This window comes from Magnolia sinica, chromosome 3, assembly GCF_029962835.1.
Source record: "Magnolia sinica isolate HGM2019 chromosome 3, MsV1, whole genome shotgun sequence".
Classification (NCBI taxonomy): Eukaryota; Viridiplantae; Streptophyta; class Magnoliopsida; order Magnoliales; family Magnoliaceae; genus Magnolia; species Magnolia sinica.
The window spans coordinates 1,118,932-1,190,411 of NC_080575.1; the positions used below are offsets into that span (position 1 = coordinate 1,118,932).

A 71,480-nucleotide genomic window follows, 5' to 3' on the forward strand; every position below is an offset into this window, starting at 1 on the left:
ATCCTGTAGGAGCGATGTCCACATTGTTTTAAATGGGGCTTTTAGTTTGGGGTGTGACAATAACATGTCGTGGAAGAATATTCTAACTTTATTTTTAGGGAGCAGTGTTGATTAGATGTCCACATTGATGTGCAATAATGGTTATATTTAGTAGAAATTCTAATACTAACATCTAGTAAATGTCCACAATGATGGTTAAATGTCTTCATCATGGTTTGGTGTGTGATAGTTTTTATACTTGTTTTTGTTTTCGGAGTAACATGTCGCGGAAGAATCTACTACTATTTAATAGAAATTCTAATACTAACATTTACTTTGGTGGTTAAATGGGGGAGCATTGTTGATTAGATGTCCACATTGATGGGCAATGATGGTTAAATGTCCACATTGTGCCTGGTTTTAGAGTTTGGGGCGCTCGGTTTTTGAGTTTGGGCGTGACTTTTATACTTGTTTTTGTTTTCGGGTATAACATGCGGAAGAATCTACTAACGCTATTTAATAGAAATTCTAATACTAACATTTATTTTGGTGGTTAAATGGCCAATCCTAGGGAGCAATGTTGATTAGATGTCCACATTGATGAGCAATGATGGTTAAATGTCCACATTCTGAACCTGGTTTCCGAGTTTAGGGCGTGACAGTTTTTATACTTGTTTTTGTTTTCAGGTATAACATATCGCGGAAGAATCTAATAACATTATTCAATAGAAATTCTAATACTAACATTTATTTTGGTTGTTAAATGGCCACTCCCAGGGACCAATGTTGATTAGATGTCCACATTGATGGGGAATGGTAGTTAAATGTTCACATTGTGAGCCCGATTGTTGTTTTCGGGTATAACATATCGCGGAAGAAGAATCTACTAACGCTATTTCAATAGAAATTCTAATACTAACATCTAGTTTGATTATTGGTAGCAATGTTAGTTAGATGTCCACATTGATGTGCAATGATGGTTAAATGTCCACATTGTGATCGTGGTTTCCGAGTTTGGGGTGTGACAGTTTTTATACTTGCTTTTGTTTTCAGGAGTAGCATGTCGTGGAAGAATCTACTAACGCTATTTAATAGAAATTCTAATACTAACATTTATTTTGGTGGTTAAATGGCCAATCCTAGGGAGCAATGTTGATTAGATGTCCACATTGATGAGCAATGATGGTTAAATGTCCACATTCTGAACCTGGTTTTTATACTTGCTTTTGTTTTTATACTTGTTTTTGTTTTCAGGTATAACATATCGCGGAAGAATCTACTAACGCTATTCAATAGAAATTCTAATACTAACATCTAGTTTGGTTGTTAAATGGCCACTCGTAGGGAGCAATGTTGGTTAGATGTCCACATTGATATGCAATGATGGTTAAATGTCCACATTGTGTTCCTGGTTTCCGAGTTTGGGGTGTGACAGTTTTTATACTTACTTTTGTTTTCAGGAGTAACATGTCGTGGAAGAATCTACTAAGGCTATTTAATAGAAATTCTAATACTAACATTTATTTTGGTGGTTAAATGGCCAATCCTAGGGAGCATTGTTGATTAGATGTCCACATTGATGGGCAATGATGGTTAAGTGTCCACATTCTGAGCCTGGTTTCCGAGTTTGGGGCTTGACAGTGTTTCTACATGTTTTTGTTTTCAGGTATAACATATCGCGGAAGAATCTACTAACGCTATTCAATAGAAATTCTAATACTAACATCTAGTTTGGTTGTTAAATGGCCACTCGTAGGGAGCAATGTTGGTTAGATGTCCACATTGATGTGCAATGATGGTTAAATGTCCACATTGTGATCCTGGTTTCCGAGTTTGGGGTGTGACAGTTTTTATACTTGCTTTTGTTTTCAGGAGTAACATGTCGTGGAAGAATCTACTAACGCTATTTAATAGAAATTCTAATACTAACATTTATTTTGGTGGTTAAATGGCCAATCCTAGGGAGCAATGTTGACTAGATGTTCACACTGATGGGGAATGATGGTTAAATGTCTACATTCTGAGCCTGGTTTTCGAGTTTGGGGCGTGGTAATATTATACATTAAAATGATTTCGGGTAGCGGAAGAATCTACTAATGCTATTGAATAGAAATTCTAATACTAACATCTACTTTGTTGTTAAATGGCCACTCGTAGGGGGCGTACTCTATGTGCAATGATGGTTAAATGTCCACATGTGACCTTCCCTTAGGTTTGGGGTGACAGTTTTTATACTTGTTTTGTTTTTAGGAATATTGTGGAAGAATCTACTAACGCTATTTAATAGAAATTCTAATAACATTTATTTTGGTGGTTAAATGGCCAATCTGAGCGAAGATGGTTAAATGTCCACATTGTTGATGTCGATGTCATAGCTTTTATACTTGTTTTTGTTTTCAGTCCACATCTGACGCGATTTAATAGAAAGGTATTCGCGGAAGAATAATACTAACATTAGTATTTGGTGGTTAAATGGCCAATCCTATGCAGCCCTTGTTTGAGTGGGATGGCAGCATGTTTATGTCTGGGAGCACATTGATGGGGAATGATGGTTAAATGTCCACATTCTGAGCCTGGTTTTCGAGTTTGGAGCATGACAATTTTTATACTTGTTTTTGTTTTCAGGTATAACATATCGCGGAAGAATCTACTAACGCTATTCAATAGAAATTCTAATACTAATATCTAATTTGGTTGTTAAATGGCCACTCGTAGGGAGCAATGTTGTTAGATGTCCACATTGATGTGCAATGATGGTTAAATGTCCACATTGTGATCCTGGTTTCCGAGTTTGGGGTGTGACAGTTTTTATACTTGCTTTTGTTTTCAGGAGTAACATGTCGTGGAAGAATCTACTAACGGTATTTAATAGAAATTCTAATACTAACATTTATTTTGGTGGTTAAATGGCTAATCCTAGGGAGCAATGTTGATTAGATGTCCACATTGATGGACAATGATGGTTAAATGTCCACATTCTAATCCTTGTTTCTGAGTTTGGGGCGTGACAGTTTTAATACTTGTTTTTGTTTTCAGGTATAACATATCGCGGAAGAATCTACTAACGCTATTCAATAGAAATTCTAATACTAACATCTAGTTTGGTTGTTAAATGGCCACTCGTAGGGAGCGATGTTGGTTAGATGTCCACATTGATGTGCAATGATGGTTAAATGTCCACATTGTGATCTTGGTTTTTGAGTTTGGGGTGTGACAGTTTTTATACTTGCTTTTGTTTTCAGGAGTAACATGTCATGGAAGAATCTACTAACGCTATTTAATAGAAATTCTAATACTAACATTTATTTTGGTGGTTATATGGTCAATCCTACGGAGCAATGTTGACTAGATGTTCACATTGATGGGGAATGATGGTTAAATGTCCACATTCTGAGCCTGGTTTTCGAGTTTGGGGCGTGGCAGTTTTTATACTTGTTTTTGTTTTCAAGTATAACATATCGCGGAAGAAGCTTTTAACGCTAAGCAATAGAAATTCAAATACTAACATTTAGTTTGGTTATTAAATGGCCACTCGTAGAGAGCAATGTTGGTTAGATGTCCACATTGTGATCCTGATTTCTGAGTTTGGGGTGTGACAGTTTTTATAATTGCTTTTGTTTTCAGGAGTAACATGTCGTGGAAGAATCTACTAACGCTATTTAATGAAAATTCTAATACTAACATCTAATTAGGTTGTTGTTCACACATGCAATTTTTAATCCCGACCATATCTTGTTTTTGTGTTTTGTGGGGATTGAGAGACACGAGCCATCTAAATTCTACTACTAATATCTAATTAGCTTAGTTTTAGCGTATGCTACGACCCCTATAGCGTACATTTATGCTATTTAGGACGATACGTAGTGCTACAATCACGCTAAAGTACGTAGTGTACACTACCGCTACGCTACGGGTGCTATTTGAAACACTGGTTTTTATACATGCTTTTGTTTTCAAGAGTAACATGGCGCTGAAGAATCTACTAATGCTATTTAATGGAAATTTTAATACTAGTATCTAAGTAGGTTGTTGTTAACACATGTAGTTTTTAATCCGACCACAACTTGTTTTTGTGTTTTGTGGGGATTGAGAGACATGAGCCATCTAAATTTTACTACTAATATCTAATTAGCTTTGTTTTTATACATGCTTTTGTTTTCATGAGTAACATGGCGCGAAACAATCTACTAACGCTATTTAATGGAAAATTCTAATACTAGCATCTAATTAGGTTGTTCTTGAGTTTTGCAAATGGACATAAGTGTTTTCATAGATCAAGTGAGGAGAAACTAAAGCTTGTATAAATCACACACACACACACGGACACACCTGGTTGGTTGGTAGGGCTGTCAATCCTCACCATTCAATTTTGAATAGGCCCCATCTTGCTTGGTCATGGATGAGCTTTGTAAATATAGCTTCATTTATTTTACAATATCTATTTTTCTTTTCCATAGGGGCCCTTTGTGCATGTACAGCCATTCATCCTCCATGCCTACTTGGCAAGAGATGGTTAATTGCTTCCAAAGGTGACGAAGTTCCCTAATTAGTCACAATTATGTAGTTGTAATTAAGCAAATCCGACATGGAGGTCATGGAGCCAATATCCCAGTTTTTGGGCTATCCACTGTCCAGATGGACACTTATATCGGTTCTAATAAATCTGAAGCAAATCTGGGCAAATCTGACATTGAACTATTTCTTTTCCTTTTCTTTTTGAAAGATGAAGATGGATTCTTAAAAGATAAGCTACTTGTGTATTGCCATTGCATTGTATTTTTAACTGTTGATGTATATTTGTTATGGATTTCATTACAATACTCGTGCTAGGCTGTTGTTGGGATTTCATTACAGTACTCTTGCTGGTGTGATCAGTAAGAGCAGAGGACTCAAACCCGACCCGTTTATCACATGGTTTGGGTTTGGGTTGGTCTTGAGTCAGGTCTTAGTTGAATATAGAAATTACAACTGAGTTTTCACATGAGTAATGTTCCAAATGATCTAATTGTTGCTGACTATCAACTAACAATTACTACCCATATATAGCTAATTCAATCGCATTTGGATCTTGCAATAACCAAGCCGGCCAAACGTCATCGGCCTACTGCAGGTTCGGATTTGAAGCTTCAAACGATTGCTACAAGACCTTAGATGTGCTCACCATGTTTTGTTCTCGAGGTTTGATCTGTTACTGTTTCTCATCTTTTATACATTAGTGGAAAGTTTCTATAACTCAAAGTTGTGGTTGTTGAAGTGGAAGATTGGTCCATTGGATGTAGCCCATATGGTTCGTGATCTGCACTTTGCTGCAACACTTGATTGAAGGCTTGGCGGGCCCCAAACGACGACACCCACATCGACTTTCCTCCAATGCTCAGCAATGGAGCTGAAAATCACTAAAAATAGAGCAAGAAAAATATTCAGTAGTTACCTTCCTCAGCATTCATATTGAGGAACCATGCTCCAAATTGCAATTGCATTACTTTCAAGTTGGATTTGAAAAGAATCTATCTGTAATTTGAGGGCTACTTTCTCATCATGAATACTAGGAAATTGGGATTTCATTACAATTCTGTTTTTGTCAAAGGTATTCTGTTTTGCCATTTGTATCTAAATGTGAATTCTTTTCTTGCTTTCTTTGTCATTTTGTCATTTTGTCATTTTTTCAGTTCACGTTTCAATTTCTAAAAAATCATCTTTTAGTTGATGGTTCACAATTACCTTGAATTAGCACCATTTATCCTGTTGAGATTTGTTTTTCCTTTCATCATGCTCAATGTATTTAGACTCAAACTGTCCTTGTAAGGAACCTTTTGGAGAATTGAATTCCATCGTGGGGGGCAAAAGCTAATCATTCCTGTAAGCTAAATCTCATCCTGTGCACCCTATACTAATTTATCTTTACCTTTCATGGTTGCTTAAATGCTTTAGAATTTGACAATCGGGCTTCTACCCATGTTTGCACGTGTGGACACATTGGAAGTCATCACACAAATTATTTTAATCCTTAATGTGATGATCAGGTGTCATTTGATTAGGCATGGTACTATTTCTTTTGGATCCGGATCAAACTATTTGTCTTCTTGGTTTCTCTCAACAAATTGTGAAGAGAATAAAAGCTTGTTAGTTTTTATAATATATTTTTTTAATACATAAGTTTTTATAATATTAATGCTAACATATTGGCATGTGTGCATTTCTTGCTTTTTAGACATTTGAATCCTGTAATCACGACTGGGGCATTAATCATTACATCATCACTTTATTTTCTCCTCAAGGTTTTGCTACTCTTTTCATCAACCTTTATCATTGTTTCCTTGATGAAGAAAACAAAATTTTTCATAAATGTTGGTTGAAAGAAAGGAGTCGAGTTTGCCACTCTTTTCATCAACCTTTATCATTTTTTCCATGATGAAGAAAACAAAATTTTTCATAAATGTTGGTTGAAAGAAAGGAGCTGAGTTTGTCACTCTTTTCTTAATGTTGAAACAGAGTTTTTCTCACTCGTTTCATAAAGGAGGACATGTTTTAGGGTGAGAAAAACCAACACAATCATAAAAGAAAGGAATGATTTTTTATATGGGTTTTATTTTTCATTGGATTAATGAACGTTTTTAGACCTTTTCTTTGATGGCTTTTCTTTGTAGGATCATACTGAAGACTCTCATGTGCAAAGAAGTAAGTAGATATGCCTTTCTTCTCTTGCTTCTTTCATCTATTCTAATTTTCTTATGCTGCTGAAAGACGTTCTTTAATGGCAGATTATAGGAGAAACAGAAGGAGAGGGTGAAACCAGCGTCCAGCATGCATCAAAGGAGGGCAGAGATGTCCCGCCATTCCGACGCTTTCATCGCATTACTAGGTTCTAGTCTTCTTCTCTCAATAACCCATTTAATCAAATTCCTAAAGCCTTCAGGTTTTCTTATTTCCTTTCCTATTTCTGGTGGGTATGGAACCTTGAAGAGCTCTTGGAAGTCATCACCTGGGCTTAGCTAGGAATCCATAATAAACCCGTAAGCAAACTCTACTAACAGAAAATCACATACACGCAACATAGAAATACTTGTATCTTGAAGATGGGATCTGTATGTATGTGTAGGTGGGTCTTCTTAGATAGAAGATATGATTTACATGCTTGCTACTGTATAATGTTCATGAACAAGATGTCCTTCTTAACAAATATATAATTATTTTTGCAAAAAGAAAAAAGTGAACGAAAAAAAGATATGGTTATTTTTTTTATTGCTACTATTTATACTCTGAATCATTGCAGAAGGATGTTAGAGGGGTGATGCCTAACATGTACGACTTCAACAATGACATTTGGTTGTGCCACTCCTTTGGAGGCCAATGCTACAATTTGATAGCATTCGTAAGTCGCGGTTGATTCCTTCTTATATAAATCTAATGAAATGATTGAATTTTGATTAACCTATCTAATTAACAACAACCTGCTATTAATGTGCTGAAAGAAATTCAAGTGTTCCTTGATGCCAACCCTTTGGAGATCATTACAATCTTCATAGAAGATTATGTCACATCACCTCAAGGCCTAACTAAGGTATTCAATGCCACCGGCCTTAGGAAATTTTGGTTTCTGGTATTAGGGATGCCTAAAAATGGGCAGGATTGGCCCATCATCTATGATATGATTAGTAAGAACCAGCGTTTGTTGGTATTCACCTCAAAATCAGCCAAGGAGGCTTCTGAAGGCATTGCCTATGAGTGGAGATATGTTATGGAAAACCAATGTAATCCCTGTTTTCTCTCCTTTCATAAATGTATTTCCCATGCAGATCTTGTAGTGGAACTATTATAGATAGACAGATGATTTTTTTTTTTTATGTAGAAATTTAGTACATGCTTTGCTAAGCCCACATGCATACATCCCTGATGTTAAAGCCGTGCATAACATGGCCCCTGCCGAGTAGATGATGTGACATGAGAATCAGGCTTGTTGTACATTCATTGGGTAGGCCACGTGCTTTAGTTGAATGAGGATTCCTGGTAATTCTTTTAAAATGTTCATTGTGTTGAGATGTAGAGCCACATCTGGACGGTCACTCGATCGGTCAAGTGGCCCATTCGACTAGTCGTGGACTGGCTTGACTCAAAGTCCAGTGAGCATTGGTTTTTTAGTTCTGCGGTACTCGACTGGTCGAGGCCCATGCTTGACCAGTCGAGAGTCCGCTCCACCGGTCGAGCAGCCTGCTCGACCAGTTGAGGTTATGCAGATTCGTTTTCAGATTTGATGCGGACTGCGGATTTTTGAGTCGGTTTTCGCAGAGGTGCAAAAGGGAAGTTGCCTAAACTATAAATAGGGGTCCCTAGGGCTTTTCTAGGTATGATGAGAGTTATTCCAAGGTATGGGCAAAGGGTTTTCTCTGTACTTCCAAGGGAAGAGGTTAGTTTATTGCCTTGTAATCTTTGTTTTCTTCATAGTGGAAGTTTGCATCTGTGGTTTTTTTACCCTTGTTGGGGTTTTTCCATGTATATCTTGTCTTCTGGTTTGTTTGGAATGCTTTGATTCTTCTTCTAGTTTATATTTCTTCTTGTTTATCGTTTGTGGGTGAGACCTGAGATTGGATCTTGGTTCACTGTGTTGTTGGCGTGCTGCACAACACATTGTTCTTTTTTAAATGTGTGTTCCACCTGACGAGTGAACTGGCAGGATTTTCGGGCCTGGCTATTTATTAGTGTGGACCGCTTGATGCATGCTCTAATGCTTTCCGCAGGTTGGCGAATGTGGCCTCATGAGGAGGTCTGCACTGTTAATGAAATTCAGTAAAAATATAAAATTTCTGTGTTTTCTCCTTGAATCAATTTGCTTTTGGACATAAAATGAAATTGATATAAAATACATCAAAATAGGAAGCATTGTCCAATTTGAATTTTTGATGCATAGGAGTATAAACATGTGAAGCTATTGTTGATTCTCTTTTTATTGGTTTTGGTGATTGGGCTGAAACTGCAGATGGTGACAGTGGGATGAAGGTGAGTTCTTATCCTAATCGTGCAGAATCATCTCCCATGAACACAACAACAAGATCCCTTGTTTTAGAGAACTATTTCTCTGACAATCCTAATTTAGCAACAGCTTGTAAGGACAACTTAGCTCCACTTACTAGCATGACTGGTACATGTCATGAAACAGCAGGAAAATGATGGCCCAACTTCATTGCTGTTGATTTCTACAAGGTAATGCATGAGATCTCACTTTCATTAAAGATGGAAATGGAAACATGATAACGAATTGTGTTTCTTTTATATGCATTTGGGTCTTTGTCCATGGATTTATTTATTTATTTTCTTTAATTCTTTAGTACATGTGCCTATTTGTATGTGGATCTTGTGTTGCAGAGAAGCGATAGAGGGGGAGTCCCACAAGCCCCACCAGATAATCCTAGCCATCAGTTTTTTCTTTCTTTCTTTCTTTCTTTTTGGACTTTTGACCATAAACATGTATGCTTTGATGAGTCACTGTCTGCCCGGTTGGTTTAATTTGTTGTTGAATTGCACACTGAAATTGAGTTTTCAGAACCTTGCTTTGATGAGTCACTGTTTGCCTAGTTGGTTTAATTCCTTGTTGAATTGCACACTAAAACCAAGTTTTGAGAACCTTGCTTCTATCTGAGGGGAAACAGCATAAGAACCATAGACTTGGTCCGTTGGTCTTGATACATGTAAGAGTATTTTAGAAGTTTCAATGTTTTTTGTTGACTTCTGACTCACTTTATAGTTTATACTACCAGATGTATTGTAGATTGTTTTTTTTCTCTCCACTTACTCTTTGAATGCAGTGGTTATTAATCACTGGCTATTTTCCTAGGCCTATTCCAGATAGTAAATCACTGTCTTATGTCTAACTTTTCAATCATTTCCTATTGGTTCCAAAGGCAGGAGAAAGCTTTTCTTATATTTTTTGAGTTGAGCATTTCTGCTGGCTAGGCTGATGCTAGGCCATTTTAATGGCTATGCGCTTGCAGGTAATTTCAGGGAATTACCAGGTTCTCTGACAGTCACTTTACTATATTTTTTCTGGGTGCAATCTGTAGGCAGAAGCAATCAGTTAAACAAATGGGGGCCCTATTCTTACTAATAATTGCTGCCATACTTCTAAGCTTTGGAGAAGGTTCTGGCAGGGATTCTAGTGGCACTAACCCAGATCAAGTTCTCTTTCATGGAATCATTCCTGTTTTAGTTGCTTCTGTGCTCTCTGGTCTGGCTTCTTCTCTCTGTCAGTGGGCTTCTCATGTTAGACTCCTTCACATTCCTCCATTTTCTCCATTTTCTTCTATCCTTTCTATATTGTTTCCTTTTGGTGCAGGTAAAGAAACACAACTCATGCTTAATGACTGTGGAAATGTCTATAGTTGGAAGCCTGTCAGTGGGCTTCTTCTCTCTGTCAGTGGGCTTCTCAAGTTAGACTCCTCTACATTCCTCCATTTTCTCCATTTTCTTCTATCCTTTCTATATTGTTTCCTTTTGGTGCAGGTGAAGAAACACAGCTCATGCTTCATAAATGTGGAAATGTCTACAGTTGGAAGCCTGTGCTTATTGGCAAGTATGTCTAAGTCTCCAGATGGAGAAGCCATCAGACAGCATGGGTTTTTTCATGGTTGGACCGCATTGACTGTGGTAATTATCTCCTCTATCTGATTTTCTCCTTGAATTTGATCCTTGCGCCAGGGATATTTACTGTATAAGCCTTGAATTTGTACAAGTGGGGCCTGTGGTTCAGTCTTTGAGACAATTGCTATGATGGGACGCACAGTGGATGGACCATGCCCCAAATATAGCAAGATTGGGAAGACCCACCAACCCAAATTTGGCATTTTCTGTTGAATTTAGATTGCCACTCTAGTTCTTTCTTAACCATCTATCTGAGGACACTACATGCTTAGACCAATGATCATATGATTTCTCAATATTCCGATGCATTTAGGGGTCATTTGGATGCCTGGAAGTTTTATTAGTTGTCAAGGGTTTACAGGCAACCCCACTTAAAGGTGGTGTTTGGACAGAAAATTTCACCTGTAAGCGAGTTACAGGCTGTAAGTCACACAACTTTTTTAGTGCATTTGAAATTCTGAGCAAAAGAAGTGATTTCACTTGTATGCAACTTACACCTGAAACTCACCCTCAAGCATAATGTCTTTCTGATCTGCGTTCTCTTCATTTTCAGCCGCATGATAGATTATGCTTGCCTCTCATAGGTTAATTTAAAATTTTAAAATCAATCTATCTGTCACTCCAATCACCCAATTACTTTTAGCTGTACGTGGGCCATGTTTTCATCATGTGCTCTTACATTGTATTGCTTGAACATGTGTCTCCGCTCCTCAAGCTTCATTCTGAATTCCTTCACATCACCAGAATTTGGCTGATTAAAAAAAGTCAGTCATTATAATGCACACAGCATTACAGCCAGATTTTCTGGATTTTACTGAATAATAATAAGATTCTTTGGAAGATATTGAGAAGAGAGTCAAGAGCACAGAAAATAAAAATAAAAATAATCATATAATATATGAGAATCGTCCCACAATCATATCTTTCAGTAAAGGCAGTGAGAAAACTCATTAGAAATGGAAGCTAAGAGAATATAACAAACAGAACAGAAGAGATGGAAAGATTTCCAATTCAGACAAATTTAAAGCACTTTCAAGAAGAAAATTAGCGGTTGCTTGAAAATAGACAAAGAGTGTGCACAATGCAACATGAGTACATGGCAGATGATATGTACCATTAGATTATAATTCCAAGTTCCAACTAAAAATTATAAAAACATATGCTCATTGTGAAGATTTACAGAAAGGTTCTGTTCTGTTATCATTTCTTACCCAAAAATTTTAGATTTCATAGTAATAGGTTGCATCTGTCCTGACCTGCTAGTTTGATTGAAATTCTGAATTTTCTGCTTCTTTGTATTTAATGATTCATTGTGAATTTTGTTTGAAATGTTATTTCCTTAGTCTACTATATCATTTTTCAATTTTTCTCACTACATCAGATCTTCACTTATACGAGAAGAAATCAATTTTCTGATACATGGATTTTAAAGGATTTTAGATGTGGAATGGTGCTGCAGCTGGATTTCTTTGCATTGCTCAAATGTTGTTAGCTTACCTTAGCTTTTTTTGAATACTAGCTCAAATGCGTTAATTTTCATGTTGCATACAGGTTCAAGTGGAATGCTCAGATGCATGATTCGGCCGCTTAACCTGCTTTTTTCCCACACCCTCCGTGAAGGTAACTCTGTCGCGGATGCTCTAGCAAAGTTAGGTAGTGATAAACAGGCTGACTACCTTTATCGCTCTAGAGCCGATCTCCCGAGACACATTAGAGGCTCCCTTGTGCTAGATTACGCCAGTATGGGCTTGATCAGGAGCTCCAGCGCAAGCAGGGAGTGGGTTGAGAGATTCGATCTCAGGGAGTGGGTTGGGAGCTTGGAGTGCTTCACAGCTAGGTTCAACCTCTCGTCGTACATGATTCCCTGTCTCCCTCTTCTCATCCTCGAGAAGTGCCCATTTTGTCTATCCAATTTTCTCTTTTTTTCTTTTTTCTTTTTTTTCCTTTCTTCCTTTTCCTGCTGCCCATCTTGGCTATATGATAGATGAGGCCCGATGTAATTGTGGAGCCCTCCTGAATGTCCAGTCTTTGCATATCTCTTTTTGCTAATTAACAAAGATACAGGGGAAAGCCCTTTTTTCCAAAAAAAAAAAAAGAAGAAGAAGAAAGAAAGTGGAATGCTCAGATCTCGATACTTTGTCTGAGATAGATGGACCCCACATTCAATGCTTAAGAAAGGTATTGGTCTGTTCATTTCAAAACGTTTACATGAGATACAAAATACAGAAGTGATTTGTATATGTGGGTTCTAGTTGCATGCAGTGGGCAGTTGTATAAATACAGGTTGGTTATTCCTATTCGTCAGATTAATGGCCTTAAAACGGGCAGTTAAATAAAATGGCATTGGATCACATTCAGTGGGAAAATGTTAGGCAGCTAGGATTGTCCTATCAGTTTGATTTTTTTCAACCATCAGTTGCCATTTTGTCCCATGAGAGGGACAGTTTGCCCACTGTTGGAACCTTCCCAAGGTCTAACATGAAGTATATTTTGATCATATTATGCAGATAGTTGTATCTTTATGATTATGATGATGCAGTTCTTTCTGCTTTTGGGATGATTCTTTTCTCTCTCTTTTTTTTTTTCAGAAAAATCTTTTGCTTGAACTGAAAACAAGGTCTAAAAACGTGGGGTCATGAACAGATAAAGAAGCCCCTCGTTTTTTCTTTTTTCTTTTTTTCTTTTCCTTTTCTTTTAGCTTTGCTTTTTTCTAAAGATAAAGGTAGGAGCCATTTTGAAAATGGGGGAAAAAATGAAGAGCCGGCACTTACAGCAAATGTCCTACAATAAAATCATCATGTGGCATTCCATGGTGAAGCAAGATAATAGATATGATGGACTATAACAGTATCTTGTGCACTCGACAATATAGCTATAACCGTAAAAATATTCAATTCTAGGCACATCTACTGATAGAATAGGATTTCACATACACATGGTTGGCTGTTGTAGCACACACCAACATAGTTATTTGGTGGTGCTGGAAAAGCTTTGCGGAACACACTATACACTATTGTGTAAGAGTTTTATTCACTCTGTCCATCCATTTTTCTAGATCATTTTAGTGCACGATCCCAAAAATGAAGTAGATCCAACTCTCCGTTTGGATGTGGTATGACACTCCATGACCATTCATTTGTAGCAAAAGGGACGGTAGTGCAAAATGGTCTTATCGTCCATTTTAAAGGCTCTTAATCAGATGGCTGTGATTATCTACTCAGGTTAATTATGAGGTCATGTATGCAGCATAGGTGTCTAATAGAAAGTTGAAACACATGCTGGTGGTCTAAGCCCTTTGTCACACTGGACTCATGATGAATGCATCTTCACCTATGATTAGGACCATCCATTCACATGAGATGCAGACCGAGTAGATGTCACTCACAACATGATAGGCTGGTTTGTACCCATTGCACACGACAGGTGCTATAGATATGTAACGCCCAGAAAATCGGGGGTTGAGCAGAAGCCCAGCTCCCGAGTTCCAACGCATCACTTATGTAACATAGATAATGATGATTAAATGTTGTCTATATTAGCACATTAAACATAAATAAGATTACACTAAATCAGCATATCATACTCCATAGACAATTAGATTACACAAGCGGAAGACTGTGATAGATATATAAAGCATAAAAGTGGTAAGTCCCCAGAGTATCAACATATTGCCTAGTTAAATAATTACATGAATAGTTCCAAAATATACAAAAATGATAAAGTGTAATGTCATCTAATCCATATCCCTGTAGCCTTGGTGATGCAACTCCAGATTTATATAGACCCGCTAGAGAGTTGCAGATAGGAGAACTCCTCCTCGTTGTCATAGAAGGCAGACTCCGTCTCGTAAGCCTTGCCGTCATCTGCAACTACAACAAAGTCTGGTTGGTGTTTTAAAACACCGTCCCAGAGTGGGAGTGAGTGATCAACTCAATGGAGCTATAAGGCAAAGGTTAACATGTTATCAATTCAATCAAGCAGTAATGATAAAGCAGTACAACAATCATGTCCTAAATACTCTTGTTAATGCAGGAATGATATGCTGTAATGATGCATGCCCTCGCCTGCACTCCCTCTGCGACATCATCTCACGATCGCGGCATGCAACACTCTCGTTGTGCTCAACTCCAATGCCAAAGGCACATGCAATGCGGTGCATGTGCGTGATTAGCCAAGTTCTTGATTAGATTTATTCATACAGTAGGTTTGGGAAGCTAAGATACCTCCCTTTATATCATTGACCCAAACAATGATCCATCTAGGGTCGTCAATCTTAATTAGTCACATACGATGGCAGTTCCAGGTCGCTACGGAGAGGCTCGTCACCTCAGCGCAGGCTTAGTTTATATTTGAAGTCACTGCGGGAAGGCTCGTCACCTTAGCGTAGTCCTACTGTATACTCGAGATCACTACGAGAGGCTCGTCACCTGATCGTAGGCCAACAACTCGAATACAATGTCTCATACCACCGTATTCGGCTCACGAGTTTGGTTTGCTCACTGGACACTATGGGGAGGCTCGTCACCCTAGCATAGGCCGACAGCTCAACTACGGTGTCCCATACCACCATGCCCGGCTCATGAGTCTTAGTGGATCGTGGTACCAAGGTTAAACGGGCTTTCCACTGGTAAGTTGGTACCTTAGATTCAAGCAGTAGCGACTATACATGGTGAACATACATTAGGCCAATCAGGTTACTTGACAAGTTCAACTGGTACGAGCTCACGTTGAATTAATTGATATGGAGCGTGTAAGCACTCTGCATGGCCTAACCACTGTTGACAATCACCGTACGACTCGGATTCATCAAACGTGTCCGTGGTGGCTAAAATGATTCAGCCACTCGATCGAAAGTCGTTACCGATTGCCTGGACTACACGTAGCCCTAATCACACTCCAAAAAAATTTCATTCACATGTGATAGTCAAAGACAACATGTGACAACCAATCTAAATATAAATCTCATTTGAGCATTTCAACAAACACAGTGCACATGTTATTATATATAGGCATCTCATCCATAAATCACGTAGTAGTAAGATAGGTTATATGAAGGAAATTGTAACCATAGATGAGGGAATTGAGAATTCTATCTCAACACCCTAATTACATATATTTCAACAAGCATTTCCTCATTCAGGTATTTTATCAAACACTTAGGCTACACATATCACATACATGTAATAAATTAGTTAAAACATATATTATAGCAAATCCTTTCACAAGGGAGTTGCCACACATACAACAATCATATATTCTTAGTCGATAATCATGACAAGCACAAATCCTAATTCCATATTGATTCAAACATTTCAACAAATACATGGAATGCATTAAAATCAACATAGTTTACATATACGTGTAATATACGGAAAATATCGTATCTAAGCACATGTGATAGCAATCAAGTCAGTCATAAATCATTAACTGACATTGAAAGCCTTAAAAACCATAACCTAAATGTTTATAGTCCGCACCTTCCATCGGTAAACTCGTATCAAACTCAGTTCGAATACTACGCCTTTGTCTACGGCACAACGACAACCTATAGCATGAAATAGGTTAGCTATTTCGTCGATTCTTCTACTTGGATACCTAAAACAGATTAGGGTTAGGGTTTCTTACCCAAAAATGGAATCAAAATCGCTGGTATAGCGATGCAGGCAGGATGATTTGGCACGTGGAGCGGCGGGAATGAATCCCAGCAACTGTCTCTCACTCTCTCTCTCTTCTCCTCACTCTTTCCTTCTCTTTTTCTCTCTTCTCTCTCTTAGGGTTTGTAAATTCGTATGGAATGAGAGAGGGGTGGGTTAAGGCCCTTATATAGGCCCAGAACTGATGTCAATGGCCCCAGGGCCATGGTATACTTAGGATATAGCCAAAGGGTGGCTGTTTTGGTCCAACAGAGCTCATCTGGAGGTCCATTTCTTGCATACGGTCCGGTGAAAGTTTCCTGACAATGGATTTACGTCAGGTTAAGTTTTCGGTCCGATCGGATTTATAAATCGACTGTGGAGGACCAGTTTCAGTTCAACGATCATCGCCATTCGATCAGGGCCACAAGTACACTAACCTGTGTTGGGAAATTTCCCTGATCCGAGGGTGTAGTTGGGTCAAAATCTGACGGTTTGAAACCTTAAATTTGGCCTGCAAGTGAACGGCCCAATTCACTTAAGTTTGGGTTCATTTTCTAAAGATATTCGCGTTTCTCACACACTTTGCTCCGGGCTCAAGTTGTACGTTTCTGGATACTATTTGGACTCGATTCCTGCGATGGTTGTCAAGCCCAATAAGGCGGTCATAACTGTATAGCTTTGTGGTAATCGGACTTTCGACGCGCGGTCCAGGTCCGATACGGAGTTTCGAGATGCTCCCGAGAGCAGCTGGGTTTTCAGATTGATCCTAGGTTTCTAGGTAATGTAGCGTTAGCGACTCTACTAGTTTTGGGTCTTGTAGTACGTATAGAAAGCAGTTCAAGCTAATATGCTTATCACTTCAGTTTAATACTTAATTAATTTTCGTCTAATTTCTAGAGGATTCGGTCGTTAGTGATTTCTGCCTGAGGTGGTACTCGGGTCATTATACGGATTTTTCTGAGACGTTACAAGATAGCTATCTGGAAATAAAATCACTGAAGTTTCTTATACAAGCTCTTTTGCTTAATGGACCATGCATTCCCAAAAGTTACCGGAAAACAGAATCGATGTTCCCAACTCAGCTGAAATTTGTAAGTAAATGCAGTCTTTAATACCCATTATTTTCCAAGGTTTTTATAATTTTTTGTTATGGTGTGTTTCAGGGCTGTGCTTGCTAGGACATTGTATTATACTGGACGACTAAAACAAACTTCGTCGACATTTGTATATGTCATGTCCAACTTATTTCCATCAATGACCTTCTTGTTGGTTATCATTTTCAGGTATAACCCACTCATCTAAGCTGGCAAGTTGGGATTGTTTTCGATTGGGAGATCATGAATCGGATTCGTTTAGGAGCTGGTGGAACTGTTGTCTAGATGCCATGGGGCGGCATCTGGGTATTCATTGATTTCTTTTCTATTGATGTGGGAGGTTTTGTTGGGGTCCAATGAGGAAGAATGCATGTGAATTTTGATTAGGAAAACTTGTGCACGAATGGGAATTTTGATTGAATTGATATGAAGTGAAGCTTGTTCAAATCAAGCTGTGCTCTTCAAACACTCAAGAAGCATTTGGTGGATCAGTTCACTGTCTTTACAGGAACTTTCCAGCTTGGTTTCGAGGGGAATTGGGTGGAACTGTCTTTAGGTATCTCATTTTTTTCAATTGGTTGTCGGTTTGTTAGGATCTGCCAAGGAGGATTCTTGATGTGAACGTGGGTGATTTTTTGTATCGGCAATGTGGGTGTGTGGAGAATGTGATTGAATCAGTCGATGATTGGCGAATGAAGCGAAGCGTTGTTGAGATTGTGCTGCGATCTTTTTGCAGGAAAAGGTTGCAGGTATTGAACTACTCTTGCCAGAAATTGAAATATGTCGACATAATTCAAGATTTCTCTTCTTATCTTTTATTTTCTCATTCATAGTAGAGTATGATCATCGATGGATAACAGGATTTTGGATTTGGAGTAAGAAACATGGAATTGGTTGCAATATGTTATATTTTAAAATTCTATAACAATAAGAAAGAGCGGAAATTGACTCTATATCGATCCTTCTTCTATCAATATGGAGATGCAATCAGAATCATGTAATTGAAACAGGTTCGACAAGGCGATGCTAATTCGAGATGCCCCATCTTCAGCCGACACAAATGCTTGTGTGCAGGATCCGGGATGTTGGTTGGTGCCTGTGGTGAATGTTCATTAGCCCAAAAGTCCAGTTGGTCCGTTTATCAGGTGGGACACATGTATCAAGAAATAGATTATTAGAAAAATGACATCAATGATCATGTTCAACATGCATGTGTGATGAAAGTCTCAGATGCCACAGGCATCTGCAATGATTGCACATCTGGCACAGGAGTTTGACACTTGACGATGGGCTTTCTTGAATCAGCATTCCTGTGTTCGATAATTCTGTAAACATGTTTCTATGGATCTTGGTTTCTTGAATTACGAGATATCATTGGCATCTTCTAAGAGCCTGTTTGGTAGACACGTAAAAATGAGTGTTTCTCATTTTAGATAACTGTAATTATGTATTAAAGATCATGATTGTTGGTTGTCAAAAAAAATATGATTCCTAATGCATAATCACAGTTAACTAAAATGAGATGAACCAATCTTTAGGTGTCTGCCAAACAGGCCATAATTCCTTTTTAGGTCTTCAGTTGGTGATTCTGTTGACATCAAGTAATGTCCTTTATATTTCAGCTTCGATGTTTACGAATATATATTTCCAGGCTCCTGTTCTGCATCATTGAAGTGTGGCACGTACCAAATGACACCATCTCTTGCAGTGATACTTGGAGGCGCTGCAGGAGCTGTTGGATTGGTGGCACTACCTGTATTCCTATGGTTCTGCCTACTACATAAGAGGAGTGTTTCAAGAACTTCTGAGACAGGTTCTTCAGATCCATCTCTTCAAGGTACATAGCCTTACTTTTGGGATGTGTTTGGGTGCACTACTGAATTCGATTGGGATAGCAGTTCAATTAACTGGAAATGGCCAAATTGCATTTACCTTCCGTAGTATTCATTTTGCAGTTAAATCCCTTCCAATTCCAACTTGAAAGTAACTTCTGCAATTTGAATACTATTACTACAAAGGTACTTATAATTTGGTAATTTCCGCTAGATTGAACTAATTATTGCAATTCAATTATTTAATGTATCCAAACGCCAACTTAAGAGTATGTGAGAGTCATGTGGATTTCAGTCTGAATTTGAACCGAATAAGTACGTGTTGAACCATTCACAAATCTGTCCGGATACTGGTCCTAGATTACAAGCCCGGGCCCGGCCATCGAATGAGATTAAGGTCCAACCCCGGACATGGCCCAATAGGGCATAGAACTCACCCACTGCCATCCATAATCCAATTGTTGTAGATGAACATGGTCCCAACATCACCGGGAGGTAATTGTTCGCATGAGGAGCCCCATCATAGATAGAGCCCACATTGGATGGTCATGGTACATCAGCATACTGAGAGCCAAGATCGTGATATCCAAGTTTCCAAAGACAACCAAAGGAATCCCACTACTTAAATCATGTTCATGTTTGTTTTTTCGTTAGGTGGCAGTACATAAATGTGAGTTCATAAATGTGGACCGAAGGCGACTGTCAATGGTTCATAGGCTTTCTTGTTGAGGGCCTTAGCATGCTCGGCTACTCTGTAAACCGAACTTCTTTTCCAAATCTCGGCCTCCTGTGAATGACACATTTGCAAGCGTTCCCCCTCAATTTTGATTACCCAGTTCATCGGTGTTGCTTTTCCCTTCGATCACCTTTGCTAGGAACCAAAGCAACGGCGATAAACCTGTATTGGTGAGTGTGGCCAACATACCACACCAAATATTATCAGTGTCTGCGATAAGTACTACCGAAAAGGTAAAACAACATGCGTGCTGCCAACTGGGAACACATCGACATTGTGTGGAAAACATCTCGTCGTAGGAAATCGGTGTTGTGTGGGGAAACCCCTATGCATTTGGAGATGTTTTTCTGCACACACATACCATGAGTTGTTCTCTTGATTGAAACATGAATGTGACTGAAATGTGTAAATGAAACATTACCAAGTTTAAGAGTGTTGTTGTTGCTCGCCAAAGCTGCTTAAAGATCCGAACATTTGGAAAATCCTTGAATTGAAGACATTAGCAATCTTAGGAGATTATTAACTTCTTGATACATCTTACAAAATTGAACTGTAATTTATATACATGTATCTTACATAGCTTTCTGCTTTCTTTAGTCTTAAAATAAAAAATAAAAAAAAAACAAGAAGATTATTTATGCCAATGTATAGTAGAAAATTGAAAAGAAACCGTAGGCATCTGAGTGTAGTCTATCTCAAGTAAGAATTATCCAATGGAAAGGGATTATAAATTCATAAAAGCTAATTCCTCATTTTCTTTTATCTAGAAAACTAATGGTTTCCAGTTTAGTGGAGTTGGAGAAGTGATTATGATTGGGGCATTGGTTGGAGATTTTGTGTTGTGAGTTGTGGGTGTTGTTTGAATCGGATGCCTTGGGAAGAGTGCGATTGGGAGAAACACCCATTTTAAATTAGAACAGGATATGGTTCTTTTTAACTTTGATCTCTAACTTGGGGGTAGGAAATCCCTTTATTTAGAAAGAGGAAAGCAAGTTTGAGAAAGGAGGAATGTGACCCTGATTTGTGGCATATGTAATAATGCATGCGGATCAATAGTTAGGTGGGGCCAAAGATGGACGTGTTGGCCCATAAATTAGGCCAATCTCCTCTTTAGGAGAGGAAAATGGATGGTTAGAAAGAAAATTATCAATGGCCAATGTCAAACATATGTGTGTATCAAGGTAGTGAGATCCATTTTCCATTACCCGGGACTGGCAGATCAGGATGTGGGTCCCACTTGTACCATTTCTTGAACGGTATTGATTCATCAATACAGGCTATATGCATTTATATCAATCCAGATTCAAGACTCTCTGAAAGTCATGGACCTCAATGTGTATAATGTGTATGGAGCATTTCCTGATGATCACTGCTTATCTGATGCTTGTAATTAGCCAAGCTCTTTCCATCAAATTCATGGCTATAAAAAAGGTCACCAAATTCAAATGGCTGATATCAGATATTTAAAAGATTTGACATGTACACAATAGGGCCCATGATTTTGATGGTCAGGATTCTGGATTGACTTATATGTATGCCACTTGTATGGTGGATGATGGTGAAAAGGTATGTCCTGAATTAATTCAACATAGTTCATTTTTATTTATTATTTTTCTTTTTTCAGAGAAAGGTGGGAACACACCACCTTCTTTTGGTGAATTAGCAAAATCTGGTCCATATTCAAGTACTCTGTTTACCACTCCCGAATCCCAATAGATGTGAGCTAACAAATATTGCATTCCCATGATAGTTTCATTCAGCTCCACCCAATTGTACCAAATGCTCCATTGGTTGGGGGCGGCGTGGGGTGGTTGGGATTCTTTTCCGCTTAGGATGTGATCTTCCATGATTCTCATATCTCATTCTATCTGGATATTGTTTATGCCCATGGCTTATAAATCCACATGCCATCAAGAAGAGCTTGGGTTTTGGCATTTGTGTTTGTCGTTGTGTTTATGAAAATGAAAGTGAATTACATATTAAAGTTATGAGATCCGATAGATGAGGCGAATTCACATCAAAAAAATTTGAAACATATTGTGAAGAACATGGGATTCACCAGCCTTTAATGGTCTCATACATGCCTCAACAAAATAGGGTGGTTGAAAGAAAGAATTGAACAATTCTTAACATTACTCAAAGCATGCTGAAGAGTAAAAAGATAACTAAAGAATTTTTGGCAGAAGCGGTAGATTGTGCAGTTTATTTGATGAACCCTCCTTCCACAAAAAGCACGTAGAACAAAACACTACAAGAAGTATGGAGTGTAAGAAAGCTAGGCGTGTTTCACATTTGTGGGTTTTTGAAAGTATCACTTATGCACATGTGCTCGACTAAAAGAGAATCCAAGGTGGATGACAAGAGTGTAAAGCACATCTTCCTTGGATATGATGCTCGCTGCAAAGGCTACAAATTGTATAACCCAAGCAATGGAGGAATGATTATATGTCGATGAAGAAGGCATGTGGGATTGGACTACAAATGAGGAAGACTATGACATCTTTCCTTTAAAAGAGGATGATGATCAAGTGATATGAATGCCCACTACTCTGGGTCTCTCTCTCTCTCTCTCTCTCTCTCTCTCTATCATTTTTTCTTAATTGAACTGAATGTTTTGCAATTCGATTCAGTAGTGCATCCAAACGCAGCCTTTAATTTTGAACATGAATTAACTTTGAAAGGAAATATATATATATATATATATATATATATATATATATATATATATATATATATATATATATATATATATATATATATATATAGCTTAAATTGGGATATAGAAAAAGAAAAAGAAAGCCTTATTGCTTGGGATTGATTCCATAGCTTTTCGAGAAGTGATTTCTCGACTTCCCAAGTGATGCTCAAATGTCGATGCTAAAAAACACGGATTCCAGCATTTTGCTTCAATAGTAATTCCCCTCTCATTCCTCGGACAAAAGAACATTCAAATAACCGCTGTAGTTACCTAATACTCAAGAGGGACTACGTCATTCCATTAGCGAAAGTTGACTGTCTTGGGGCCGTAAAAGTTTCAGATCAAGTTGATATTTGTGTTTTCCCTTCATTCGGGTTCTTCATGTGACTTTATGAATAGGTTGGATGACAAATAAATATTTTGGTGGCCCCAAGAAGATATCACTGGTAAACATTCAATCCACACTGGTACAGTCCACTTGGGCTTTAGATCTGCCTCATTTTTGGGTTCATGACTTACAATAAGCTGGCAAAATGAATGGACGACGTTGATAAGACACACACACCATGGTGGGGCCTACAGAGGGTAACTGCCAAATCCAAGTCCAAATTTTTAAAAAAAAAAAAAGAAAAAAGAAAAAAAAAGAAGAAGTTGTTTTGCCGGGCCATCCAAACTGGTGGAAAGGGTTTTCTGGACAAAAGGACCAGCGACCATAAGGCCACAAATCAACCCAAAAGGAAAAGAAAAGAAAAGAAAATAAAATCAAAGCCCCACCATATGAATTTGAAAACCAAAAAGTTAATTAATAAAGATGGGAAATGATTTCAACCTGCATCAACTTTCATGTTTTTAATTTTTAATTTTTTAGAATTGAACTAGTACCAAAGTGTAGCATTTGAATTCTCAAAATTGAGAATGAGTGTACCCAAATATAAAATGGTGGCTATAAATCACAAATCACGCCTCCCTTTAAAAAAATGCCCCCCCAAAAAAATAAAAATAAAAATAAAAAATGAAGAAGAAGATGATGCAAAAGCAATGAAGCAACTCGGAACGAATGAGATATCACCAACATTAGTTAATTTAGCAATATTAATTATGATAGTGATCAAGGACTGCGAACAGGGTCTGGGTGGCAGTGAGGAATAGAAGGAAAATTGCAGCGAGGAGAGAAATGCAAGTCCATGGGCTTCCGAAGTAGGTCTTCCAGGCTCAGCCAACGACTGGTTAACACAGAGACGAGGATTAATGATGCAGTAATTATTCACATCTCTCTGCATCAACCCAAGACTGCTATCTGGATCGATGGGCACAACGTAAGCCAGCCCTCTGAAGAGGTCTGCAATGGTCTTCTCAGTCCCCAGAAAATTCATTATAATCTTTTTATTTTGGAGGAGGATTACATCTCTATCGGTATCGATTATATCATCCATGAACGATACATACGAACTCACTTCAGTGCCAGCACCTGCATGAAGTTGCTCAAAGGCTAATATATAGATTGAGGAACTTAGATTCGGTAGCATCATCGACTTCGATCTCTGGGAGCCTGAGAGTGCTGGGAAAACATAGGAAGCCTTTATCGAACTTGATGCCATCGATGCATTGGGTTTTGATCCTTTCGAACCGGATTCCAGCCTCACGAAGCTGTGACGTGGGCCATATCAACTTTTGCTTGCCACGCTTGCTGCGGGGAACTAATCTGCATAGGTTGAGTATTTTTTTGCAGATGCTCTGTTTCATCCATGTGACTGGACGTATGATTGGATAAAATATTAGTGGACACCAGCTCTGCTGATGATTACTCTCTTGAACCAACGGCGTTGATTTGTCCTCACGAATGCTCTTTTGAAGCATGCTCTGCCCAACCACGTCCAACACGTGGCAGCGTTGGCCCATTTCAGAGGTTGACCAGTTCGAGTCAGAATTTCATTATCAGATCGTTTATGGATTCATCATCCTGCATGGGTGAAAGTGTATGATAGATGAGACTCGTTTATCATATGATGCCCACTTGAATGAAATACAATGAGAGGAAACACGGATTGGATTGCATCCTACCTCATGTCTCCAGCTGGAGATGGGTAGGAGCTCTAACTGGCCACCATTATGTGTGTGGTTTATCCACATTGTCCATCTATTTCAGTGTAGCATTTGATGGAATAGGATCAAAAGTTAGGCAGATCCAAGGTTCAAGTGGACCACACCATAGGAAATGAGGGCAATTCTGGACAGTATAACCCAGGCCATCCGTTTTGGTTACTCAGAGTGGAGGTGGCTAGTGACTCCAGCTCCGTGGTGGCTGCCTTGTCGTAGTAACCTCAAGAGTCCTGGACCTCGTGGTACCGAAGGAAGAGAATTGAAGCCTTGAGAAGGTGCATGGAAGTAAGGATCACTCACGTTCCTCGGGAAGCCAATGCAGTGGTGGATGGACTGGCGCAAATGGCCAGCTTGAACCAAATGATCTCAATATTCAGTTCGCTAAAGTCCCTCCCATTTCCATCCAGGGGCCAGATCTTCCTAAACAAAGTTGGATTGGACTACCTTTGGGGGGCCTAACCTTTCCTTGTTTTTTTCGCTTTTTCATGCATGATGGGGGGCCCACTCCGTTTTGTCGTTGGGCCTTGAGCTCATCTCCATATGAAATAGAAGTAGCCTAAGTTTTTGAGAAAAAAAAAAAAAAAGTGGACCACACCATAGGAAGCAGTGGTGATAATCATGCTCACTGTTGCAACTTTCCTAGGGCCCTTGGTGATGTTTATTTGCCATCCAACCTATTCATAAAGTTACATAGAAATGGATGAATGGAAAACACCAATATCGGTGGCTCTCAAGAAGTTTTCAACATTAATGGTTTAATCCCCGTTGTGTGGTCCACCTGTACCTTAGATTTGCGTCAGTTTTGAGCTATACCTTAAAATAATAAGGAAAAATAAATGAACAATATGGATAAAACCCATACATCAGTGTTCAATTTGACCTTTTGAAAATGAACCCTTTTCTAAATGGCGACTAACCTAATGGCTTGGATTTCCCTTGGGTGCAAAACATCCACACATGAGAAGAAAACGTTCTATGTTGAGTCAAGTTGCTATACTGCATCGAGGAAGAGAGATTGGTGCACTCCTGCAACAATGCCCCCTTAATTTTCACGTAGCTTTATACATAGTTGGAATTTATATATGTGGAATGACACCAAACCCAAGCTGTTTTTGGGCTCCAATACAACCAGTATCCCACAGCGAAAGGTGGGAGAAGTTTGACTGGAGCTGATGATCTACCAAGCAATGGTATAGATTTACCAGAGTCCATGGTATGCAAAACCACACCAATATGTGTATCTGTTTCATGGGCTACACATATCTGACACCATTTGCCCAAATTCAACTACATGGGAGGAAAAACACAAACATCTTGGGGTGACCGAAGGTTCGGATCAATCTAATATATTTATTGTTTTCTCTTCGTCAGTTTTGTGTGACCTTATAAAAGTTCGATGGCAAATTAACAGGATGGTGTGCCCTTTTCTATGGTAGTTGTCCAATTCACATTGCTTTTCGCCGAGTGTCTCATTCAGGCTCATGCTCTGAAAAGAAAAAAAAAAAAATGTATGCAGAGTTTGAACCTACCACATATGATAAGATGGAGCCCACAAAATTCAACCGAGTCAAAACATCTGTTTGCTATGCCGCACACTACGACTCCATTCCAATTATGGAGAGAAGAAAATCAGAAGTTTTAACTTGTGGAATTTCAGTGGGCCCAACATGATAAATGAGGTAGATCCTCACAGTCCATCCATTTCATAAGACAGTTTTAGAACATGAGATTAAAATTAAATAGATCTAAATATCAAGTAGGCCACACTACAGGAAGCAGTGGGAATTGGAAGCATAACATTGAAAACTTATCAGGGCCATGGAATGCACGAATCAAGTAGATGACATAATGATTAGGTTAGATGGCAAATAAACGTCGTGATGCGCTATGGGAAGGTTTTTCAATCCCGACTGCTTCCTGCAGTGTGGTCCACTAGATCTATAGATCTGTCTCATTTTTTGGATTATGTCCAAAATGAATCTGAAAAAAATGGATGGAAAGTGTGGATCTAAAGCATAGATCAATGCAGAGTTTGCTAAAGATCCGCACGTAAGAAACTTTTCCGTGTAGTCAGATTGTGTTGTGCAGTCGGAAATCAATCGCGGATATCTGCAGTAGGATTGGGTAAAGTATAACACGCGAGTGGGAGCCGCGTTGACTCATGGAATTTCGGTGGCCCAACAATGATATATGTCCTGGTTCCAAACCATCCATCAATTTTTAGAGTTCATTTTCCCTGATTTAATAATAATAATAATAATAATAATAATAATAAAGAGGATGGACCTCAACACAAGAAACAGTAGAAACTGAACACTTACGTTTGATAACTCATGGAATGCCATAGAAGCTTTGGATGAAGCTTATATTTGTGTTTTACCTTCGTCATCAGGTCTGTGTGACCTTATCAGCTAGTTGGATGGCAAATAAACAACGCAGTGGACTCAAGGAAGGTTTCAATGTTGGCATCATTGTTCCCATTGTTTTCTGTTGCGCAGCACGCAAACAACGCAGTGAATGGATATTTAATTTCTGGTCTCACCTACAAATGATAAACAGGAAGAAATATAGACTAGAAGAATAATCAAATCATTCCAAACAAACTATAAGATAAGATATATGTGAAAAAACCCTAACAAGGGTAAAAAACTACGGATGCAAACTTTTATTATGAAGAAAAACGAAAATTACAAGGCAATATACTAACCTCTCCCTTGGAAGTATAGAGAAAACCTTTTGTCCACACCTTGAAATAACTCTTATAATACCTAGAAAAGCCCTAGAAACCCTTATTTATAGTTTAGGCAACTCCCTTTCGTACTTCTGCAAAAACTGACTCAAAAATCTGCATTCCGCATCAAATTCGGAAACGAATCTGGGTAACCTCGACTAGTCGAGCAGGGTACTCGACTGGTTGAGCGGACTCTCGACTGGTCGAGCATGGTTCTCGACCGATCGAGTATCGCGGAAACAAAAAACTCGATGCTTGCTGGACTTTGAGTCACTCGACTGGTCAAGTGACAGTCCAGATGTGGCTCCACATCTCAACACTTTCTATTATGATCTACTTAGAGCTCCCTTAAATTTTTCAAATCTTTGGCATGGTACTTTTCATAGCAAGAAAATAAATATTCTCATTGGGTAAGCATTCAATCCCCATTGTTTCCTGTGGTGTGGTCCACTTAAGATTTGAATATGGCTCATTTTTGTGCTAATAACTTAAAATGAGCAGACAAAATGTATGTAAAGCAAGGAAATAATACATACGTCAAGGTGGGGCCTACGGAGCTTTTCCGTTGCTAACTTGGGTAGAGGGTCACAACCCAATCCGAGATGGGACGAAGGTTGTTTGGCCTCAGGTCCAAAGAGTTTTGGTTACGAAAGTACATATGAATGTAAGGCCACACATCAACTCGAAAGGAAAATCAATCAATAAAAATACAAAAAAGAAAAAGAAAAAGAAAAAGAGACGAATGATCAAAGCCCTTCGTGAATTTGGAAAGGAAAAGGAGAAAAAACTTACTAAAGATGGGAAATAATTTGCACACGCACCATGCTTGTTTTGATTACACCAACTTTCCATTTAGTATTATTATTATTATTATTATTATTTTTATAGAATTGAACTAGTACCAAAGTGTAGCATTTGAATTCTCAAAACTAAGAATGCGTGTACCCCAATATTAAATGGGTGGGTATTAATCATGCTTCCCTTAAAAAAAAAAAAAAAAAGCCACCCCCCCCACAAAAAAAAAAAAAAAGAAAAGAAAAGAAAAGAAAAAGGAATTTGTATATTTGTATATTTGTATATAGAACTCAATCCACTGGTAGATGAAATCAAAAGTTAACGAATATTTTTTCCCTCTCTTCACCTAATGAAGATGAAGAAGAAGATGATAATGATGATAAAAAGATGAGAGATCGCCAAGGTCAAGCCATGCGTCTTCTCACAGTGGATTTAGCCTTACTGATGATAGAAAGCAAGGACAGCATACACGGTCTGTATGACAGCGAGGCATAGGAGGAAAATTGCTGCGAAGAGGGAAATGCAAGACCATGGGCTTCTGAAGTAGGTCTTCCAGAGTTCGTCCAAAGACTGCTGAAAACAGAGACAATAGTTGTTGCAGTAAGCGATGACTTCCCCATGCACCTCCCCTACCTCCCCTATCCTACAACCTGGATCAATCGACACATCGAAAGCAAGCCCATTGAAGAGGTCTGCAATGTTCTTCTCTGTTCCAACAAAATTCTTAATAATCTTTTTCCCATTGAGTAGGATTACATCTCTCTCCGAATCAATAATATTGTCCATGAACGATGCATATGAACTCACTTCACTGCCAGCATCGGCATGAAGTTGCTCAAATGCCATTATATTCAGGAATTTGGATTCAGTGACATCATCAACTTCAATCTCAAGGAGTGTTATGGTGCCAGGGAAACAGAGGAAGCCCTTTTTGAACTTGATGTCATTGAGGTTTTGGGTTTTGCTAGTCTTGAACCGGATTCCAGCCTCATGAAGCTGTGTTGCGGGCCAGATGATCTCTTGCTTGCCGTGCTCCATTGGGGTAGGCGATCTGCATGGGTTAAATATTTTTGGACACATTTTCTGCCCCATTGATGTGACTCGGCGAATACTTCGGTTAAATATTCGCGGATGCATGCTCTGCTGCGTCGATGTGTCTGGACGAATTCTCTCTTGAAGCATGGTAGTCGATGTGAGTTGATGATGAATGCGCTCTCGAAGCATGCTCTGCCTAATCACGTCCAACACATGGCAGCGGTGGCCCATTTTAGAGGTTGACCAGTGGGGGTCGAAGAATTTCAGTACGAGCTGGTTTATGGATTCCTCATCCTGCATGGGTGAAATCAGGCAAGAAGAATGTTGTGTTACTATGGATGTCCCAGGTCCATTTCTCTGGCCATCAAGATGGGATGCTTGATATTATCTTGATGCACTAAAATAACATCTGGAGATTGGATTTGACCGTTTGAACATGAACCCTTGACTAAGCTATATTTTTTTAAAGGCCACCAACCAAATGGCTACTATTTCCCTCTGGCAGCCTAAACATCCACATATGAGAAGAAAACCTTCTATGTTGATTCAAGTTGCTACACAAATAAATGTGGTCAAGGATCATCTAATCTAGTCATGCAACCGTGCCCTGGTACGTGTTCTTCTGCTCTCCAAAACACATGAAGTGAGGGAGTGGTGAAACGGATGAAGAGTTATAATCAAACTAAAACTTACTATTTATAGTAAAAACGGAATTAAAATAGGGAAACAACTATCGATCTGATTGTATTTCACAAATCCAGCTTACGCAACCTGGCATAAAAGGGTTGGGTGGCTAAAGTAGCTCATCTTACCCCAGAATCATATATTTTTAGTCTGATAACTCATTCCGGATTATGAGATACGCCCGATTTAAGGTCTGACGGTCCGAATCATTGCTGTTGTCGACCAGGCCTTTTCTGATCCATCTTGGCTATGAAACTGTCTGTGACCCGCTCTACATCATGAAGGGTGCGTTTGGTTGCACCATATTTCTGAATTATGGCACCAAATTAGACTGATTAATCATGGAATATCATGATATCTGGTGCAACCATATGCACCCAAAAATAAAAATAAAGAATGAAAGAAAAGAATTCTTACCTGGGGAGATCCTGTTTCAAAAGCTACTAACGTCTTCAGCAGTAGAAGAGGAAGCTGGTTTTCAATCATCAACATGTCCCTCTTTATTCGACGCAGTTTGCAAAACATTGCATGTTTGCTGAAGATCCGGTCGTTATATGCATATTCATCACTGAATTTGGGGTTACTATTTCTGAAGATCTCGATCATGAAACATCCATCCAAGATCATCATCTGCAAGAATCTCCCGCTCTCTTTCCATCTATCGTAGCTGATCATAAGAGTCCATCAGTTGTTGCACCACCACTCCCACCGCAGCCACACAATCACTGGTGCCACTACACCAAAATCGTTAAACCAGTACCGTTGGGATTTTGGTTCAGAAACAGCTTTAAGCCATTTCTGAATTTGAAACGGTAATGAACCGTACTAGAATCGTTGCGGTTATACACTGCATCATCAAGGTGGGACATACGGTAGGGTAATACTCCCTAAATTGATACCATGTAACACCTAATCCGCTCCTGGCCAAATCCCTCAAACCCACTCTCTCTCTCCCTCTCATGATAGCCCCCAAATCCCGCATTATTTCATTCTCGTGGGTCTCTCTCTCTCTCTCTCTCTCTCTCTCTCTCTCTCTCTCTCTCTCTCTCTCTCTCTCTCCACCCAGCATTGCTAGGTTTCCCTCTCTCTCCCCCTCTTTGCCCCTCATTCCCGCCTCTCTTTCAAGGCTCGTTTTCGATTCATTGATTGGATGGTCCATATTTGTCCATCCATGACTATGACTCCTCCTCCCTTGGATGTAATCTATAAAAACCAAATCCATCTCTCTACTCTTTCTTTATTTCGGGCAGAAATTTCAATTCCACTGTTACATGGCAATATTTCTATTGTTTGGATTCAGTGGCCCATGGGGTGTGGTTTTGTTAGATTTGACCCTTGATTCGTGCTTTGTTTTATGCAGCGGGAAGATGACGAGATGCTTATCTTGTATTTTAATTTTGTCAAAGGCCCGCAACCGATGGAAGGTAAGTTTTATTCACCGTAATTTGTTTTCTTAGGGCTTTGATATCTGGTTTTGAAAATCGGTGGGGTATTGGTGCTATTAGGTTTTTGATTTTTTTTTAAAAAAATGTTTCTTCCCCATCTGTTTATTAGTAGTGCTGCAACCAGAAGCTGCCAATACAGTGGATCATTTCAATAGCAAAATGAATTTGTGTACATGGGCTTAGAAACTGACCTGGTTTTTTTTTTCTTTTACTTTCTTCTCTGGCTACTCACTGTGTCAATGCCTTGTGCATTAACAATACATCACTTGTGTTTGTATTGGTTTCTTTTTTTTTTTTTTTTTTTTGGATTTGGTATCAAATGTCTCATTATGTGCATGCAGCTGAGGAGAAAGAGCCATATGAAGCAATGGGCAGGGTGGATCAGAAGCGTTACAAGGAAGCCATGGCTGGTTACAAGAATCCCCCCATGAACATTGATTCAGGATGTGAGTCTGATAGTGAGTGATGTGCAGCATCTACTACTCGCTATTTTTGAAGGGTTCTGAATCTGTGGCATGCTTCTCATGCATACTTTGAGAACATGTGCCTATGCCTAAAATATAGATGTAATGAAGTCTGCTCCACAGGTTGCAATGCAAATTTGTGTTTAACTGGAAAGACAGTTATTCTAGAAATGGTAATTAACTTACATGCTGAGGGCTGGTAGTTGATAGTGGGAAATAATGCATCATAGCCAGGTAGAGCCATTTCATTCCAAACTGCACTTTTGTGATGTAACGAAGAGGATCGTCCATCTGGTAGGCCCAAAATGAATGGTATTCCTTTTACTGCTATTTTTCCTTTTTTATTTTTATTTTTTTAGAAAGAATACTGGTGTTCTATGCTTTAGGTTATTACATAATATGAATTATCTGGTCCTAAAATATAAATTGATTTCTTATCTTCTCTTAGCTTGCATAGCTTGGAAGATTATCTGTTTCAATGAAGAATTTTGAGAAGGATCTTAAGAAAAAAGATAAATTTCAAGTATGTTTGACAAATATTCCTCTTTCTTCTTGCGTGCATGCCTTGTTATATATGAGCTGCAAGTAGGGTCTCCTAAGTAGATTTTGATTTCTTTGAAGTTTCTTTGATGATCATGGCCACATAGTGTTGCATTAGTTGTCTTGGGTCAGTGTTGGAAACCAATCAATGTGGAAGTTGTGAACCATCATCTGCTGATCCTGGTAAGAAGCAAAAAGGATATAAGAAGAAGATTAAAAAGACAGGTCTGGTGGTTCTGTTTCCTTTCCGGAAATGCAAGAAGCTATAAAGAAGTAGAAGATCACCATCATCTGTTGATCCTGGTAAGGGTTGTTATCTATATTTTAGGAACATTCCATCAGATTCTCTAATCGCATATCAGCCAACTGATCCCAATAGTCCTGAATTTGGTTATGAATTCTTTTAAGAAGCAGAAAGTGTAAGTATTGTTTCTTTATATATATATATATATATATAGACACACACACACACACACACACACACACACACACACACTAGAACTTCCTTGTTTATACTTTATTTTCAGAGTGTTTGCTTTACTTTTCTATTTTTTCCCATTTTCCTTTCTTTCCCTTAGTAAAAGATGATGCCTTTAGATTTGAGTAGAATCATAATCTACAATTGCCAAACGAATAAATTCTTTGCTTCTTCGAGGAACTTTCTACTACCTTTTCCTTTAATACTCTCGTTGTGTATGATGCTTGATACGAGTAGGTAATTGTAGGTGACACTTACCCACCCACTGCCGCACAAGCGCAAGTGGGCGAACACACAAAGAAGCTCGCATTGTCGCATGAATGAGTTTAATGTCAGTCAAGATGCATAATCCTTAGTTCAAAAACTGTGCCAACAAATCGGGATTTTACAGAATGCAAGCAGGTAACTTCTGGGCATTTGAGTTTGTAACGGGACAATTCTGATAGAATCAAATAGAACATTAGGATGAATAGCAATAAAATAGAATCAATTGCACTTGAATGCAAACACCCACACCTACATTACATCCTTCCCTTTTATTATAAATTCTGTTTATTCTTTCTGGCATTACACTAATTGTTTCAAAGATTTTATTCGGAATTGAGATTGGATATTAGGAACATTGTGTGATCTAGGTTATATGAATGAAACTATAATAGTTATCAGCTGCATCTGGTTTATCTACTTAACGTTAACCATTATTTTCTGTTGCAAATTTACAATCAGGATTTGTTCCTTTTTCTCTACTTTCTAGTTTGAGCTATGACTTTGTTCAAGATTTACCATATGCATCATACACGTAAATCAAATTAAACCATTCAAGTTGTGAGCCATAATTTAGATGGACCATAGATCGAAAGTTATATGGAATTGATTATGTAAATAGCTAATTGGTAGATATTTATTGGATAGTTCAAATGACAAAAAAAATAGATGGACCATAGACCACGGATTTTTTAGCATGTGAACATTTAGGTTGGCGCAGTTATATCTTCTTTTCTTTTTGAATGGTATCAAGGGAATGGTTGCCTGTTAAGAATTAGCTCTAAATTTCTGAGTTCACGCTTCTTGCTTGCAATATTAGAATCCTATGGTCAGTTACCGAGAAATATTTTTCTGCAACTTATTAAGCTTTCAATACAATGATGATGCAAATTTCGCTGTCGTCTGTGCTTCTCGAGTTATTTGCACAAAAAATCATATTTTTCTCAGATATTTAAAGAAAAGATCCACTAAATTTTCTTAGGGTTTCCATGTTAATTCTTGATTGGCTCCATGATCCAGTTTGGTTTCTTATATTTGCTACTGATGCACAGATCCTAATTTCAAGTTGACCTTTTGTGCAAGCTAGCATGTATAACCCGTTTGAACGCCATGTTTGGGAATCTCATATAATGGAGCATCATAATTCTCATCTTCTCATTATCTAAGCCTTATCTCAACTAATTAGGAATCATATTGTTCCTATCAATAATAGTCAATGAACATTTTCTGTTTTTGGTTCGTGTCTTGGGTTGTAGGCTGTTTGTAAGGAAGCTAAATGAATCCCACGTAGTTTCTTTTGCGGGACAGTTGAACCAAATTGGGTCTGTCACTGAGAGCATTGAGGGTCATATGCACATATGCAAGAGGGGCTGAGATATCAATTTTTTTATTTTATTTTTTATTTTAAAAAAAGGCTTCTATATATATCTCAAATGCAAGCAGAAGATAAACAATTCAGCTGGTTGCAGACCCCACCTAGTTTTGTTGCAAAATACAAATGGCTTATTGGCTGGCTGGCTGTCTTGTATGTTTGGATTTTGAAACCGTGCATCTGGACTTTATGGAAATGAGGAACGAAGAGAGTTACTGACGTAGAGCGGGTTGCAGACACTTTCATGGAAAAGATGGACCAGAGAAGACCCTTATAACTGTCTCAAGGAATGTTTCTGCAATTTGGAAAAGATGGACCAGAAAAGATGTGCTTTCGAAAATTTTCACTAACATTTTTTATCATGTTTTCTTACCCAAATCATTGCAAATTTCGTTGCTATCACGGAAGATCATGTATTCCAGTCTCTACCCACATGGGCCCCTGAAACTGTATCAGTTCATAGCCATGGTGACAGTGGTGATGATCCTCCTTTCTCAGCTGCCATCTTTTCACTCCCTCAGATACATCAGCCTCACTTCTCTTCTTCTTAGTTTGGGCTATACTTCTTTGGTTGTCATTGCCTGTATTCGTGCAGGTAACACATACATAAAATACCTCTTATATTTTCTTTTATTTTTGGAATTGGAAATTTAATCTGGCATAAACTTGGTATGTTTTATGTTCTAATCTTAATCGGGAGAATAAAGAAGACCTTGAGTTGCTCAAGACTGCCATTGCCAAAGCAGGTGTTGGCACACTGTTGGTAAGTCATAATGCTGTCATTCAATTGATTCTTGAAAAATAATTTTTTTCCAATGACAGGTGATTATTTGAAATATCTCCCCTGGTCTTAATATCTGTTATTCTCTCTACAAAATTATCCTTTCTCCTTTCATTGTATTCCTTGATCATAATGTTTATCTGGATGTTATGCTTTAGTCATCTAAATGCAACAACTTTCCATCATTTAGGCCGCAGTTATTGGTTGAGTTATAGAGCCCTGTCTATCTGCCTGACTATGCATGTATCATGTATCTAATGTTTGTGGGATGAGAATGTTTTTCCATAACAATCTTAAATCATGTTTAGAGATATCAAAGATTCATAACATCCTTATTCTCTTGAGGAATTGAAAGTGCTTACAGAAGATGCAGTTGAGGTGAATGATGAGCAAAGTTATGTTAGGCAAGTCCATGGCTTATGCTGCTTTTAAGTTGTCCTGTAGTTACACTGCATTTTCGATCATGTTTGTTGACATGCTTTTCATTGTTAGTGTGCTAAAAAAATGAAACCCTGGTTTCTAAAACAGGGTCACATTCACTCCTACGGTTGAACATTGCAGTATGGCTACAGTTATTGGCCTTTGCATATGCATCAAACTAATGCGTAGTCTACCTTCTCGTTACAAGGTATGTTGCTTATTGCTTCACTTTTGGTAAGCTAAGGTTGAAGAAGGAACTGGATATGTTGAAGTTTTTTGTAGTTCTATTGCTTCATGACTGTGGTGACCTGTTGAACACCAGGGTCCACCAATATCACAATAATCAGATGACGAGAAATGGGCGGTGACACTGTTTTATTATTTTATCTTCCATTTTGCAAGCCCTTCAATTTTTTCCCCACTTGCCACTGTCCAATGAAGGGTACTTTTGGATCATGGTGGAGCTCTTCATCTGCTTGACAGACTTCATTGAATTGAGTATGTCTTTCAAAAACTATTTTAAAGTCTTTCATTGCAGATTTTGGTTTTTGTCTTTCAAAATGTATTTTAACTCCACTTAAAATGCAACTTCCTATGTTAGAGCTGCTGAAGGTAATCATTTCTTTGTATTTATATTTGTTTTTCTTCGTTGACTAGCCAGGTTGAGTCAAGGCAACCCAGTTTAGACCAATTCAAGTTTTTTTTACCCCTTTTTCAAGTCTTTATGAAACCCGATTGTATTTTTTCGAGTATTATATGTATATATTTCTTTTATTTTTATATGAAATGGAACTAAATTCAAAGTCAGATGCTTTGTAGATAAGTATCTTCTCCTAATTTAACGATAACTGATCTGTAGGTGGACTTTTGCATTAGTCATTGTCTATTTTGCGGTATGTCCTGCTCTTCATTCTCTTTGTTCTGTAAGAGCATGCATTCACTCAGCCCCCCCGTTTTTTTTAGTAGCATTGCGATATTCATATGTATTTATTATCTAGATAATAGAATGATTTTGTATGTGCAACGTCTATTTCTATAATGGTAAATGAATTCAATTGATGCTGAATACGATATTCAAGCCATTTTCAGCTTTACATATACGATTGTTGATTGTAGCTTGGCACTGTGATATCTGCTCATGGATGCTGGATGTATTCAAACCATCTCATGGAGAATGAGGAAAGTGGTGGATTCTTGAAGGTTTATGTTTTTCCTCGGGATTCTTTTTATTCTCTAAACTAAAATCAATGAATCTAGCAACTTGCATGAGATAACTAGGAAGCTTAGAGTCTTGCCAAAGCCTTCATGACATACGAAGGAATATTGTTATCATATAATTATTCTGCTTCGGTCTTCCTAATCTTTTTACCAAACTGATCTGTTTGACTGCTGCTTGATCTTGACTTTCTCAAGTCTCAAAATTGAATAGGCTCCCTCAGTGGAAGCCAACTCTGAATTATGCAGCTACACATAACTGAGTTTCAGCCTAGTCACTGACAGTACAGCCACTGTCTAGACCAACTTTCTTTGAAGCATTGGCATGCAATTGTTAATTGAAGGTAGATACCGAAGGATATCAGGTCAAAGATAATGAGTGCATTGGTGGCTTTGACTACTGCTTCTCAAGGGAATCTGTTCACACCAAGTGATTGGCCTCTGACTTGGGTAATTGTAGCAGCCCATATAGATAAGAACTATCAAAGAAAGGATTCTTATTGTTAGGTAATCATCTTAAAGGATTAAAAGCATGCAAAAGTGCTCAATTGGTCACTGTAGCAAAGGAGCATGCTGCCTATGGCGAAATCACAGAATCAAGTGTCATTTTTCATAATGATTCCAAGAGTACGCATGGGTGGATCATTTTCATAAGATTATGAAAGTTTTAAGTTTTTCCTTATTTGATAAGTTATTTGGTGTTTTTTGTAAATTTGATTTTGCAATGAAACATCTTCAAGCACATTATTTTCTTATGTTATTCTTTGGATTAATCTCTATTTTGATGGAATGGAATAAAATTTTGTTAATTTATTTTCCTTGATCCTAAATTTCGTGTCTTTATCAGGGTTTAAAATTGTTCCTAAAATTTGACCTTTGGCACTAGAACGGTTTAAAACCGTTCCTAAAATTCCGTTTCTAAAATTGAACAGTACCCAAAACGGTTCTGAACCGTTCCTATTTTTTGTGACGCCTCATTTAGGGACGGTTTTAAGCCGTTCATGAAGCATTTAGGAATGGTTTAAAACCGTTCCTAAATGACGATTTTGGTGTAGTGTGCTTTTGCCTACTCTTTAAAGAAAGCGACAGAAAACTCTTCCCTTATGCGCTACCACCAGTTTCAGGTGGGGTTCGCCATGATGGTAAGGCCTAGAAGACACCACCTAAGGCTTGTTGAGCTCTCCGTGGCGGGGATTGACATAGAGCTTCGGTAACCTGTGAATTGAGCGGCTAGTCCAAACTGCATCTTCCATTGGACGACTCACGTTTTGGAGCTTGGAATCAATTTGGATGGCCCAATTCTTCAGTGTAGGAAATTGTAGAACGGACATACTATTTCCAGTTGCTTCCATGCAATTTTTTTTTTTTTTTTGGAAAAGATGATTGTATTCATTCACAAGAACAACTAGATTACATTCAGGCATGCCCGTAAAAAAGACCCAGGCGAGCCAATTGAGTCTCTTCTGCTCACATTCCACTCGTAACAAACAATCTTATCTACCTGTCTTCTCACACAAGTTGTTGTTGCTCTTCTTCTGTTTCTTTACAGTCGTGGCGAATAAAGCAAAAAGAAACTCATTCAAAAGCGTAGCTGTCTGATTTTTTTGGAAGAGCATCTAAGCATTGTTCATGGACTTGATGGAAAGCTCATATCTCAAACACGTGTTTTACATTAGCCGCACGTATGAAAAAATGGACAGTTAGTAAATTAAGAAATAAGAACCAATAAAATTTGCATGTTATTGTCTTCTGTTGCGCTGGACACGATCAACAATTGTGAAGAATAAACTATCGGTGGATAAAAATTGACAACTGTTGAAAATCCAAATTCAGTTGTGGGTCCTACCATAATCAGAACTCATTCACTTTTTTGGAGAAGAAATCTCCACGGCGGGGATTTGTCTGATGAGCTTTTGAATCTTTTACATGTGTGTCATTCCCACGTGTGATAAGTGAGCGCAAGAAGATATTTACTCGCTCGAGTTCACTCAGGATTCTCAAAAGTAACATCACGGTACCTGAATTGCAGAACATTTATCCCTTTTTATTCGGAATCCTCACCAACGCGTGTTTCACGCATCTAAGCCTTTTGGGGTCAACAATATTGTATGCGTGGAATCTACTCGCTCCATTAAGTGCGCTCCTCTATGCTAGTATCATAAAATCAGCTAGATCCACGACTCAGTACGTAATCGGCTTTGGGTTAGGACTACACTGAGCAAGGTAAACCGAGTTTGGATAGGCCTTCCACTAACTGGACTATAATAAAATCATGAATCCGATCAACATGTTTACGAATGTGGCTCCTATGGAGAATTTCCGATTATGTTCGGATTCTCTTAGTCTGACAAAGGTTAGATGAATACAGAGTATGTAAGAAAAGCAAAGACGATTGTAAAATAATGATGGAGGCGATTAGATATGGAGCTTGGAGCCCTAGAGCAAATGAGCAATGAAGCATGAAGATTTTTTTTTTTTTTTTGGAAAAGGCGCTAGCCTTGGAAATTTCATTGATCAACCAAATTGAATGTCGTGTGATTCAAATTCAGAGTTTGCTTACCTAGATTTCCCAACAAAGGACAAGCAAAGAAACTGGCATCAAATTGTAATACATAATCAAATCCCACACTCATATTATTCTTCAAACTTGAAATATCACTACAGATAGTCAAACATCATTTTTGTAAACGAAAAGCCACAAAAGCATTACACAATCAAACGCCGTTAGTACTGTAAACGCAAAACCAAAAAGGCATCACACAATCAGCAGCCATTGGTGTAAAAACAGCCACAAAAGCATCAATGGCCTCTTTGAATATCTTCTTAAACCACATTCCTCCGTTCTCATTTCATAAACCTGTCGGATAAAGAAACAGCGTTGCCAAGCACCTGAGGTACGGAACAGTACTTTCACTCCTGTACGGAAAAAGGAACACCTATGGCCGAGATACTTGTCACATTTTATGTTCAATCTGGTGATTGAAGCAGGCTCTATTTCATGGAGATGATGAAAAAGAGGAGGGCCAACCTCATGAATGGTTTAGATCAAATTGGCAGGAGCTAGGCTCCTTAAAATATATTGTTTTGACATCCAAATGGGTTGAAAGAGTCTTCGGGAGAAATGGAACCATGAAGGTAAGTCGTCAAATCAACAGCTCCCACCACCAGATCCTCCCCCAATTTTTTTCACCCATGTGATTATGGCGGTCCTCGAGCAATCAAATCACCAGCCTTCTGGAGTCCAAAGGCAAGCTGCTGATACTGACATCAACAACTCCCAGAAGGCGCAATGGCTGCGATCCGCCATCGAAGGGCTGCTGTTCACGGCCTCGATTATGATGGGAGTCGGTGCTTTGAAGGAGGACAAAAGGGCCATGATCCTCTCCGGCTTCGCCGGCCTCATTGCAGGGGCTTCTAACACTGCCATAAGAAAGTTTTTCAGAGTCTACTGGCAAGTGGGTATAGAGGTAGCCCAGATGAAGAGAGAGGAATATAAGGGAGAAGTGAAGTTGAGTAGCACGGTGCAGGTGGCTCTGCTGTCAGCTCTGGCTTTCTCAGTGGGGGCGATGGTGCCGATTCTGGCGGCTGCGTTTATAAAGCCATACAAGGTGAGGTTAGGGGTGGTGGTCGGAGCGGTGAGCTTGGCGTTGATGGTGTTTGGAGTGGTGGGTGCGAAGTTGGGGAGGGTGCCGGTGGTTAGGTCTTGTGTGAGGTTGTTGGTAGGTGGTTGGTTAGCTAAGTTTGTCACTTTTGGGTTAATGAAGTTGTTTCAGTCTCATGTGCTGTAAAGATAGGTGTGCTTCTTTTCTTCTGTAGGTGTGATTTTCTTCTTCTGCTTTTCCTCTTTTTTTTTTTTTTTTTTTTTTTTTTTTTTGTGAAGTTAGCGAGTTTGGCATGCCATTGGATGGTGGAGAGTCTTGTTCATGTAATCTATGATCGTCTGGGATTATTATTTAAAAAAAAAAAGAAAAAAAAAGAAGGTAAGTCGTCAAATCAACACAAAGGAAAAATCAATCTATAAGAATTATAAAAACAAAAAGATCAAAACAAATTATATATAGAACTCAATCCATTGATAGATGAAATGAAAACCTGACACCTGAAGAAGAAGAAGATGATGATGATGATGACGATGATGATGATACAAAAGCAATCAAGCAACTCAGAAGGAATAATAGATAACCAAGGTCAGGCCATGGCGCCTTAGCGCTTCCTATAGAAATCAAGGATTTGGTACACGGCCTGGGTGACAGTGAGGCATAAGAGGAAAATTGCAGCAAAGAGGGAAATGCAAGACCATGGGCTACCGAAGTGGGTGTGCCAGAGGTTGGCAAGCGACTGGCGACAACAGCCGTTGCAGTAATCAGTCACATTCTTATGCACTTCTCCCAGGCTACTATTTGGATCGATGGGCACATCGTAAGCGATTCCGTTGAAGAGGTCTGCTACAGCCTGATCAGTCCCTACAAAATTCTTGATAATCCTTTTTTTATTGAGGAGGATTACATCTTTCTCTGTATCGATAATATTGTCCATGAAGGATACATATGAACTCACTTCACTGCTGGTACCGGCATGAAGTTGCTCAAATGCCATTAGATTAAGAAATTTGGACTCAGTGGCATCATCAACTTCAATCACAGGGAGGCTAAGGGTGCCGGGTAAAAAGAGGAAGCCCTTATCGAACTTGATGCTTTTGAGGCTTTGGGTTTTAATCTTCTTGAACCTGATTCCAGCCTCGTGAAGCTGTGTCGCCGGCCAGATCACCTCATGCTTGTTTTGAGGCCGCCTTTTGCATAGCTCAAATAGTGGTTGGCACATGCTCTGCCCCGTCGATGCGTCTCCTTGCCAGCTGCATCGGTTAAATATTTGTGGACACGTGCGCTGCCCCATCAATCTGACTAGATCCATGGTTCCAGTAAATATTCGTGAACATATGCTCGGCCGCACCGATGTATCTTGAAGCATACTCTGCCTAACCACGTCCAACACATGGCGGCGCTGGCCTATCTGGCCTATCATACAGGTTGACAGGGGGATGTCAAAAAATTTCATTACGAGCTGGTTTATGTATTCGTCATCCTGCATGGGTGCAAACATGTTAAATGAATATGGTATGTTATTATGGATGTCCGAGGTCCATTTCCTTGCTATACATATAAATTTTGGATATGTCATGGTAACTGGCCATGAAACCAAGCAGTCCATTCTCAGGTATGTGTTCTCTCTATCTTCATAACACATAAAGGGTGTGTTTGGTTGCACCATATTTCATGAAATATGGCACCAAATCAGGCTAATTTATCATGAAATATGGCTCCAACCAAATTCACTCGAAAGTAAAAACGATTATTAAATAATAATAATAAAATAGTCTCACCTGGGGAGATCCGCTTTCAAAAGCTAGTAACGTCTTAAGCAGCGGAAGTGGAAGCTGGTTTTCAATCATTAGCATGTCTCTTTTTATGCGAGGCAGAGTACAGAGGCTTGCATGGTTGCTGAAGATGGGATCATCATCTGAATAGCCACTTCCGCTAACGCCCACATTTCTCAAGATCTCGATCATGAAACATCCATCGTAGATCATCAGCTGCACAAATCTCTTTCTATCTCTCCATTCCCCTTCCAGCTGATCATAGGAGTCCATTAGTTGTTGCACCACTCCCTCCACAGCAACCACACAATCACTAGCGCTTTTGTTTGATCTTCCAAGGAAGTGAATGAGCACTCTACGCTTGTGCTCTTCTACCTGTTTCAGTGGGAATTCACCATAATGGTAGGGCCCAAAGGACACCAACTTAGGCTTGTAGGCCTCTTTTCGGTTAGGATCGCCAAAGCCTTCCGGTACCTTGTAAATCGACCGCTTGCTCCAAATTGGTATCTGAATACTACCATTTTGGATCTCCGAATCAACGTCAGTGACCCAATCCTCCGATGGAGGAACTTGTGAAACTGACATATTATTTCCAATTGCTTCTGTGCAATGACAATTTGAGTCTCTTATGCTTACACATTGCATTTATAACAAACAATCTTCTCCCACTCTCTCTGCTCAAGTTCCTCTTATTCTTCTTTCCCTTTACTCTTGTAGCGAATAAAGCAAAAACAAACTCACCTTTAGGTAGCGTAACTGTAATCGTCTAATTTTCTGAGGAAGAACGTCTAAGCTTTGTATATAAATTCAATGGGAAGCTCACATCTCGCTCACGTGTTTCATATTAATCACACATATACGAAGAAATGGACGGTTTGTAAAATAACGACCAATGAAATTTGCATGTTGTGGTCTCCAGGTGCTCTGGACGTAGTAGACTTAGATGTGCAGAATAAACTGTCGGTCGAGAAAATCTGATGGCAGTTCAAAATCTAAATACAGTTGTAGGCCTTTCCATAATCAGACAACCTTGACTTTCGATAGAAGACATCTGCTAGGTGAGATCTGTCTGATGAGCTCTTGGATCATTTACACGTACGTTATTCCCGTGTATGAGTAGTGAGTGCTGAAAGATATCTAGTCGCACGAGTTCACCGAACATTCTCAAAGTAAAATGACGTCGAAGTGACTCACGGAGCGTAGTACGGAATGCGCTCCCGGAGACGGACCCGAATCCACTCCAACACGTGTTTCAGGCACCTAAGTCCCTTGGGTCCTTCATGTCGTATATGTTTAATCCACTCCGTCCATCCGGTGCGCTCCTCGATGCTAGGCCGTGGCTAAAAAGGCCAGTTCCATGAGTGAGGCGGGTCATATTACTGCACAAATTAATGGTCCAGATCATCTTTCAGGCTGAATTGTGATTGTTGCCCGAGTACCACGATGGCTTGTTAACCGACCTTCCAACAAGGCATAACGAACATTTCTTTTTCTTTTTTTATTTTATTTTATTTTATTTATTCTTTATTATTATTTTTTTATTCTGGTAAATTACTTTTGTACGGTAACGGCTTTATTTTTGGAAAGAAAGGAGGGTAGGCATAAGGATCAGATGCATGCACTCTCACGTCTGGTAATTATCCCACGTTTGAACCATGCAGGACATACAACCTTAGATGTGCATGTTAGAATCCAAAACCGTACATCTGTCATGCATCATCATGATCACTATACATGCTAAGAATCATCCGTGCCCAAAACTTAGGTGGGACACACCACAAGGAGAACTGTACAATCATGTTTAGAAATTATGCATTCACTTTTAGGGGCCCACCTAAAATTTGAAATTACTTGTAATGTAGTTGTGCCCTCATCCCGTTGGGGCACATCTTATGACTTAATAATATGACAGATAAACAATACTGTAGACCCCACGTTCCAATTGGATGTTTCTATGGTAGACTCTCAATCCTTGATGTACCCCATTGTTACCTATGAAGAGGCCAACCTGACTTATGAACATGACTGGATTTTGTGATCTATGCCTAACATTTGGGACGCATCTAATGGACAGATTATATATATGGCACTTTCACATTACAGTGAGCCCCAAGCAACCAAGCACCATATCTTGGAATGCATGTGATCATTCTACAAGAAAATCCATTTTTATCAACGAAAAAATTCGTCGCTAAATGACCATTTTTCGTAGGTAATGGGTTTTACCTAAAAAAGGTTTTGTAGGTATAAAATTTTGACAAAACTTTTACCGACGAATATTTTCGTAAATGTTCATGAAACATTTACCTACCTAATTTTTCGTAGGTAAAAATGTTCACGAAACTTTTACTTATGAAAGTTTTCGTAGGTACAAATTGTTCACAAAACTCTTACCTAAAAATATTTATGAAACTTTTACCTACGAAAGTTTTCATAGGTAAAAAATATTTATGAAACTTTTACCTACAAAAGTTTTCATAGATAAAAACTTGAAGTTCTTTCATGCAGTGGTTCAAGGGAATGTGCATCGAGTGACTATCAGAGAAATTGTCCTCAGCTCGGGTCAGGTGGTTTCAGATCAACAGGCTATCCAGACCGAGGCAATCAGGTTTTTCCAGGAGGCATTTTCTGCCTCTCTTGCGCCCACGACTGCTGTGGATAGTCAGATCCTCTCGGTTATTCCCGCTTTGGTCTCGGCGGACGATAATGCAGATTTGATGTGTCTTCCATCTCTCCAGGAGACAGAGCTAGCGGTGCGTTCCCTGCCTCTTGATGGTGCGGTTGGCCCAGACGGCTTCTCAGGTGTGTTCTTTATCTCCTGCTGGGACATCATTGGCCCGGACGTTCATCGGGCTACTGTCAGTCTTTTTCGGGATGGGGAGATTCCTAGAGCATTCACTACTTCTGCTATCTGCCTTATCTCTAAGGGCCCTAACCTGAAAAAGCTTTCAGACTTTAGGCCGATCAGCCTGTGTAACTGTATATACAAGATTTTCTCCAAGATCATTTCAACTAGGTTGAGTGGTCTCCTTCCAAAGTTGATAACTGAGGAGTAGGGTGCTTTCATTAAAGGTCGGAATATAGCCGAGAGTGTCGCGATGGCCCAGGAAACCATAAGAGAGATCAATAGGAAATGCCGAGGTGGGAATGTCGTGATAAAACTAGATATGGAAAAAAAAACATACGATAGATTAGACTAGAATTTCCTTAAGCGCGTTCTGGGTTTGTTTGGGCATCCCCTGGATATAGTTAGTGGAAAAGTGTTGGAAGAACTGTTGTTTTTCGGTGTTAATTGACGGTGTGGCGGCGGGTTTTTTCTAGTCCTCCAGGGGTCTATGTCAAGGTGACCCACTTTATCCTAGTCTCGTCATACTAGCAGCTGAAGTATTGAGTAGGGAGATTCACCATTTGTTAGACAGCGGTCGGTGTTCTCCGTTTAAGTTGTGCCAGGGCTGCACAAGGATCTCCCATTTACTCTACGCTGATGACACCATTCTATTTATAAATGGGGTGCCAGATCTCTTATTGCTTTGAACCGTTTCCTAGCGTCTTATCAGCTTGCCTCTGGCCAAAAGATCAACAACAACAAATCATTTTTCTTCTGCTCGGTAAAAGTCCCTATTGCCAGGGCCAGGGGCATCGAGCGGCTATTAGGGATTGCTTAGCCCGCCTCCTGTCCAGTCTACCTGGTGGTTCTGCTTATTTTTGGTAGATCCAAGTGCACTGCGTTCAGGCTGTTAATCGAGAAAATTGAGGCCCGTATTACGGGGTGGAACGCTAGGTGTCTGTCCCAGGCAGGAATGAGTGTTCTGGTGCAGCACGTCTTGGGCAGCATTCCCATCTATACCATGGCTGCTTCCATGGTTCCCAAATCGATTGTGAAGAAGCTAGACAGAAAATTTGTTAACTTCTTCTGGGGATGGGCTGATGGGAAGCGTAAACTACACTGGAAGAGCTGGGGTGATATCTCCAGGACGAAGGTCGAAGGCGGGGTTGCTTTTCGGAGGTTGAAGGATGTGGCGAAGGCGTGGGCTGTTAAGTTTGGTCCCGCATCCAGCCTGTGGGTCTCATCGATGTGAGCCAAATACTGCTCCAATGGTCACAATGTGCCTGCGGCATCAGCTTTGGCAGCAGCGTCGCCGCTATGGAAATCTATTTGCAGCCTGTTTCCTCTCCTCTCGTAAGTGACCCAAGAATCAGTGGGCCTCGGGAGCGCTAAGCTGTGGTTAGTTATTTGGATTGGCCTCGAGCCCCTTCTCAATCTAGCAATGCATCCACTCCCTCCAAATGTTGCCAACCTGTCGATCAGCAGCTCCATTGGACCGGACGGTCCCCTCCCGCCATCCACCGTTTTCAACTTCCTCCCTCAGTGGGTGATTAATTTGATTTTTTCGGGAGGTTTCTGTACTTCCAATGACCCTGTCTCCCCTTTCTGGCCGCTCGAGCCTTTTGGGAAGTTCTCGCTCAAATCGGTGTGGCCCTTAGTGGGCGATCACAAGCCGCAGGTGGCCTGGGCTAGGTGGGTTTGGCACAGGAATCTGCTACCCAAGATCTCCCTTTTCGTGTGGCGGTTACTTCAGGGCGCGGTTCTAGTTGATGAAAGGATTAAAGGTAAGGGTGTTCAACTGGCCTCCAGGTGTTCCTGTTGCCCTCCTGACCAGAATGCCAGTTTGTCCGTCGAATCCATATACCACATGTTTCTTTCTAGCGAGCTGGCGTCCACGGTGTGGAATTCTTTTGCCTCTATCTTCAGGTTGCAGTTTCCATCTTCTTCTTCGCTAGTTGGGCATGTGCTGAATTGGTGGACCCTGTCCCACCCTTCTTCCTCGGTTCATATGCTTCGCAGTTTATCTCCTTCTCTGATTCTCTGGGAGTTGTGGTTCGCAAGGAACCGGGCCAGATTCGAGGAGGTAAGGCCAGCGACGGCTTCCGTGATTGCTAAAGTTAAGTGGTGGCTGTGGGTGCAGGTTTGCTCATCCGGTAGCCCCCCCTACCATCTCCTTCATTGGATGTCTAGGCTCAGGTTCCAGGCGCCCATTCTGCCGTCCCTCATGCCCCTTATCATCAAATGGGCTCATCCTCCGCGCGGGCTCGTAAAGCTTAACGTGGACGGGTCGTCCTTGGGTAACCGGGGGAGATTGGGCAGCGGTGGCATATGGAGGTAGGACGATGGTGGTTTCTGTTTTGCCTTCGCGGCAAGGTATGGCATAGGGTCTAACTCTAAGGCTGAGCTTAGGGCGGTCTATAATGGTATTCTGCTTTGCCTTTAGTTCGGGTTCACTAAAGTCCACATCGAGTCTGACTCTCGCCTAGTGGTGGCTCTTCTCAACGGCTCCATGGAGACCTCTTGGAGATGGACCCACTGGATTTAGAGGATCAATAGGCTGAGGGCTGGTGGGTCCTTCTCGTGCAGCCACATTCTTAGAGAAGGCAATGATCTAGCGAATGAGATGGTCAGGATGGGGGCATCTCTTCAGTAGTACGTTGTGTTGACTCAGGTGGCGGCTCTCCCTACCAAGATTAGAGGTCTGATTTTCCTAGATAAGGTGGGCCTTGGGGTGATTCGGGTCCCAAGGTCATCTAGGTGATCTCGCCCTTGTTGATAGTAGTTTTGTTTTCTGTTTTACGATCGGCCTTCGTTGGGGTATCTTTTTGCCTGCCTGGCTTGGGCCCGAATGAGTTGTATATGTTCCCGTTGAATAAATTAAAAAAAAAAGGCAATGTTGGGAGAAGGAAAAAAAAAGAAGTTGTCCTTATCTTCTTTTCCTTTACAACTGTAGCAAATAATGCAAAAAGAAAATCACCTCACCTTCAGTAGCATAACTGTCTGATTTTTTAGGAAGAACATCTAAGAATGGTTTAGAAACTTGATGGAAAGCTCAGATCTTACACACATGTTTCACATTTGCCACACATGTACGAAGAAATGTACGGTTAATAAAGACCTATAGAATTTGCATTTTATTGTCTTGTGGTGCGCTGGACACGACTTTGTTATGCAGAACAAACTATCGCTTGATAAAAATTGACGGCAGATCAAAATCCAAATTCAGTTGTGGCCCTTTCCATAATCAGATTGTCTTTAGATCTGTCTGATGAGCTTTTGGATCTTTTACACTTGTGACTTTCCCACGTTTGAGAAGTGAGGGTCATATGATGTGATTTCACCCAGCATTATCAAAGAAAAATAATAACGAAATCCTCTCAATCTCCAATACGTGTTTCACGCATATATAAGCCCTTTGGTTTCCTACATGTCCAATGTGTGGATCCGCTGTCCGTCCATCAGGTGCAATCCTCGATGCTAGGTTCACGTGGGTCATGTTACTGCACAAATTAACGGTCCAGATTATCTTTCAGTGTGATTTGTGATGGTTACCCGAGTACTATGATGCCCGGGTCGCCGATCCCATATGGGAAACGGATTGCCTGCGACCACGGGAAGAGATATACCTGAGCCCAGGGCTGTGTGGGGTCTACAGAGAAGTACTTGAGAGAAATCCACTCCGTCCATCTGTTTAATTGAAAGACTACAATGGGCAGGATTCTAAAATTCAAGAAGATCCAAAACTCAGGTGGGCCACAACAACGAAACAGGGGGAACAGAATCGTCCACCGTTGAAAGCTACCTGGAGCTGACCATGATATTCAGATGCTATCCAAACCGTTCATAGGGTTATTACCATTCAGATAAACTGTAGGCACAAATATCCTACTGATTCAACTCTTCTGTAACTCAGAATTTCAATCCCCACTGTTTTGTGTCGTAAGGCTCACGTGAGTTTTGTATCTGCGTGATTTTTAGAATCCTGTACTCTTTTGTCTTGCAAACATACGGAGGGAGTGGATTTGTCACGGACATATCTGTGGGCCCTACAGCCCTGGGCACGGGAATATAGGAGGCAATCCGCTCCCGCATCTACGAGGTGACTGATAGAAGAAAGTTGAAAAGCAAGCCAGGGATAACGAACTTTCCTTTATTTATTGTCGGTAAATAATATATATATATATATATATATATATATATATATATATATATATATATATATATATATATATATGAGTCCGGATCCTCTGTTATCAGGTCAACAGAGAATTCCTGATACCCTAATTCTCATTGGTCCACGTCATCATTCACTAAAAAAATAAAAATAATGAAAAACAGCTTCGGACGCAACACCATTAGGGTAATAGGAATTCTCTGTTGACCTGATAACAGAGGATCCCGACTCTATATATATAATTTTATTATTATTAATTTTTTTAAAGGTGAAAGCCACCTGCTATGTATTGAGGAACAAGATGTACTATTGGATTCAGGTTGGCCCCACAAGGGTTGGCCACACCTACCATATGGAAAATGAACCAATAGCAAAATCTACAAAGCGAACGCAGGAATTGGAGGCAACTAGGGACAAGGCTGAAGCAATAAATGCTAGCAAGTAGATCTGGATGCGGATTTCTTGCGATAACCTTTTGCAGGAAGTTCTTGCGTTGGGAACGCAGGTGGGGCCTACCGTAATGTTTGTCAAGAAACCACTCTATCCATCCATTTTGTGAGCTAATTTTAGGAGATTAGACCAAAATTGAACAGGTTCCAAGACTCAAGTGGACCGTACTAAAAGAATTAGTATTTAGAGAAATTCCTATCGTTGAAACTTCCCTAGGTTCGACAGTGATGTTTACATGCCATCCACACCGTTAATAACGTCATTCCTATTGGGATGATCTGAAAACACAAATAATATCATGATTTAAAACTTCAGTGGCCCCACGAATATTTCAACTGTGGAAGTTTAATTATCATGTTTTCAGTGCACTTGAGCATTGGATACGATTCATCTTTGACCTCATGTCCTAAAATGAACTCATAAAACGGATGGACGGTGAGGATTTCTCACAAACATCCCAGTGGGCCCCACATGTGTTCCCAGCGCAGGAGCTTCCTTTGAAAGGCTTTCGCAGGAAATTCGCGTCCGCAGATTCGAGAGGACCTTAGGAAAATGATAAGCTGCACAAAAAAACTGGGGCTGACAGACCCATGTAGGGACAAGAAGGCAAGAACTGCAGGGAGCCTAAATCAGCCGATACCAGTTTTGGGCCTGTAGAGCCTTATCTGGCCAAGATTAGCTTTATCTAGCAGCACTGAGCCTTTATTGGGCTGCGGGAGGTCATTTGGCTTGAGGAAGAAAGAGTTAATAGCACTTAAACCTATTGTTGGTAAACATTACAGAAATAGTTTTGTTTTTGAGAAAAAGATGGGTAAGAACAAGGATTACATGTATTCTTACACATGTGGTAATTATCTTATGTTGAAGCTGTGTGGGGAACACAACCCTGGATGTGCATCCAGAATCAATGGGAAGGATTGGATTAATCCATGTACCACATCATCTTGTCCCAATAGGATCTAGATGGATTTCAAAATCTACTACATCCGTGGGCCCCACATTGATGCATGTGTTTTATCGACGCCATTTGTTCACATGCACTCTTTACATGTCTGGCTCTTGGCCCTTGGCCTATTTGGCTGAGAGCATATTAACTCAAAAACATGGAGAGTCATTAAGTGGTCTAAGCCAGAGCTTGACTGGCTGAAATTTAATGTTGATGGCTCCTCTAGAGGTAATCCAAGGGAAGGCAGAGGGGGAGGAATTTCTAGGGATAATGAGGAATGTGCTCTTCGCCTTCCATGGCTCTTATCGTTAGGTCTCAAATACAGTAGCGGAGGTAGAGCTCTTATAGATAGGACAAATGCGATTGTAGAAACTCTATTGTGAATGCGGAGGCAGCTAAATACCCTCTTGTGACCCATCCTCCTAGTATCTGGTACTTGCTATAGGAACTCTTCTTAGCCTTAAGCAGACTATGAACCTCAAGATCTTGCATGTGTTGAGACAAGAAATGCGATTGTGGATGCGTTGGTCAGGTCGGGTAGTGGTAGAGCTCCCAACTCATGTTTAATTTCTTCCGTAGATCTGAGATTCCTAGCGCCGCTTCGAGGGCTGATTACCCTTGACAATGCAAGGATTGGGGAAATTAGTTAGGGCTAATGGTTTCATGGGCTTTTGAGAGTTGCTATCTCTTGTTTTCTGTGGGATTCATGTCTCTGGACTATATGATGGGTGGGGTGGCTGATCTTTTTTATGGCTCCCACCCGAATCTCTGTGCGATAAATTTCTGATAATAAAAAATACACTCTTTACACGTGACATTTGATTTGCATATGCGTACATGTGATCAACATCGATTGAGTGGTAGGTGTGGGGATTAAAAAAATGGATGTAGAAAAATGGTTTTGGTTGGCATGGAAATGGATCGAAAGAGTTTCCAGGAGAATAGGACCCATGAATGCAAGGCGACAAATCTGCCCAAAAGGAAATCAATGATAACAAATAGAACAACCAAAGCCTCAGACATGAATAATAAGCTGATTAAAGATAGAAAATGATGTGTACATCCACCATGCTTGTCTTCCATACACCAACTTTTCTTTTTTTTTCTTTTTTAAAATAAATTATTTTTTTAATTTTTATTTTTCGAATGGAACCTGCAGTACCAAAGTATCATATTTGAATTCTCGAAATAGAGAATGGGTGTAAAAAAAATTGAAATGGGAGGTTGTAAATCATGGCTCCCTTTAACATGTACAAAGAAGTCAATTAACTGGCTGATGAAGTCAAAACCTAAGACATGAGAAGAAGAAGATGGTGATAGTGGTGGTGACGGGGCAATGAAGATGAAGATGGAAAGATGCAAAAGCAATCAAGCAACACAGATCAAATGAGAGAGAGAGAGAGAGAGAGAGAGAGAGAGAGAGAGAGAGAGAGAGAGAGCAAATGAATTTAACCCTCTTGATTGTAAAAAAATTCTGTCTTCCATCTTTTTCATTCAATCGTAGGTTATATACAAAAAATAAAAAATAAATAAATAAAACTTCTTTGCTATACAATTGTCTCATACACTCATGCTACGGGATGTTACAAATTTCAAATGGCTAAAATCTCTCTTAGTTGTTTAGCTCACGTCAACGACTCTCTTGGTTGTTTACAATACTAAAATCTCTCTTGGTTGTTTAGCTCACGCCAACAACTCCATTGGTTGTTTATAGCTCACGCCAACACTCCCCCTCAAGTTGATGCATAGAGGTCTCGCATGCCCAACTTGTCAAGTGAGTTGTAGAAGTCCTTGCTAGATACAGCTTTTGTAAGGATGTCCGCCAATTGATCTTCAGATTTCACAAACGGAAACCTAATTATTTTTGCTTCAAGATTCTCTTTGATGAAATGTCGATTTACCTCCACATGTTTAGTACGATCATGTTGAATAGGATTGTGAGAAATGACAATTGCAGCTTTATTGTCACATAAGAGATCCATCTCAGAAGTGGGGGCAAACCCGATTTCAGTGAGTAGCTTTCTTAGCCAAAGGAGTTCACAAAGACCCTTAGTCATTCCCCTAAACTTAGCTTCAGCACTTGTCAAAGCTATCACTTTTTGTTTCTTGCTTCTCCAGGTTACAAGATTTCCCCCAACAAATGTAAAATATCCTGAGGTGGATTTTCTGTCAGTGATATTACCTGCCCAATCTGCATCCATGTATCCATAAACCATCGACTGATTGTTATGTTTTGAGAACATAAGCCCCTTGCCCGGGGATGACTTCAAGTATCAAAGTATTTGAATCACTCCTTCCATATGACTCTTACTTGGATTATGCATAAATTGACTTACAACACTTACAACGTATGCAATATCTAGACGAGTATGGGAGAGATAAATGAGTTTACCAACTAACCTTTGATATCTTCCTCTATCTGTTGGTACTTGGTCTGGGTATTATCCAAGCTTGTGATTCTGAACCATGGGGGTGTCTGTAGGTTTACATTTCAACATCCCTATTTCGGTTAGCAAGTCTAATATGTATTTCCGTTGGAAGTAAATATACCTTGCTTAGACCTGACAACTTCAATTCCCAAGAAATACTTGAGTCCTTCCAGATTTTTCATCTCGAATTCAGTTGCTAATTGCTTTTGAAGTAGAGAGATTTCTTTTTCATCATTTCCTGTAATAATCATGTCATCTACATAGACTATCAAAGTAGTTACCTTGCCCAACTGATGCTTTAAGAATAAAGTATGGTTAGAGTTACTTTGTTGGAAGTCATATTTCTTCATTGCCAAGCTAAACCTTCCAAACCATGCTCGTGGTAATTGCTTCAGTCCATACAACGCTCGCTGCAATTTACACACCACTCCATTCTTTGAAGATGCTGTATAACCTGGAGGAACATCCATATAAACCTCTTCTTGGAGATTACCGTTGAGAAAAACATTTTTTACATCAACAAGATTTGCAGTAAGAGACAATAACACCCTAACTGTATTCAACTTGACTACAGGTGAGAAAGTCTCCTGATAATCGACACCATACGTCTGCGTATATCTCTTCGCTACCAGTCGTGCTTTGTACCGTTCAATAGATCCATCTGCTTTGTGTTTAATGGAGAACACCCATTTGCACCCCACGGTTTGTTTTTCTTCAGGTAATGGAACAAGAATCCATGTATCATTTTTAAGTAGTGCCTCCATTTCTTCCTCTATAGCTCGGGTCCATCTTGGATTTGCCAATGCCTCATGAACACTGGTAGGAATCTGACATATGGAGAGTTCCTGTGCAAATTTCTTAAGAGGTTCAGAGAGTTCTTTGGTAGATACATAGTTAGCATTTAGATACCTCGATCTTCGTTCTTCAATATCTAGAGAGTATCTGTTTGGTGGCTTGCCACGATTGTACCTGTGAGGTAAGACATATCCTGCAGATGCATCTATATCATCGGTATGTAAGGGTGTAATAACATTACTTACCTCAGAAGTATTCTCAAGAGGATTCGGCTGACACTTCAAAGGGAGGGGATATAAGTTCGGTCTCAGATGTTGCATGCTCTACATTAGGATATATCTCGACTTCACAGTTCATAACGCCTGAGTTATCATTCGGCCCACCATGCTCCTGCGACTCGGCTTCACAGTTCACAATGTTTGAGTTATCATTCGACATCTCATGTTGGAACCAATTCAACTCTTCATTATGTATCTCCCCCTGAAGAGTAGAAGTAGGTGTCAGAGAGGAAAAGAACATATTAGTCTCCAAGAATTGGACATCCATAGTCACATAGAGTCTGCGAGTAGTAGGATCATAGCACCGGTACCCTTTTTGATGGACGCCATAGCCCAAAAACAAACACCGACGTGCACACGGATCAAGTTTAATGCGCTGGTTCTTGTGGAGATACACATAGACGACACACTCAAAGACGCGAGGAGGAAGCATCAGTGCGGTAGGTAGTGACACATAAGTAGAAAGACATTGGAGTGGTGTCTTAAAGGATAAAACCTTGGAAGGCATTCAGTTGAGAAGATGGACAGTAGTTGAGACGACATCAGTCCAAAAATGTTTGGGCATATGAGCACCGAGAAGCAAAGCACGAGCAGTTTCAAGAACATGCCTATTTTTCCTCTCGGCGACACCATTCTGTTGAGGTGTTTGTGAGCATGACGTTTCATGAATTAAACCATGTTGAGTAAAGTACACTTTAAGGTGCTGATTGACATATTCTCCACCATTATCAGAGCGGAGAACCTTCATGGTGGCACTGTACTTAGTACTAACCATATCATAGAATGTTTCAAAGGCATTGAGAACCTCATCTTTATATTTCATCAAGTAGAGCCATGTCATACGGGTACAATCATCCACAAAAATAATAAACCAACGAAAGCCAGATATATTAGTAACAGGTGAGGGCCCCCATACATCAGAGTGAATTAACGTAAATGGAGTGTCACTTTTAATCATGCTTAATGGATAAGTAGTGCGATGGCTCTTAGCCAAAATACAAGTGTCACATTTCAAATCAGAGGCCTGTAAATGCTTAAACAGATCAGGAAAAACATGCTTCAAATAAAGAAAAGACGGGTGTCCCAAGCGTCGATGCTACAACCAAAGTAGTGTTTCTTTATCAGCATGTGGATGGTTCATGTTATTGGCCTGCCCGATACTGATGTCTTCCACATAATATAATCCCCCCCTCTTAGTACCACGTCCAATTATCTCGTTGGTGAGAATATCCTAAATAAGATAAAAATTTGGATAAATAAGTACAACACACCCAAGGTCTGCAGTAAACTGACTTATAGATAACAATTTATGGGATAAAGATGGAACAAGTAAAGTATTAGATAAATGCAAGGATGGAAATAAGGTCACAAAGCTAGCTCCAGTGACTGGTGAGATAACACCATCTGCATTGGCTATGCTGGTGCGTCACGGAAGAGAGGTCTGAGAGAAGTTCGAGATAGCAAATGTCATATGGTCAGTGGCCCCCAAGTCAAGAAGCCATGTACTACAGTCCGCATCTCTGTGGGAGGTAAGAAGAGCAAAACCAGGGATACTTGAGTTCAAGTTAGGAGGACCATCCATGGACGTTACAGCTGGTTGTATAAGAGAAAGATGGGGCTCTGCAGTAGCAATGGCAACTGTGCTTGAACTTCTATTGGTTCTGGTTCCATCAGGACGTTTATGGGCTAGAAGATCATGCCACCAATCAGGGTACCCATGCAACTTTAAATAGTTTTCACGTGTGTGTTTCTGGTTTCCACAATGAGAACATTTTTTCGCATCAGTAGAATTTCAGGTCTTGAAAGATTTACCAGGGACAGAAGTGCTTAACGTAAGGGCTTTGGAGGCCAAGACAGCTCCCTGGAGCCCATCGATGTCATGGGAAGTCATAACTTGCTGTCGAATAGCTTCCGGTCTAACATGCGCATACGCTTGTTCGACAGTAGGAAATGGTTTCATCTGTAGAACATTAGCCCGTATTTTGTCTAGCCGATCGTCAAGACATCCAGAAACATATAAACACGGCCTTCCTGGATGATCCGATTATAGTGCTGAATATCAACAGAGCATTCCATAAGATTTGGCCGGCGGAAATCAATTTCACGCCATAAACCCTGCAACTCAGTGTAATATTTTTCCAGCGAGCTAGCAGCTTGCTTCAGTCGTGTCACGCGCCGTCGAAGATCATACACTTGTGAGGTATCACTACCATCAAAGAAGGTAGTTGTAATGGAATCTCAAACCACTTTTGTCGTAAGAAATTGAATAAAATTGTCAATTAAGGACGAATCCATGGAAGAAATTAACCAACATTTAACAATGGCGTTATCGGTGCGCCAATTGCGAAAGGAGGGATCAGTTGGTAGGGGCTGGGGAAAGTCATCGTTAATGTACCTCAGTTTGTCCTTGCCAGAGATATACATCTCGACAACCTAGGACCACAGTGCATAGTTGGAACCATCCAACTTAATGCCGATTGGAGTAGCAGATGTTTCAGTGGTGATGGTTGTTGATGGTCAAATATTGCATATTAGACCCCAGTTATTACCCGATTTTATGAGCATGATACCGGTTAACGCTCTATTTTAATCGTGTTTGTGATGCAAGGTGAATTTAAGAGCTTGGACTGAAAAAGGGTACTAAAAGTGTGGATTTGATGCTCTGAAGTCACCAAGGCAAGGGACGGACTTCAAGGGTCCAAGATCGAAGAAATTACAAGCCAGAGATTCGAGAAAATCAGGCCACTCACGATAGGGAGGGGGGGCTTTTTTTTTCCTGGCCTGCCCCAAATTTCTAGACTTGTAAGCCGCTTGCGACCCTTTGTTCTTGAAAAAAAAGAAAAGAATTTAATTAAAAAAAAATTTGTTAGTTAGCGACGGAAGGACTAACCATTGAAACCTTCCTGGGTCCCACCATGATGTTTATATGCAATCCAACCCATTGATAAGGTTATTAAAACCTTGTGGAAGTAAAACAGAAATATCAGCATGATCCAAAACTTATGTGGCTGGTAAGAAGGTTTCATTGGTGATTGTTGATGTCTTACTGTTGTTTTATTTATTTATTTATTTATTTTTTGGTGTGTCCTAGTTAGAGTTTTTTATCCTTCCTACTTAAGCCCATACCATTAAACAGACTGGCCAAAGGGATGATCAGAGTGGATATATATAACAAAACACCATGGCGTCCCTGTTGGAAGCGGTGATGGATTTGTGCAAATCCAAAACCGTATGAGCATCGTCTGAGCTAGCTTTGCTAGCTGTGAGATTGGATTTCCTTTCTAAAATTAGATTCCTAGCTGTGTGATCTTTCTAGCTGTTGAGATTTTTTTTCTAAGTTTACTCTGCTAGCTAAGAGAAGATATACAGTAGATTTTTTCTAGATTTTTTTCTTTCTCTAGCTGCCCCTGGGATGTATCTGGACAGGGATAGATTAGTCTTTTCACGTAACAAGAAAAGCCTATAACAGCACCGTGTATTCATCTCCGTTTGAATACGATTCTAACACAGCAGCATATCACTGTTTCTTTTTTAAAGTTTATTTTCTGTTTTGAGGTGGCTGCAGCCACTCGTCAGCAAAGGATTGGGTTTACGACCCAACAAAGTGGTATCAAAGCCGACGATCCTTGGGCCTCATCAGCAAGAGGCAGATCCTGCACTCCCGTTTTTTTAAAAAAAAATCAGCTTTTTTCAAAAGAAATCAGATTCCAGCCGCAGGTCTTCAAAAAAAAAACTGTTTTGAAAAAAAAACATCAGATTGCAGGAGATTTTTGAGAAAAAAATCTTTTATAAAAATAAATCAGATTTCAGAAGATTTTTTTTTTTTAAAATTTGTTCTTTTAGTCCATCCCTCTCTCCTTAAAAAAAAAGAAAGAAAGATGGCTAGCACAATCCATCTGCGAGTTCCTAAATTGTCAAAGGACAACTATGAAAAATGGTGCATCCAAATGAAGGCGTTATTCGGGTCGCAAGAACTATGGGAGATCGTCACCGATGGGTATGAAAAACCCACTATAGAAGAAGAAGTCGCCTTCACTAATGAAGAAAAGACCGCTCTAAAAAAATCAAAGGAAGAGAGACAACAAGGCTTTGTTCCTCCTCTATCAAGGGTTAGATGGATCAACTTTTGAAAAGATTGCTAAAGCAACATCAAGCAAGCAAGCTTAGGATACCCTTGGCACTATCTTCAAAGGTGTTGATCGAGTGAAGCGGGTTCGCCTTCAAACATTGAGAGCCTAGTTCGAAGCAACTCACATGAAGGAAGGTGAGAATGTTACTGATTATTTTTCGCGTTTGCTTGTTATCAATAATTTGAAAAGAAATGGTGAAAAGATTGAAGATGTCCGAGTTATTGAAAAGATACTTTGATCCCCCACAACTAAGTTTGAGCATGTGGTTGTGGTGATCAAAGAATCAAAAGATATTGAGAAACTCTCCATTGAGGAGTTGATGAGATCGTTGTAAGTTCATGAGCAACGAATGTAGAAGAATGCCAATTCCATGTCGATGGAACAAGCTTTGAAGTCAAGATTGACTCTGAATGATAACAATGGTGGACATGGAAGTTCACAACGTGGTGGACGGTTTGCTAACAAACGCGCAAGAGGCCGAGGGCTCTGATACCAACAAAGACATGCCCAAAACCCACATCACAGTACCAATTTCCATGGAAGAGGAAATGGTAGAGGTAGATCTATGCGTGGACGGGGAAGTACAAAGAACATCCAATGCTATAATTGCAACAAGCTTGGCCACTATGCATCTGATTGTTGGAGCAAGCCGATGAATCAAGACGAGCGATCCAACTATGCCGAAGCATCAGGACATGAACAAGAAAGCTCCACACTTCTCCTTGCACAAGAGAAAGGTAGTGATCAGCAGGACGTATGGTATCTCGACACGGGTGCAAGTAATCACATGTGCGGCGACAAGAAACTCTTTGTGGAACTCACAGAAGGAGTTCATGGCGATGTAACGTTTGGAGACTCATCAAAAACACCTGTGAAAGGTAAAGGTAAAATCCAAATCTTTCAGAAGAATGGTGTTCCAAACTATATCTCCAATGTGTACTATGTGCCTAACATGAAGAGTAACATACTGAGTCTCGGACAACTCCTCGAAAAAGGGTATGTCATACACATGGAGAACTCTTCTCTTTCCATTAGAGATTTGCATGGACGTTTGATTGTAAAAGTCCAGATGGCAAAGAACCGTATGTTTCCTCTCCATATAAACACAATGCTTGAGAAGTGTTTTTATGGAAAAGCAAAGAATGATTCTTGGATGTGGCATCTTCGCTTTGGCCATCTAAATTTCAGTGGCCTAAAACTTTTGTCCTCATCAAGCATGGTGCATGGTTTGCCTACTATTGAAGCTTCAGAACATGTGTGTGAGGCGTGCACACTTGGGAAACAACAAAGAAACTCTTTTCCGAGTGGAGTATCCCGAAGAGCAAGAGAACCGTTGCAGTTGGTTCACACTGACATCTGTGGACCATTAGATCCAATCTGTCTTGGAGGTAATAAATACTTTATTACCTCCATTGACGATTTCAGTAGAAAATTGTGGGTGTATGTAATCAAAGAGAAGTCTGTTGCTTTTACTATTTTAAAAAATTTTAAGGTCCTTGTTAAAAAAGAAAGTGGTCTTAAAATTAAAACCCTCCGATCTGATAGAGGTAGGGAGTACACCTCAAATGTTTTTCGAGAATATTGTAAGGAACATGGCATTAAGCAACAACACAGTGCAGCGTACACGCCATGACAAAATGGAATTGCAGAACAAAAGAACCGCACCATCCTCGATATGATGAGGACCATGCTGAAGGAGAAAAGTCTACCAACGAATTTCTGGGCAGAGGCAGTTGCATGCACTGCCTATCTGCTCAATAGGTGTCCGACCAAGAGTGTCATATTCCAGACACCGCAGGAAGCATGGAGTGGATACAAGCCGAGTGTGGCGCACCTTAAGATCTTTGGGTATGTCGCTTGCGCTCAAGTTCCAGAAGAGAGAAGGAAAAAGCTTGATGATCGTGGCGAGAAGTGCATCTTCATCGGTTACAGTGAAGAGTTAAAGGCATACAAGCTCTACAACCCACTAACCAATAAGCTGGTGGTAAGTAGAGATGTAGTATTCTGCGAGGAAGAATCTTGGAAGTGGAACCAGGAAGATTCGGCCAAAGAAAGTCAGGTTGAGGCAGAAGTATATGAAGAAGAGAGGCATATGAATCAGGAGCAGACACCCACATCACCCCCTTCGGATCTCAGAAGTCCAGGAGTACGCTCCATATCTCCTGGAAGTACTTCATCAAATCGAAATTCATCCAGCACATCTTCATCTGATTCTCCTTCATCCTTGGCTCCTATTAAAATGAGAAGCCTCAACGACATCTATGCAGAAACTGAGGAAGTAAATTTACTCTGCCTGTATGCGGACCATGAGCCTCTCACATTTGAGGAGGCTGTGAATGAAGAATGTTGGAGAAAGGCTATGGAAGAAGAGATTCATGCCATCGAGAAGAATCAAACATGGGTGTTGACCTCACTCCCAAAAAGCCAGAAGACCATTGGTCTCAAATGGGTGTACAAAATCAAGCGGAATGCCGATGGTAAGATCGAACGATATAAAGCAAGGCTCGTAGCAAAAGGTTACAAACAGAAATATGGGGTAGACTATGAAGAAGTTTTTGCCCCAGTTGCTCGCCTTGACACTGTAAGAATGATAATCTCCCTTACAGCTCATCACAGTTGGATGATTTACCAACTGGATGTGAAATCTGCATTCTTAAATGGGGTACTTGAAGAAGAAGTATACGTTGACCAGCCTGAAGGCTTTGTCGTGCAAGGGGAGGAACACAAGGTGTATCGGCTGAAGAAAGCCCTGTATGGGTTGAAGCAAGCTCCCCGTGCTTGGAATGCACGGATCGACGGTTATCTTCAAGAGAATGGTTTCGTCAAATGTCCATATGAGCATGCCGTCTACACAAAGAAGAATGCCCATGGTGATATGCTTATCGCTTGTTTATATGTTGATGATCTGTTGTTCACTGGGAACAGTCAGGCGATGTTTGAAGAATTCAAGCTGGCTATGTTCAAAGAGTTCGAAATGAATGATGGTGGATTGATGTCTTTCTTCTTGGGCATTGAGGTGAAGCAACAAGTCGGCGGCATTCACATATCCCAGAAGAAGTACACAAAGGAACTCCTTGAGAGGTTTCAGATGGTCGACTGTAAAGCGGTAAATACACCTATTACAACAGGCCTGAAGCTCACGAAAGATGGAGAAGGAAAAAACGTCGACTCAACCCTATTCAAGAGCCTAATCGGAAGTTTAAGGTACCTCACAATCACTAGGCCAGATATAGTCTACAGTGTTGGGCTTCTAAGCCGGTATATGGAAGCCCCAAAAGAATCACACTGGCTAGCTGCAAAACGAGTACTGAGGTATATCAAAGGGACTATTGAGTTTGGTCTTTTTTATCCGTACAATGATGATGCGATGTTGTATGGATACTCTGATAGTGATTGGGGTGGTGATCAAGATGAAAGAAAAAGCACCACAGGCTATGTTTTCTATCTTGGGTCGACAGCATTCACATGGAATTCGAAGAAGCAGAGTGTGGTCGCCCTGTCCACATGTGAAGCAGAGTACATGGCAGCATCGTCCACCGTCTGTGAAGGAATTTGGTTGAGAAACCTGCTAAAGGAGCTGAAGCATCCGCAGGAAGAATCCATAGTCATATATGTGGATAACAAGTCGGCAATCGAGCTAGCTAAAAATCCGATGCAGCATGGAAGAAGCAAACACATTGATACCCGGTACCATTTTCTGAGAGATCATGTGAAGCAAAAAACGATGAAATTAGAGTATTGTCATACTACGGAACAGGTGGCGGATATTTTCACAAAGGCATTGCCGACAGATGCATTCAAACGACTAAGAACGATGCTCGGAATGAAGCCGGTTTTGGTTTGAAGGGGAGTGTTGGAAGCGGTGATGGATTTGTGCAAATCCAAAACCGTATGAGCATCGTCTGAGCTAGCTTTGCTAGCTGTGAGATTGGATTTCCTTTCTAAAATTAGATTCCTAGCTGTGTGATCTTTCTAGCTGTTGAGATTTTTTTTTCTAAGTTTACTCTGCTAGCTAAGAGAAGATATACAGTAGATTTTTTCTAGATTTTTTTCTTTCTCTAGCTGCCCCTGGGATGTATCTGGACAGGGATAGATTAGTCTTTTCACGTAACAAGAAAAGCCTATAACAGCACCGTGTATTCATCTCCGTTTGAATACGATTCTAACACAGCAGCATATCACTGTTTCTTTTTTAAAGTTTATTTTCTGTTTTGAGGTGGCTGCAGCCACTCGTCAGCAAAGGATTGGGTTTACGACCCAACAGTCCCACAGAGATTGGAGATACATATGGTATTCCTGTGACCCAGGTTACAGGCTAGCCCTTCCGTCTGCATTTGTGGACGCAGATTGCCTGAAGACTTGGTCAATGGACTCTTTGGGGACCACGGTAATGTATTTGTATTATCCACGCCGTTCATCTATTTTTCCAGATCATTTTAGGGCATGAGCAAAAAGAAAAAAAAATGGAACTCAAATGGACCACACCACCAAAAGCGGTGAAGATATTGATACCCAGGCTTGAAAACTTCTTGGGACCACAAAAGTTTTGGATCAATTCTATATTTGTTTTTTTTCGCTTCATCAGAGTCTCTGTAACAGGGTTAGATGGCAAATAAGCATCATGTTGGGCCATGGGAAGTTTTCAACGGTGGGTGTCATTGTCCCACTGTTTCCTGTTGTCGTAGTCCACTTGAGCTTTGGATCTGCTTTATATTTTGGTCTTATGTTTTAAAATAAGCTTAAAAAAAAATAAAAAATAAAAAAAATAAAATAACAAACAAAAAAAAAACGAGGAGGATAAAACACAGATATAATCACCAGGGATATCCCTTATGTGACCGGGTCTCAATGCAATCCCCTCCATTCAACGTGCATTTGTTCCTTACACCGGTAAAACCGAAATTTCATATGGAGGAGCTTTTTAATTTCCACTGCCTCTCGCGTCTGACACACTCAGGTTGCACTTTTTTGGCGGACCACCTGTAACCCTGATTACAGACAATACGGGCCCTTTCTTATCTTATGGATTCCCTGCCCTGTGCTTTAACGAAAGGACACCTATCCAATGAAAATCATTGCAGGATTATTGTAGCTTCTATTTCACAGTAACTAGAACATAAACAATCATCATCTAATTAAGATCCAATAGAATGGTTGATGCAGGGATGGCCGTGATGAGGTCCAGCACCCTCTTCCTAATTAGGGGGATAACTATTCCGAATCTATAGAACAATTATAGACTCCTCTCGTAGAGATACCTAGAAGATACCAGGAAAATGAGAAAATATAAAAAATTCTAAAAATTCATTATAAATTGATTGGTTTTAAAAAATGAACTTACAACCTCTTATATAATAACATAAACCTTAGGAAGAGGTTTGAGAAGTATAATATAACTAAAACTCTAGGAATTTGTGACTTACCATAAATAGTAAACTTACTATTTATAGATGGTCATAATTTCTACTAGACATCATGATTTTCGGCCAAAAATAGTGTCCTATTTGGCCTGACCATGCTATTCTCCTAATATTTCTAAGCACATTTTATGTTGGATACAACTCCTAAAGCCTCATGGATGAAGAATTACAATCAAGCTAAAACTTATTATAAATAGTGAAAACAAAATTAAAATAAAAATTCGACTGTTGATCTATGGAATCTCGAAAATTCTGTGTGGACAGGGTTGGGTGGCTAAAGTAGCTTCTCCTACTCCAAAATAATATATGGTACATCAGATAACTCATTTTGGCTTGCGAGATACGCCTGTTTAAACATTATGATGGTCCGGATCACTTTTGCCTCCGATTGGGCCTTTTCTGGTCCATCTTGGCCATGAAATTTTACGCAACCTACTTTACATCAATGATGGAAACCCAACTCCTATGTTATGATATTAGGGGGCATATTAAGTTCAAATGGGAGGCAGATGGGGGCCCACAGTGATGCTTGTGATGTATGTGTTATATCTATATTGTTCTCATGTTTGGTCGTCATTTTAGGGCATGAACCCAAACATGAGGCAGGTCCAAAGTCAGGTGGACCACAACATATGAAACAGTAGAAAAATGAGGCCATATCGTTGAAAACTATTTTGAAAGGTACATAAGTTTTAATATTTGTGTTTTCCTAGGTGGAAAATAAAAATCATTGCAGTCCACCTAAGAAGGTTTCAAGTGTACTTCCTAGTGTGGTCCACTTAGATTTGGTTCTGCCTTATGTTGGGCTTATGACCTATATGAGCTGGCGAAACGGATGGAGCGTATGTAACACATACATCACGGTTGCCCCCGTGTTTAGAGCTGCAAGCAATCCGCGTCCCTTCCAGTGATACGGGCACGACCACAAGAAATGGCAGTACTGGGTACGTAGATGTGGCGCCCCCCATTATGCATGAATTAGATCCCGGCCGTCCATCAGATGCATGATTGCATGTCACTGCAAGAGCTCGAAAATCAGGTGGACCACATCATAGGCAACAACTGGGGGGAAACATCCACTTTCGATTTCCATTGAGGACCCACAATATTGTGTATATAGAATCTAGGCCTTTCAGACCCTTCATCTGCCACGGTGAAGCGTCAGGCAAATGCAAGTCTGCTTTTCGATTGAGCTGGGCCATTGTTCAAATCAAGGGTTGGCATCCGCTCTCAAATTGTTCCCTGTTTTAAGACTCACCAATAATGTTGGATTGGGTTGATTTTTGGCACCTGGCGGTACTCTGAGGTAACACGTCTTATGGACAGATTAGATGGCACTCTGAGGTGGGCAGCGGATTAGGTGAGACCCTGGATCTATCGAAGTGGGTGGACCCCTGACTGTGGGCCACCGTGATGTTTTTGAGTACATCCATGCTGTTCATCCTTATTGAAAGCTCATTTTAGGGCATGATCCAAAATATGAAGCAGATTCAAATATGAGGTTAGGCCATAAAAGTGTTGGATCAAGCTGATATTTGTACAGTCGCTTCATCCAGATCTTTGTGACCTTAACAAAAGTTGGATGGCAAATAAACATTATGGTGGCCTTCAGGAAGTTTTTAATGGTGGGGATTCAATCACTATTATTTCCTGTGGTACGGTCCACATAAGATTTGAATATGCTTCATTTTTGGGTTCATGCCCTAAAATGAGCTTTCAAAACGGTTGTACGGTGTAGATTTAACGCGTATAAATCACTGTGAACCCCATAGTCAGGGATCCCACCCACCTCGGTGCATCCCGGGGTCTCACCTATTCCGCTCCCTCTGAGGTGACACCTGGTCTGTATACATCACGTGGGCCCACAATTGATATATGCATTTATTCACATTTTCCATTCTGAAACTCTCGATTTAAGTGACTGAGTTGGACCGGGTAGTCCGACACTAGTACAATCAAATGGATCGGGCCTGTTTAATGGGTTGCCGGCCCGTTCTAGGCCTTAATTCTTAGCCCACTTATAGTTTTTCGCTAATAAAAATATATATTGTTAATGCAAAAATTTGGAGCACCTTCCGCCGAGCTCTGCATGCTCAGAGCGAACCCTGGTCCTACACAAATAGAAAATAAAGGAGACTCTGACTAGAGTAGGGGACCCTCCGATGCCAAAATCAGGCTAGAAAACGGGGTCTCAGTAGTGTATAATAAGATGAGAGTACCCGATATTGCATACCTATTCATGTAGAAATAGTCCGTTTTTATACCTGAGGGTCGTCTTGAACGTGTCCGATAATCTCGGCACGGTTATAGCCACTACGCGAGAGTTACGCGTGCGCAGTTGTTGGCAATTATTCGAAGATCGTGCATAGAACATTACTTCTATGGTGCATTATTAGGTTCTATTAATGCTGTCATTGACTAGGTTCTCGTCCGAGCTGACCTCATGACTCGGATATTGCTCGACAACCCGAGCTCACAGATAAGCGGATTGTTGACACGCTAAGTATAGAGGTTCGGATCGGAGGTAGGATGAACGGGTGTGCGATGATTAATGCTTTCCAAGCAATGAGAGCTCTTGCAAAGGACAGATCAGCTCGGACGTATTGTCTCCGCTCCGAGGCTCTGCTCGTAGAAAGTGTAAAGACCTCCTCTCAGTCTTAGGTCGGCGTCGTAGTTCTATTGGAGCCCTCGGGTCGGACACTCATCAGCCCAAGGCCTTACTCATTGGTGCCAAAGTTGACCTTGGATACGGTTCGGTTCAGGTTTACCTATAATATATATTATTTCTAATATATATAAATCTTGCAAATTAGGTGAACCTAAGATTTAACGCAGTAGCATGAAATTGAATGGCCAAGATTAACCAAAGAAAGAAAATAGTCCAATCATATCATCTTGAGACATCAATTGAGAGATCCACTTTGCATTTCTTAAGATTTTAAAGTACACTTTGATATGATGATTCCAGCCTTGTCATTTATGTCCGGTAAATAACGAATGGGTACAAGGAATTAGCCAATTCAAAGGGTTAGGATTGCACAACGGTTGCTTCTAGTTTTATGAATGAATAGGTGTGTCGTTGAAAAGGCTTGAGGGAGTTGGCTACTGTCCCAACAAAACCCTTTATATATAAAGTACATACACATATATGCATTTTTAATTTTTAATTTTAATTTTAATTTTAATTATTATTTTTTTATACACATATATGCATGCATGCATAGCCAAATAACAAAAGAAAATAGTGCGCTGCATATTTGACTTTTCATTTCAAAAAAATAAAAATAAAAAAATTATAAACTGCAAATCTTATTAAACCTGAACTTTTCGTTCTCAATATATTTTGTGTTTCTATTTTCTTTACTGAACATATGAACATATTTCTAATACTTGGGACAAAACCAATCTACTTTATCCAATTGGATACTTTCAACTTTTAACCGCACAACCATCCGGTAGTCTCATAAACAAATATGCATAATATTTGGTTCACGGTACATATGTATCACAGAGCGTACGAAATATGTTAAAGTTTTAGGTAATTTGGAACTGTACGTGTATGATCCTTTGTACCTGACAGAGATTCAGAAGCATTTCTCATTCTTAAAAAAATACGGTGCATGTACTGTGAAAATCTGGACCCAAAAAGAGGGAACATGGACGAAAAAAGAGGGAAAGAACTGGTAAAGCTGGGAAGGGATTACACAGACTCATTTGACTCATTCAAACCTCAACTCAATCTAAATCTAATGGGTGAGTCGGTCTGAATTGAGTAGGCTTCACTTAATCTGAACTCAAATTGAGTTGAGTTCAAGTTACCAAGTAACTCTAAATAACTCGACTTGGATTATATATATATATAATCTAAATTTTTAAGTATATCTAATCTTATATGCCGCACCTGACTCCGACTCAATCCCAAACTCTCTTTCCCTCTCTTATCCTCCTCTTCCAAGTCCGGCAACCATGCACTGCCATCGCCACCCTTGTCTACCTCTCTCTCTTCTCTCTCTCTCTTCTCCACTCTCTCCCTCTCTCTTCTCTCTCTCTCTTCTCCACTCTCTCCCTCTCTCTTCTTTCAAACCTAGCAGTCACCCACCCCCACTACCTCTCTCTCTCTCTACTTTTAATTGGGTTGGACTCAATTTGGATTAATCCAGGTCAAACCCGGACTTTGATCGGTTCAGGCATGATGGACTCGGTATCGAGTTGAGCCAGGTCGAGTTTGAGTCAAGCCTATTTCAAAACCGACTCAAGTCGAGTCAGCCTAACTCAATCCTACACGACTGGACGCGCATCTCCAAGAACACGTCCTTGGAAGTGACTGGGTGACAAATAAGTCCGCCTTTCCACGGGATGCGATTTGGGTACTATCGCTCCTTTTCGAGCTCGAAATATGCTGGCTCTTTGAGGGGTCTACCATGATGTATGGATATATCCACATCGTCTATCCATTTTTTCCATCTTACTTTAGCCTAACGGTCAAAAAATGAGTCGGATCAAAGGCTCAAATAGACACACCACAGGAAGTGACACTGATAATGATTTCCACCGTTGAAACCTTAATAGGGTTCAGCCTGATGTTTATTTTACATCCAAACTGTTCATAAGGTCACATAGACCCGGATGAAGGCAAAAAAAAAATATCAGATTAATCCAAAACTTCTGGGTTCCCAATAAGTTTTTAATGGTGAATGTTTAATACCCACTGTGTGGTCCACTTGAGCTTGAATGTGCCTCATTTTTTTTTCATATAACCTAAAATGAGATGAAAATTGTATGGACGGTGTGGATAAACCCATACATCACTGAGGACTCCTCAGAGCCCCAGCCTGTTCGGAGCTTGGTACAGGCGGGGGTAGTACCCAATCCGCGTCCCTTTCCAACGGCACTGTTCTTTGCGAACAGCAGAAAAAGGGTCTCTCTCCTTTCCATCCATTCATCGAAATCTAGACATCCCCTTAAGTACGACAGTGACTCTGGAGGCATGGGAGGTCCCGTACATCCATGTATGGCCGTACACATGGCATAAATACACAATATCAGAACCGTTCATTTAGTAGGCGCAACCGTGAATGAACCAAACACCAAAAATCCAACCGTCCCTCACATCCAATCCCTTGGATACTGAGTGTATAGATTGAAAAATCAGAAATGGCTTCTATCCGGTTGGAGAACGTTCAGAAAGCAGATGGTTGCGGAATATCAATCAAGGCAACTTTTGGATGCCAGCCCATCAAAGGTTGAGCCCACCGGATGCATGGTCCAGATTAACATATGCGCCACGTCAACCATCCATGATAGGGAGGTCTGGAAGCATTGGATCTCTTCTAACTTTCTAAAGCAGAACATCTCAATCATTATTCTACAACCTGAAGCTGCTTTGGAGAACAAGCTTATTCTACAAGGTTCACTGTACCTTCACCCGCCCATAAACTATTGCTTGCTTGGGCCCACCCAAAATGTTGAGATGCCTAAAAATCAGGTCCATCCGTTCATTAGGTGGGCCACAACGTATAAAATGAAAGAAAACCACTCTATAAACTTTATACGATGAAAACCGCTAAAGTGGGCCCCACCAGTGTGAATTTAGCCCTGGAGGAGCTTCCGGAAGATGTTAGAGGATGCAGCTGTTTCATTTCTTCCCTGGAAGAGCTTCTGTAAAGACTCCCAAAGAAACCCACTTGAAACTGTAATTCACAATCCAATACCACACTGTCTTTTATTCTTCAAACTGAAATATTACAATACACAACCAAACGAACACGGCTGCGAGCACAAAGCAAAAAAAATAAAATAAAACATTAATGTCCCGTTTGGATATTATCCTAACCATTTTTTTTTTCTTCCGTTTCAATTTCATCAAGCTTTCAGGAAAAGAAACAGCTGCATCTGATGTATTGAACTCTTTTTTCACTTGTATACGGAAGGAATGAACGCCCACAGGCAAGATAGTTGCTGCATTTCTGTTCAATCTGATGAATGAATTAGGCTCGATTTTTTGATAGGAGTAAAGAGTAAGCGACCAACTTCATGAATGGCTCGGATTAGACGAGAGACCTCATTATCATACCTCTAAAATGAACCATAGTGCTGGAGAAAAATGGTTTGGCTTGGGACGGAAATGGGTTGAAAGAGTTTTCAGTAGAATGAGACACATGAATTAAGGCCACAATCAACACAAAAGTAAAATCAATCGATAACAAACCAACAAGCTAGATAAAGATGGGAAATGATGTGTACACGCACAAGCTTTCCATTTATTTTTTTGGGAATGAATTCGTACCAAAGTGTATTATTTGAATTCTCGAAACTGAGAATTGGTGTAAGAAAATGTAAAATGGGTGGGTGTAAATCTTGGATATCGGTAAGATGTATGTAGAACGATGACAGCGATGATCATGAAAGAGCAACGCAAATCGAGAGAGAGAGAGAGAGAGAGAGAGAGAGAGAGAGGCAGTGCAAAATGAATTTAGGACTTTGGATGATAGAAATCGATGATTCCGTAGACAAACTGGATGACAGTGATGCCAAGGAGGAAAATGGCAGCCAAGAGGGAGAGAAAAGCCCATGGGCTTCTGAAGTATGTGTGGACGAGATTGGCCCGCCACTGGTTCATTGGCTTGTTGCAGTACTTTGTAACATCCACATGCACCTTCCCTAGGCTACTTTCTGGATCGATCGACAAATCCTGAGAGATACCATTGAAGATCTTTGCGACGGCCTTATCCGTCCCCACAAAATTCTTGATAATCTTTTCTTTATTGAGGAGTATAACATCTCTCTCCGTATCTATAACATTGTCCATGAATGATACATATGAACTCACTTCAGTGCCGGCACCCGCATGAAGTTGCTCAAAGGCCATTAGATTGAGGAATTTGGATTCAGTCGCATCGTCGATTGTCATTTGGGGGAGAGTGAGGGTGCCATTCTCGAACTTCACTTCCTTGAGGCTGTGGGTTTTGATCATCTTGAACTCGATTCCAGCCTCGTGAAGCTCCGTGGCAGGCCAGATCACCTCTGCTGGATTCGGTGCGGTGGATGTGTCTTGAAGCATGCTCTTCCTAACCACGTCCAACACATGAAGGCACGGGCCCATTGCATAGACCAGAGGGCAGGAGGTGAAGAATTCGAATACCAGCTTGTTTATTGATTCATCGTCCTGCATGAACGAAATCAATCAAAATGAATTGGGTTATTAATCACTCATAAAGATCGATATCGCATGGTAAAAATCAAGTCCCTAGTTTTTATTTTTAATTTTTGCACCATTTTCATTGGTAGGTCTCGCCTGAGATGTAGGGTCAAGGATCATCGGATCTGGCCTTGCAACCAAGCGGCCCAAGCCCCGGTACATGTTCTTGTAAACAGGTGTGTTGGTTGCACAAAATTCTTGAAACTTTGTGAAATTTGGTGCAACCAAACGCTCCCAAAAGTAAAGGGTCAAAAGAGAATAATTCTCACCTGAGGGGCTCGCCTTTCAACAGCAACTAATGTCTTTAGCAGCAGTAAAGGAAGCTGGTTTTCAATCATCAACATATCTCTCTTTATATTAGGAAGCTTACAAAGCCTTCCATGCTTGCTGAAGATGGGGTCATTATCTGCGTAATCGTTACTGATGTTGTTGTCGCTATTTCTGAAAATCTCGAGCATGAAACATCCGTCGAGGATCATCAGCTTCAAGAATTTCACTCTATCTGTCCATTCCTCGTCGAGCTGATCA

The 71,480-nt window shown here is 40.1% G+C and overlaps 6 protein-coding genes and 2 pseudogenes across 6 annotated transcripts in view; 5 read left to right on the plus strand and 3 right to left on the minus strand.

Moving 5' to 3' along the window:
* The first annotated feature begins 7,264 nt into the window (after window positions 1-7,264).
* LOC131241357 (PI-PLC X domain-containing protein At5g67130-like) lies at window positions 7,265-9,927 on the plus strand (annotated as a pseudogene).
* A 51-nt stretch (window positions 9,928-9,978) lies between these two features.
* Window positions 9,979-12,335, plus strand: LOC131241383 (UDP-N-acetylglucosamine transporter ROCK1-like). The gene is made up of 4 exons (XM_058240199.1): window positions 9,979-10,233; window positions 10,307-10,400; window positions 10,520-10,617; window positions 12,163-12,335. Exons 1-4 carry the CDS (start codon window positions 10,057-10,059, stop codon window positions 12,187-12,189), a joined length of 396 nt encoding a protein of 131 aa, XP_058096182.1. The 5' UTR covers window positions 9,979-10,056; the 3' UTR covers window positions 12,190-12,335.
* A 16,336-nt stretch (window positions 12,336-28,671) lies between these two features.
* Window positions 28,672-30,672, minus strand: LOC131241358 (UPF0481 protein At3g47200-like). The gene is made up of 2 exons (XM_058240174.1): window positions 30,370-30,672; window positions 28,672-29,562 (listed from the first exon to the last, which is right to left on the minus strand). The coding sequence occupies exons 1-2, from the start codon at window positions 30,625-30,627 to the stop codon at window positions 28,672-28,674; spliced, it is 1,149 nt and encodes a 382-aa protein (XP_058096157.1). The 5' UTR covers window positions 30,628-30,672.
* Window positions 30,673-31,001: 329 nt separating this feature from the next.
* LOC131241384 (FACT complex subunit SSRP1-like) lies at window positions 31,002-32,051 on the plus strand. Its single transcript, XM_058240200.1, has 3 exons — window positions 31,002-31,150; window positions 31,313-31,376; window positions 31,739-32,051. Exons 1-3 carry the CDS (start codon window positions 31,103-31,105, stop codon window positions 31,861-31,863), a joined length of 237 nt encoding a protein of 78 aa, XP_058096183.1. The 5' UTR covers window positions 31,002-31,102; the 3' UTR covers window positions 31,864-32,051.
* Window positions 32,052-35,522: 3,471 nt separating this feature from the next.
* LOC131241385 (protein AE7-like) lies at window positions 35,523-36,192 on the plus strand (annotated as a pseudogene).
* Window positions 36,193-40,085: 3,893 nt separating this feature from the next.
* Window positions 40,086-40,910, plus strand: LOC131241386 (vacuolar iron transporter homolog 4-like). The gene has a single exon (XM_058240201.1). It carries the CDS (start codon window positions 40,132-40,134, stop codon window positions 40,717-40,719), a length of 588 nt encoding a protein of 195 aa, XP_058096184.1. The 5' UTR covers window positions 40,086-40,131; the 3' UTR covers window positions 40,720-40,910.
* A 224-nt stretch (window positions 40,911-41,134) lies between these two features.
* On the minus strand, window positions 41,135-42,950 carry LOC131241359 (UPF0481 protein At3g47200-like). The gene is made up of 2 exons (XM_058240176.1): window positions 42,312-42,950; window positions 41,135-42,013 (listed from the first exon to the last, which is right to left on the minus strand). The coding sequence occupies exons 1-2, from the start codon at window positions 42,948-42,950 to the stop codon at window positions 41,135-41,137; spliced, it is 1,518 nt and encodes a 505-aa protein (XP_058096159.1).
* Window positions 42,951-69,808: 26,858 nt separating this feature from the next.
* LOC131239219 (UPF0481 protein At3g47200-like) overlaps window positions 69,809-71,480 on the minus strand; it is a 2,072-nt gene continuing 400 nt past the window's right edge. The window contains exons 1-2 of the mRNA XM_058236820.1: window positions 71,222-71,480; window positions 69,809-70,919 (exon numbers count right to left, since the gene is read on the minus strand). The exon at window positions 71,222-71,480 is cut by the window's right edge and continues 400 nt beyond it. Of these exons, the coding sequence (XP_058092803.1) occupies window positions 70,227-70,919; window positions 71,222-71,480 (952 nt within the window). The 3' untranslated portion in view covers window positions 69,809-70,226. The remainder of the gene's footprint in view (window positions 70,920-71,221) is intronic.

Bases quoted from the DNA above. Each gene is read 5' to 3' on its own strand.
- LOC131241383 (XM_058240199.1), top strand. From the start codon at position 10,057: ATGGGGGCCCTATTCTTACTAATAATTGCTGCCATACTTCTAAGCTTT. The intron at 10,234-10,306 runs GTTAGACTCCTT...CTTTTGGTGCAG, and splicing joins TCTGTCAGTGGGCTTCTCAT to GTAAAGAAACACAACTCATG. The intron at 10,618-12,162 runs GTAATTATCTCC...TGTTGCATACAG, and splicing joins GTTGGACCGCATTGACTGTG to GTTCAAGTGGAATGCTCAGA.
- LOC131241359 (XM_058240176.1), bottom strand. From the start codon at position 42,950: ATGCAATGTGTAAGCATAAGAGACTCAAATTGTCATTGCACAGAAGCA. The intron at 42,014-42,311 runs GTGAGACTATTT...GCACCCATGCAG, and splicing joins TTGAAAGCGGATCTCCCCAG to GATGACGAATACATAAACCA.
- LOC131241386 (XM_058240201.1), top strand. From the start codon at position 40,132: ATGGCGGTCCTCGAGCAATCAAATCACCAGCCTTCTGGAGTCCAAAGG.
- LOC131241358 (XM_058240174.1), bottom strand. From the start codon at position 30,627: ATGATCAGCTACGATAGATGGAAAGAGAGCGGGAGATTCTTGCAGATG. The intron at 29,563-30,369 runs GTAAGAATTCTT...TCACCCATGCAG, and splicing joins TTGAAACAGGATCTCCCCAG to GATGAGGAATCCATAAACCA.
- LOC131241384 (XM_058240200.1), top strand. From the start codon at position 31,103: ATGGTCCATATTTGTCCATCCATGACTATGACTCCTCCTCCCTTGGAT. The intron at 31,151-31,312 runs GTAATCTATAAA...TGTTTTATGCAG, and splicing joins TGACTCCTCCTCCCTTGGAT to CGGGAAGATGACGAGATGCT. The intron at 31,377-31,738 runs GTAAGTTTTATT...ATGTGCATGCAG, and splicing joins AGGCCCGCAACCGATGGAAG to CTGAGGAGAAAGAGCCATAT.